The sequence below is a fragment of the Propithecus coquereli genome, unplaced genomic scaffold (genome assembly GCF_000956105.1).
Source record: "Propithecus coquereli isolate 6110/MARCELLA unplaced genomic scaffold, Pcoq_1.0 Scaffold85, whole genome shotgun sequence".
Taxonomy (NCBI): domain Eukaryota; kingdom Metazoa; phylum Chordata; class Mammalia; order Primates; family Indriidae; genus Propithecus; species Propithecus coquereli.
Window position 1 is genome coordinate 7,701,665 of NW_012154729.1, and position 72,089 is coordinate 7,773,753.

At 39.3% G+C, this 72,089-nt stretch overlaps 1 pseudogene; it reads left to right on the forward strand.

Annotated features, from left to right (window-relative positions):
- Nucleotides 1-36,951: 36,951 nt before the first annotated feature.
- LOC105826086 lies at nucleotides 36,952-37,356 on the forward strand (annotated as a pseudogene).
- The last annotated feature ends 34,733 nt before the right edge of the window (nucleotides 37,357-72,089 follow it).

The window sequence follows — 72,089 nt, forward strand, 5'->3', positions numbered from 1 at the left end:
ACTTGAATTTCTCAAGCCTGAAAGTCTTGTTTATTCTTTTCTTTCCTCATGGGGATATCTCTTCATCCACTCTATCGAGTTAGTGGTCCTTTCCTGGGCTTTTCATTTCTGCTTTTTCTCTTTGGAGAATCAAAGTGAGGGGCAATACAGCATAATGGCGGGTGATCCCAAGATCCTAGGAGCTCGCAAGTTCAGCCATAAAGTAGAGGTGCTGTCACTGAATTGCTCTGTGACCTGGTGCTTAATTTTACTGAGTTTATTTCCTCATCAGTAAAATTGGAAGAATGACAGCATACTCTTCATTGGGTTGTTATACAGATTAAGTAAGTTAACATGTGCAGCTATTAGAAGAGAACTTGGTCCATACAAACATAAGCGTGATAATCTGGAAAAACGTAACTAGATAACTGAGTTTTTCTCTTCTTTACCGGAATGTTTGGCACACTATGATCTATTATTCATTTGATAGGAATATAATCCTAGAATTTTTCTGAATTGAAGGTGCAGTTGATCCCATCTTCCAAGATTAAATACAGTAACCTCACAATCTAGCTTTAAAATGGTAGCTGTTCTAATATGTTGACTTCACGCGCACCATATAAAGGACCACACTGTGGATCTTACTGAAAGTCATATGCATTATTTATCATCAATTCAATGCCTACTCTCATCCAGGCACTGCGTTAGACAGTGAAATCTCAAGAATAACAAACCAAAGTCTTTACCCTTAGAACCTTATAGTCCTGTTCATAATTATGTACTAGCTATCTATTGCTGTGTTAACAAATTACCCCAAAACTTAGCTGCTCAAAACAACAAACATTTATCTCACACAGTTTTCGGGTGTCAAGAATCCAGGAGCAGCTTAGCTGTGTGATTCTAGCTAAACGCCTTTCACAGATTTGTACTCAGACTATCTGCTGATGCCACAGGATCAACTGAGGCTAGAGAATTCTTTTCCAAGCTTACTGACCTGATTGTGACAGGCCTCAATTCCTTCCTGGCTGCTGGAGGGAGGTCCCCATTCCTTAGCTTGTGGGCATTTCCATAGCCTGCCGGAGTGACATCAAGATGTGGCAGCTGGCTCCCCCCAGAGAGAGAAATCCAAGAGAAAGAATGAGTAAGAGAGCACCCAAGACAGGCTTCAGACTTTAATAACCAAATCTTAGAAATGATAACCGTCATTTCTTCCATATGCCATTGGTCACACAGACAGACCCTGGTACCATATAGCAGATGGATACACAGGGTATGAATGCCAGCAGATACGGGCCGTTGGAAGCTGACTGCCACACAATGACTAAGTGTCATAGTTTATTGTGAGGAGACAGATGGGGCAGAGATTTCATTCCATGCTATTTTATTCTAAGACCCAACCTCCCTTCATCCAGGGGCTCCTCTGAAGCCCTTGGTATTCTCCACCTGATCCTCAGCCTCTTGCCAGGAGGTTAGGAGGAAGGGAAATGCGCAAGTGCAGGGGACTGCCCAGTAATTTCAAAGGCCCAGAGTTGGAAATTGTGTGCATTATTTTGGCCCACCTTCCACTAACCAGAAATCACTGAATTGTAGGGGAAGCTAGGAAATGTGGTCTGTCCATGGCCCCCGATTAAAAGGGAATGGGATTTGACGAATGCATCGCAGTCCCTCTGCCACACCCTCTATTTGAAAAGAGACTGTATATTTAAACAGCTTAATTTTCTTTGTAAAGCAGCCTGTTCAGTTTTAATACAACAACAACAAAAAATGATTGCTTGCCGTTATGTGACAAAACAACTGATTGATTGCATATTTTCACCTTTTCAGTGCTTTGTAAATGCAGCCCCTGTTAGGGGCCAGTAAGCAGGTGGTGGAGAGTGGTTCCTGAACCATTAAGTTTGCTGCTTTTTCAGGAATACTATTAAGATACTGGCAGAAACAAGTCTTGCCTTGTTTCCCAAGTGGGGAAAGAAGAAAGTCTTTGTTCCCAAGCAAATGAAAATACAAATCACAAGACTAAAATTATGAATGCAAAACAATATATTAAAATGTGGCTTGTGTGTAGCATTTGCATGCATTTTAATACGCATCTGTCATTCCCTTTGCTAAATTCAGAAGGTTCTGAAAATATTAAGCAGCGGAATACAATTAATGATTAGAGGAATTGTTTGGGAATACATTTTAACTTATTTATGCTCCTATTAGCAAATTTCTTGCTTTTTTAATGGTCTTGAAATATCAAACCAGATCATTTTATTGGTCAGATCTCAGATCACTGTGGCCTAAAGACAATTCACAAAAATATTTTTTATAAACCAATGTGATAACACTCAAAGGATTGTAACAAGACTGAAACTTTTCCTAGGAGAGAAAAATCAAATCCAAATTTGGAAGCTGGAAAAGGCTTTGGATTAGATATTCTCATCTCTCCTACTCATTCTGAAGTCTGGCCATATTTATTTCGAAAGAATCCATAAGAAATTTAAGACCATTTTTTTTTTTTTTTTCCCCAAAAGCCCAATTTGCTGAGCCTTCTGCTCCAGTTATCTTTGCAGCTGAAGTTTTCAGAATTGGTTTTGTCCTTTTCTGGGTTTGTTTGTGTTGCTTTCTATTTGAGCAAACCCTAAAAAGGGAAATTACTTTTAGGACTGTAGCAAAAATGAACCAAATCTCAATCACACTTAGGAAGGGTCCTTGCTATCCATCCATTGTGGCTTCTGGACCAGGGGAGAAGAATATATTTCATGAGAAGCCAGCTCTGAATCATAAACTTGAACTACATCAAGCTCTTTGTTGTTAATTGGCACTTACCTCACCTGAAGGCCTTTGCCAAGAAGAGCAGAGGGGTTTAATGGGGTAAGGAGAAAGGAAAGAGCCCGGAGACCTGGAAACCACTCCAAGCCACTTGTGCTTTTAGCTGGGGGGCTTCGCACTCCCCGCTATGCTAATAACAAAGTGGCCTATGTGCTCTCTCAGCCCTCGGCTGTTTGTTTGGGGGGCAAAGCTCAGACTGGGGCCTGAGTGATAACTGCTTTGTGTAATTATGAAGACAGCTTGAAAACTATGCTCCTCTTTGTTTCGGCCTCCAGATGACGGCTGTCTGACCGCTGTTTGTGCCAGTTTTATTTCAAAGCGCTTTTCTTTCCATATTTCAAAGGTCAGTGTGTTTACTGGTGGCCAAAAAGCGCCTGTGTGTAGGAGAAAGAAATCCATGTGGCTGAGCGGCAGGAGACCCAGAAGAGGAGTGAGGGGAACTGGATCCGAGTCTGAGCTGGGCTTCCAAAGGAGCCTGACGACGCAAGCGATGTGACCTCTTCCTCTCCATTACCACCGAAAGGGGAGGAAGTAAGTGATATCAATGGTCTTTTTTTAGATTTTTTTAAAAAAAATTCTAGAAGTCTGGTTCAGGAAGAAGAAATGTAGGTACTTCCAGTAAAGAAACATTATCACTCAGCCAAGAAAATGTTCACTTCCTGTCCTTGAAATGGAAATTGTTTCTACCTCAAAGAAAGCAGGCTTGATATTTTGTCCACCCTTGGAAGTCTTGAAATTGTTTTTGATCAAGGAATGTTAGCACTGGGAAATAATAGCAAACCCCAGACCCCTTTTAGGACTCTCCGTCGGCTTTGTGACACTATTACTTAGGAAAGGTTGATCAGACTGAGTTACCTGCCCATATGTACAATATTCATGTTTCTAGTATGATTATTTGAAAACAACATCAGATTTCAATAACACTAAGCTCAATATTTATTTCAAATGCTCTTTATGATTCATTTTCTTCTAATCTCTGTTTTTGATATCTACTTTTCCCCAATTTCCAGGGGAAGGAGTGTTGAATAAGCTGCTAAAGTGGTCGAGAGCAGGCATTCTGAAACTAGATATATTTGCCCAGCTTCAAATCTGAGTACTATCACTTATTAGCTGTGTGACCTTGGATAATTTACTTAACCTCTCTGTGCCTAACAGTTTCCTTGACTGCTAATACAAGTACTCACTTCATGATGTTCCGAGGATTAAATGGATTAATACGTGTGAGATATGCAGAACGGTGCCTGGTACTTCATAAACATTCAAATGTTAAGCTATTATAATTATGAAAAACGCTCCTCCTTTCTGAAATGAATTCTACATTGGGAAAAAAAGATCTCCTCTTTTGTGCTACCATTTCTTTTCTTAAATCAATCCACCTACACCTGTAGAAATAAAAAAGTAAATTTGCAAATGCCAAGGGAATAGTGTCGTAAAGGGCGGAAGACAGTAAAACAGATAAAGAGAACAAATGAAATGTCTAAAATTTAATCTTCCAGTTACTGTGAATTTCCTGCCTCCTAAGAAATAAAGGTACTTTCTGCCCTGAGTTTGCACAAGACAAACAGAATCCTCACTACTTAACCAGGGAAAGGCATGGTAATTCTTGGTCGTGATTCAAGAAAGAAGGGAGGGAGAGAGAGGAGAACACAGAGAAAGGGAAACTAAAGTGTACTGAAGCCCTCTTTAAATCCTGCATTTTCATCACATTTAATCCATTGGTTGAATATCATCACCTCCATTTTGTAAAAAAATAAAAAGCTTCAGGTACATTAAGTGACTTTTCAAAGTCTATTCAGCTGGTCAGTGGCATGGCTAGACTTAAGCCCACTTGTATTTGATGCCAAGGCCTCCTTCCTACATCCCCTTCATAGGAGGAACCTGGCTAGGATGGAATTCCCAGGGGCTCTGGGGGTATAGGCTGAACCTAGATTCCAGCTGATCTGTTACTGCACAGGCAGTATTAGCAAGAGGCTGTTGTATTTTTCCTAAGCCATTTCTGTCCCTGTTACAATGAAGCAGACTCAGGAGCACCTTTGTTTTGAATCATGTAATTTCTGGCATCAAGGAGAGAGGAACCTTCAGAAAGGCAATTTCCATTCACTGCTAAAGTCAGAGCAGGTAATTCATTGCCACTTTAAAGATGCCTTCTGGCTCTGGCTTAATTCTATATGTTACCCAAAGCAACTTATAAATAAGATTGTGTATTAGTTTCTTATTGCTGCTATAAAAATTAGTTCAAACTTAATGGCTTGAAACAACTCAAATTTATTATCTTATGGTTCTGGAGGTCAGAAAGCCAAAATCGGCCTCACTGGACTAAAATCAAGGTGTCAGCAGGGCTGAATTCTTCTTGGAGCTTCTCAGGGAGGATCTGTTTTCCTGACTTCTGTAGCTTTTAGGGGCTGCCTGCACTGCTTGGCTCATAGCCTCTTTCTATCTTCAGAGCCAGCAGTGGCCGGCCAAGTCTTTCTCACATCAAACCTTTCTGACATTGACTCTCCTGCTCCCCTAAGAAACCTTCATGATTACATCAGCCCCACCCAGAACCTCCAGGATAATCTTATTTTAAGGTAGGCGATCAGCATCCTTAATTCTACATACAACCTCCATTCTCCCTTGCCATGTAACATAACATATCCATGGATTTGGGATGTGGACGTCTTTGAGGGGCCATTCTCCTACCTATCACCGGTACCTGCATGATGTTGTCAAAAGGATGCGTCCTTAGTATTCTAGAACTGCCACATTCTAGCTGCATAACTTCGACAAGTTAATTAACTTCTCTGTGCTTCAGTTTCCTCATTGTGGGTATAATAGCAGCACTTAGCTTACGGGGGTGCTATGAAGATTAAATGAATGGATACTTTTAGAATATCACCTGGTGCTTAACTCTTAGCTCTTATTATTATTACCTTTGTGATTATTTTGAAGATGATACTGACAACCAGGACATAATTTACATAATTTATGCAACCAGATTGTGCATTCATCTTAAAATACCATTTTGTATGTGCCAAAGACCATGGTTGTCTGTGACTTCTCCGTGTCTCCTCTTTCCCTCGGTGGGCTGTCAGTCTGCAGGCCACTCCCTCTGGTAATTCTGCCATCCATTCAGCCACTGGGGTGGCCCAGATTGGACAGCAGTCTAGAAGAATGTAAATGTGCATGAGAGATGTTACGTTAACAGAAGCAACAGGAGCAATGATGTAGGCATTGTCTTTTGATCGGTTTGGAAGTTTTGGGCTGAAGAACTGTTGAGGTCGGTGTCAGACTGACTGACCGTCAGTCCTCTGGTTCAAAGCTTCATCACAGAAACACTAACATTGGCTCCTCTCTGCGACAGGCAAGGTAAGCTTTGGATTGCTGCCAAATTGACTGGGGTTCAAATGCAAGCTCCAGCTGTTGAAAGATTTGTGTCCTCGTGTAGATCATTAAGATAGGCAGGGCCTTAAGGGCAAGAGAACATAAAATTCCCCTAGACAGTATGTTTATACGAAGAAGTCCTCTTCTGTCATTGTGAGGCTAGTTATCTCAGGTGAATTATGAATCAATGCCACCTCAAGTCTTACAAACCATGCTTTTCTTTGGGTTTTTAATTCAGCAGATAGTTTCAAAATGCTCCTTATGAAGTTTTGGGTTCACCTCAGTTGTGACCCGGGTGGGCTGTAGGTTTGACAGAATACCAAGATTTGGAGAAACTCTTAATAAGCCAGGACTGAGACCCCAGGACACGGCTGCTCCTTCTGTGTCCTCCTCTCATGATCTGATGGGGGAAGATGTATCTCACAGATTCAGTCTGAGTCCACTTTTTCTGATCTCTAGCTGCATAACTTCTTCATGGCGATAAAGAGAGCTCAGACACATGAATTCCTTCTTGGTCATGACCTTGGACCTCCAGCCCCCACCCTTCCCTGCCTTGGAGCAAACATGGCCCATATTGACGAGACTCTCATAAAGAAGCTCCAGTTATTTTCCACGTACCTAATTATTTCATTGAATTCGACCAAGTTTTCTAAACCTGGTTGTGTCTATTTAGACATACAGTGTGAGTAATTTGTGAGCATTTACCAAGAAGTCTTATCCAAATTCCTTTTAAGAAGGTTCCAGGACCTCATTCTCAATTCTGTTACTGAAACTGTGATTTTCCCATTTTAGAGTTGAGATGCTAAAGCTAAACAGGAATATGGATTTCACTTTTAATAAAATCACTGGCTGGTAAAACCCAAATTAAAACAGAGCATTGGAAATCAAGCTGCCTTTTTCTATTAGAACTAACAAGAGCTGTTTCATTTTCTAAATCAAAAGTTCTAGACACTGAAATCCTATTTGTAGAAAATGCTGGGCATTATTGAAAATGCAGATAGCTGTCATGAGCTGGCATGTTTTCTTGTGGTTGCCAGGATGTTTTAAGGGCAGGTACACATAATGCATCAACATTTTAATCGAAGAATAAAGAACAAGGCGAAGTCATGACATACTCCAAGGCATTTAGGAAAGATAATGCTTCCTCTTTAGACTTAGCAATGACCTCATTGTTAGAAAAAAGCTGTCCATATAATGCGTGCCTTTTCTAACCATTCTTCCCTACTTGTATTTCCCTTCTGTCCATACTTCTCCACCTTAAAATAACAGCAACAACAAAATTATAATAATAACAAAAAAACTTTCTTTGACATGGTAACCCCCTTAATTCCTCTCTAAAGAAGGGATTCTTAACTGGGCTCCATACAAAACCTTATCTCTAGGTTTCTAATGGTATTTTTCTGTGAGTTAGGGCCATAGCTTTCATAAATATACCGAGAGCTTATAAACCCCCAAAAGAAGTTAAAAAAGCAAAAGGAAAGAAAGAAAGAAAGAAAGAAAGAAAGAAAGAAAGAAAGAAAGAAAGAAAGAAAGAAAGAAAGAAAGAGAAAGAAAGACATGGCATCCTCTAAGTCCATCTTTCTTTGCTGCCATTTTGTTTCAGCTGGGCATTTGATCAAAGCTAATGAGTAGTTAATCCAAGGTTGAATTTTCTGATCAGAGTAGCAATGGTGCTGTGCATTACTTTGAATTGCAAACTGATGGAATCATTCAGATATTCTGCTATCCACTTCAATTCAAATTCATTGCCTTCCCTCTGAAACCGTTTCCCCTCCACCATTTCCAAGATCTCTGTCATGACTTCACCATTCTCTTAGGCAATCCCCTTCCCTTGAGATCTAGTTTGTCTTTAAGTCTTTCCTGACCTTTCTCTCTTCTATCTAATCAGCAGGCAATCTCAGGTGACCTTCAGAAGCTGTTAGATACAATTCTTCCTTTTAGTTGTTAAAAACAAAAACAGCATAGTCTTCCACTTGTGGTTTTCACCACTGGCTGAACATTAGGATCACATGAGGAGCTTTTTAAAATATTCCAAAGCTTGGACCTTAAACCTAGAAAGTTCCATGTAACTGCTCTGGGATAAAGCTTAGACATCTGTATTTTTAAAAAATCTCCCTAGGCTGCAGCCAGTGCTGAGGGTCACTTGCCTACCCTATCTATAAAAGCCTCTAGCTGGTGATCTTATATGAAATATTTTGACTTTCTATTTTATTCCATGTTACTTTCCCCTCCTCCAGATTAATGTCAGCATCCTAATTTCCTCATGACTTCCTTTGATTAAGACGCTCCATTGCTTCCACTGTAGTGGCATTTGGATTTCTCTGTGGGGCTTTAAGTTTTCCCCAGAATCCTACTGGAACCTCTGGCTGGGGGAGAATAAAGAGAGAGTGCTCTCAAGCCTCTCTCCCCTAGTTTGGCAAATAGAACCCTCAAAATTAAAATGAAATGACTTGCTTAAAGGTACACAGTCAGGGAGTAGCAGAGATGGACCTAGAACTCAACTCCACTTACCCTGACCCCTTTTTCTAATTCAGAACGCTGCCTATCCCATAGCTATAATAATTGACCATGAAGGTTAATGCTGAGCCTCTGCCATTTTCCCCCATTTGCTCGTCTGCCATTCTGCAGGCTTGGTCTTCCTCTGTTTGGAACAGCTTCAGCAGGTATAGCAGTGTCTTCAGCAAAATCAGATGTGACTGAAAGATTTGGCTGGTCCAATTTGTCATGACTTGTTGACAGCGGCCCTGGGAACTGTGGGACCAGTAACACTAGGACCTCGATGCCATGCCTGTCAACCTAATAATGTCGTGTTTAAACACAGTGTGTTCCACTCTAGCCCTGTCTATAATCCTTTATATTAAGGTTCTGTCTATAATCCTTTATATTAAACAGTTAACTTCAGGACAAGCTCTGTGAGTTGTCCAAATAGCAGCTTATCTGTGATTCAAAAATGTTCTACCCACCCCAAAGTATCCCTACGTACGTCACATATAACCTAAAGTTGTCAGCTTTCGTCATTCTTCCTGGTAATAAGGCAATCTTCATTTTGTAAAATGCACATGTAATATCTCAAAAGCTTTACATTAACTTACCAGTATTCATTAATACCTTAAAACAAATCTGATTGTCTTTTTTTAGCCATCTGATTCAGAGAAAAATCCTAAGGGAATAGAACTGCTGTGAGTAAAAGTTGCTTGATAAGGGTGGGTTTGAAGAGGGGCAGAGAGAAAATCCTGGAGCGTGGGTGCAGTGTTACAGGAGGAACTTGGAACTCACAAGAGGGAGCAAAATGGAAGAAAGAGTGCCAAAGAGTATGTACTGCCTGATTCCCAGTCTTCCCAAATTCAGCATTTTCCCCAGAGCTCTTCTTGGTTAGCTCCTTTTATTTATTGCTTTTGTCTAGCTTTGTCTGAAGTTCAAAAACTTTGGAAAGAATAATAGCAGCACTATAACCAACATTTATTGAACACTTACTATGTGCTAAGCAGTGTTCAAAGCATTTGACATGCAGTGACTTATTTTATCCTCCTTCTCAACATGTGGAGATAGATGCCATTATTATCCCCATTCCACAGATGATGCAACTGTGGCCCAGATATTTGAATAACTTCCCTAAAATCATCCAGCAAGTAATGATGGAATCAGGATTTCAGCCCAAGCAGTCTAGCTCCAAATCTTATATTCTTAACTTCTATGATCTATTATCTCTCAAAATCACAGCATTTGTAAATAAGCAGTAGGGTGAATCTTCAAATCCAGACAGTCTGATTCCAGATTGTTCCACCATAATGTCTCCTGAGCTGGAATGGATTTTTCAAATACATCAGAGTTTTAAAGTCATGAAGACTCTAGTGGCCTAGAAACAATTACTTGTTTCAGGATCTTTCCAAAGTTGTAGCAGTCTGGTGTCTCAATAACAGTGCTCTATTGATTTAATATAAAATGAGTCTGACAAAGGCAGTTGAGTGTAAACCTCACAAAGTGTTGGGCAAAATCCCTGCACAGCTATTATTGTCCCATACTCAAATGGAGAATTCAAACAAAATTACCTCTTGTCTCTGTAAAAGGTCTGCTGAAATAAAAATGGTTTAATATTTCTCCTTTCTCTATATGACCAAACACTGCCAGTGTCCAGGGAACGTCAACGATAAACCAGAAATCTTAGATTTAGGAAATCACTGCACCACTGTTGGATGTATTTTGTGAGGCCCTCTGAAGGGCTTTTTGGATATCTCACAAATCATCCCAGCTTCCAGGAAATAAGCAAACGGCAGGTATAATATTAATGCAAAAAGGTGGGTATAATTTGGAGAAAGGCTTGCTCAACTATTCCCTTCTCCCTCTCCACCAATGATGGAACCAATTCTAGTAAGAGGACCCATTTGGGGGCTAGAGAGAAAAATAAAATGTCTTTTAAGCTGTTGCTACCGGAGCTCAGTTTCCTGACGATTCTCTAGGAGCTGAGAGGATGAATATGGAATTGCTGAAGGAAGGGGGATAGGAAGGGAGGCGGGAACAAGGGCTAGTTTACGCCATATGTAGACTACAAGGAGCCTCAGCTTTGAAATCCTTTCTCCTTTTCTTCTAACAATTAGTTATTCTCATACCCAAATTTAATTATTTCTCCCCAACATTCAGTAAATAAGGATGAATCAAACAAAATCAAACAAACAAAAAGATACTCTTGTTTTGTCGGAAAAGGTTCTTTTCCATTATTCTCCAGTTTTCATGAAGGAAATGCCTCACCCACTCTCTTAACAGATCTGACCTACCTTTGCTTGGGAACATCGTTCATTTCCATGGAAGCCTTAAAGAAAAAGAAATACACTGCTGCAGAGATTCCCAACCTTTTTGTCAAGAGAAGCTGCTTTTCATTTTCCCTAAAGCTTTCAGGTCAAGGGGTGGGGGTGGGGAGTTTCCAGCAGATAGTTCCAGTCCTCCTCCCGGAAGCTAGCAATCCCCAGGCCACTGATTCGAGCACTATCAGATCAGGCTTCAAGATCTACCCACATCACTGGTTAAGAACTCACGCACAAGGTTCTTCCATTCAGTGAGAAATGGAAAAACTCTTTTTCAAAAAAAGCAATTACTTGCTGTTTCACTTTCCAAGAAGATGTTCTGAGCACCAGCTAACCTCATTTGCCATCAGAGCTGGCCAAAACAGTGAAGGTGACATAGTTTAGCCCTGGAAATTCTTTCTTCTTAACTTTACACCATTCATGTAGATACCCCAGACCAAGTTTCACTTAAATGCCCTTGTGGCCCTAGCCAGAGTTTCCAGACTTGCCATCCTGATTGAATGGGACATTCAGCCAGGTTTTCACCCTGTGGAGTGCCACCTTCCTGCTAAGATAAGAATGTCTCTAGAAATAAAGCTCTGCCTATTGGACCTGGCGCAATGGCTTGCATCTGTAATCCCAGCACTTTGGAAAGCTGGAGTGGTAGGATCACTTGATGGTGGCTTGAAGCCAGGAGTTCAAGGCCAGCCTAGGTAACAGGGTGAGACACTGTCTCTACAAAAAATAGAAAAATCAGCCAGGTTTAACAGTGTGTGTCTGTAGTCCCATCTACCTGGGAGGCTGAGGCAGGAGGATCACTTGAGCCCAGGAGTTCAAGGCTACAGTGAGCTATGACCATGCCACTGCGCCGCAGTCTGGATGACAGAGAGAGACCCTGTCTTTTTTTTTTTTTAAAAAAAGCTCTGCCTACAAGTGCTCACAATCCCACGATCTATTAATTCTTAAACTCATTCACAGTTCTTGAGTTTTCAGGGTACAAATTATGCTTCTGCTCTGGTTTGAAGGACATGTAATGTGGAGATGGGAAAATGGTTCGATCTGTCCACATAGCCATGCTAGGGTGGCTCCCTAGGAGTGTCCTATGGAAGATCCTGTGGGCATCACAACTCAACCCATAGAATGGTATATTTTAGAGGTGGAAGGAATTTCAATGGCTCATTTGATCCAGTCCAAACATCTTGGGTAGAATGACTTCATTTTACTGATGACGCAATGGCCCAGAGAACTTAAAGTCATATCCACGGTTATCTGGTCACCTTATGAAGCTAGAAGACAGGAGCTCAAGGGTCCTTACCTACTGACTCCTACTTCACACTACTTTGAAAATCCTTAAAGGAATGTAGGATGCCAAAACATAGTGACTTTCAGGTCCATGAGGTGTTTTCAGGGGAGAAAGAAAGAATGGAACACTTCATAATGCAACATAGAAGATCTTGTGATGTCAGTCCCTACTGATGTCTAAACTAATTTGGCTCTTTTAAGTATGTGACTCAAACTTAAGCAAAGAAATGCCCTGAAATACATTCAGTATTTATGGATTAATGTTTTAGAGGCTTGTCTTCATGGCATAGCATGTAGTTTCTTACCCATTTTTGTCACCTTTATCACATATGTGATCCTCTGCCAAAGTCCCCTCCTGTTCTCCCATTTACCCCCTCAACTCAGTTTTTTGCTATTGCCTTGGTCTTTCCTCCATGGCTGAATGATTCCTCAAAAAGCCAGATAGCTGGAGCCTGGAGTGGTGACATGTGCCTGTAATCCCACTTACTCAGGAGGCTAAGGTAGGAGGACTGCTTGAGCCCAAGAGTTCGAGACCAGCCTGGGCAACATAGAGAGACACTGTCTCCAAAAAAAGATAAAGAAAAAAAAACAAAGTCAGATAGTCAGACAGGTAAGACCACCATTCCTGGCTTAACCAGATCCCCAGAACTTACCTCTTATATGCCCATACCCAGTCAATAGCAGACACTGGTGGGTAGTGAAGAATTTTTCTGGTTATAGTTATTAATATTACTATCACAAGCTCCACAGCTATATATTATACAATATATAAAAACTGATTTTATCCTAACTGTAATAAAGATAGACAGAATTTAGGAAGAATGAGAGAGAGAGAGAAAAAAGAAAAGAAAGAGGTAGTAGGGGGTTAGTTTGTGGAGTTCCCACTTAGTGTGCGTCTTTGAAATAACCAAGTACTATCTGCAGCTCTAAATATACAGTCAAAATAAGATTCTGCACTTGACGTATGAATTTTGAGTTACTGCAGGCAGCAATCCCAAGAATGTTCTATAGTTGTATAAAAATACCCATTCCCACAGAGACAAATGTGGGTAAGGGAGCCATCTGGAACTTGAGCAGGGATGGCCATATTTTAGAGAACTAAATGAGTACAACACAAAGATACAAATAGATCAGGACATACGCAATTTTCTTACCCTCAGTAGCTAATGATCTTTAGAAAGGAATAGAAGTTCATTGTAGAAAAATATTATCATCCAACATTATTGTAAACTTACATTATTCAATATCACTGTGAATTTGTCTATATAGAGTTATTTACACTGTATTTGATATCTACTGCCATGGAACAAGATTACCCCAAAATTTAGTAGCTTAAAATGACAAACATTTATTATCTTACAGTTCATGAGGATCAGAAATCCAAGGGTTGCTTAGCTGGGTGTTTCTGGCTCAGGGTCTCTCCTGAGGTTATAGTCACGATGTCATCTGGAGGTCTGGATGGTACTCAGAGTTCTGCTTCCAGAAGGCTCACAAGGCAGTTGCTCGCTGGTGTTGTCTGGAAGTCTTGGGTCCTGGCCATGTGGGCATCTCCACAGAGCTGCCTGAGTGACCTCAACACATGGTAGCTGGTTTCCCCCAGAGTGAGTGCTCCGAGAGAGAGAGAGCGAGAGCAAGAGTGAGAGAGCGAGAGAGAGAGAGAGTGAGAGAGAGAGAGAGAGAAAGAGAGAGAGAGAGCATTTAACGTGAAAGCTTCGATCTTTTTAGGGGGTGGGGTGGAAACAATTTTTCTTTTGGAGGCAGGATCTTGCTCTGTTGCCCAATCTAGAGTGCTGTGGCATCATCATAGCTCACTGCAACCTCAAACTCCTGGACTCAAATGATTCTTCTGCTTTAGCCTCCCAAGTAGCTGGGATGATAGGTGTGCACCACCATGCCCGGCTAATTTTTCCATTTTTTGTAGAGACAGGGTCTTGCTATGTTACGAAGGCCAGTCTCAAACTCCTGGCCTAAAGCCATCCTCTGGCCTCAGCATCCCAAAGTGCTGGGTTTTCAGGTGTGAGCCACCGCACCAGGCCTGGACAATTTTTGTGCGTGTGTGTGGTGAATATACATAATGAAATGTACCATTTTAATTATTTTTAAGTGTACAATTCAGTGACATTAAGAACACTCACACTACTGTGTAACCATCACCACTATCTTTTTTCAGTCCCTTTGCATCATCTCAGACAGAATCTCTGTACCCATTAAACAATAGCTCTCCATCCACCCAACCCCCAGCCCCCGGTGACTTCTATTCTACTTTCTATCTTTATGAATTTGTTTATTCTAGGTACTTCTTAGAAGTGGAAACATACAACATTTGTCCCTTTGTATCTGGCTTATTTTACTTAGCATGTTTTCAAGATTCATTCACGTAGTAGCGTGTGTCAGAATTTCATTCCTTTTTAAAGCTGAATAATATTTCATTGCATGTATATACCCCATCTTGTCTGTCCGTCTGTCTGTGGATAGACATTTGAGTTGGATAGTCTGTGGATAGTCATTTTACAGCCTAATGTGGAAGCAGCATCCCATCACTTCTACTGTCATCTCTTCCCTGGAATAGATTACTGAGCGAGACTTAGTGACTTGCTAAGAATAGATGACAGCAAGTCACTAAACCTGCACCCCCCACACTCATGAGACAGGGAAGGACCGAAGTACCAAAGAATCTGTGGACATATTTCTAAAACAATAGCAGATGCCTAAGTTTAGTAATTGCACACAATTCTTTCCATACAGTGGGCTTGGTTATTGTCCTTAATTTTCTTGGTGGTTTTATAGAAACCTGAGTTTAAGAATCTTTCTAGGGATACTTACCTGGCAGGGGAGATACGATGATCACGAAGGTGGGTTTCCCAGGGTGAGGCTCATCCATTGCACTCTGGGTGTGCTGACCCCTGCGATTTCCCCAAGGACGGGAAACTTGACTGCATAATTTGTGGTAGTGGGGGATTGCGTTTGCGCTTTCTCCTGGAACAAAAAAAAGAATCTTTCTAGGGACTGCAACTAAAGTAGCCCCAACCAGAGTATAGTGCTGAAAATGGGCAAAACGTAAAAGTGACAGGCCTTAGGAATATTACCCTAACACAGTTTATTTTGGTACATCTGGTATTGTAGACACAAACTCCTTTCTACACTGCTCTTAGGCCTGGGTTTCCCAGCAGGAGGAGTGAGAACAGACTTGCCTTGTGTGCTATTCTCCTGAATGTAGTGGGTGTCGGTTCAGTGGCGGCAGTGGCTGTGGCATATGTATTTAGAGCATATTCGGCGTCATTCCTGTTGAATTTGTCTTTGTACGGAGTTGACAGAAGGCTCCGTCTGTAACGACAAAAATGACAACAAAAAAGAACAATCCTCCAAACTCTTATTCTTTTTATTAATCCAGCCACCATTCTTATTTCTTTCTCTTAAGGTGAGCACCACAAAGCCAAGTTCTTTTCTCTTTTTAATTTATTATGCTAGTTCAGTTTTCTATTTTGTGATGAAGTAGTTTGCGAAGACGAAGGCAAGGAGGATTAGAAAAAAGCAGTCACCTCCCGCCAGTCAGGCAGGGAAGCAGTGGAGGTGCCATTCCCATGGCCTCCAGGCCCATTTTTCTTCATTTCTGTAATGGCGGCCGTTCTCCTCATTGCATTTCTCTTCATTACCAGTCGTGGCGATGGGGGTGATGGTGAGCGCTATTTACGACCAGCATTCTGCGAAAGGTCTGGCAGATGAATAATAATTATTCAAAAAGATATGCAAAAGCCAAAAAAGGCAAGTGGCTAAAGTGAGGCTATTGTGTCCCAGAAAGGCAGGGAGGTGATTTCCTTTGAGGGGAGAGGACCCGTGTTTCTCAGAGTCTGCCTGACAGTGCCGGGTCTGGACAGCCGGGTGCTCAAGTGTGTTCTCAGAAGAACTGGCCAGAAAACAGTGACTTGTTTAAATCATCAAATGTGGACATATTGTATAAATACGCACATCCTGTTGGTTCTGTTTCTCTGAAGAACCCTGTCTAATACAAACAGGTAAATATACACATACATATGCAGATACATAGATGGATAGATGCTACTTTATATATACATAAATATATATATGATATAGTTTGGATCTTTGTCCCCTCCAAATCTCATGTTGAAATTTGATCCCCAATGTTGGTGGTGGAGCCTGGTGGGAGGTGTTTGGGTTGTGGAGGTGGATCTCACAGGAGTGCTCAGTGATGGGGAGTTCTCACTCAGTCAGCTCACTTGAGCTCTGGCTGTTAAAAAAAAACCTGGCACTCCCTCCCGCCCCTTCTTGCTCCCTCTCTCGCAATGTGACGTGTCTGTTCCCCCTTTGCCATCTGCCATGAGTAAAAGCTTCCTGAAGTCCTCACTTGAAACAACTGCAGGTGCCATGCTTTTTCTACCTACAGAACCATGAGCCAAATAAACCTCTTCTCTTTATAAATCACCCAGCCTCAGGTATTCCTTTATAGCAATGTAAAATGAACTAAGGCAACATATATGTATGTGAATAAATCTCTAGAGAGAGATTTATTTGAAGGAATTGGCCCACACGATTATGGGAGGCTTATCTATTCCAAAATCTGATGGGGGAGCCCAGCAGGCTGCAGATTCAGGGAAGAGTTGGGCTTCAAATCCAAAGGCCACCAACTGGCAGAATTCCTTCTTGCTTGTGGGAGGTCAGTCTTTGTGCTATTCAGGCCTTCATCTGATTGGATAAGGCCCACCCACATTATAGAGTTTAATCTGCTTTAATGTTAATCTCATCCAAAAAGCACTATCCCAAAAACATCCGGAATAATGTTTGACCAAATATCTGGGCACTGTGGTCCAGCCAAATTGACACATAAAATTAACCATCATGCTGTCTATCTGTAAATCTAGACTAACAGGTACAAAGAACTTGTGACCCACAAATAAAGGTGCTAAATTGGGTTTCTACCTGGTGAAAAGTCTTTGAATTGGGCTGTTAGGATTTTTGGGGGGTGCGGCCAGTAGGGGTAGCCTCCAGCAGCACCAACTGGGAATGGAGTCCTGCCTTCCATCTGGCACCCTTCCAGATGCTTGAATTGAGGGGAATAACAGCTCCAAGGGCAGGAGGGGATCTGTCTGTGGGTTTGGAGGAGAGACAGAGTGTAGATATGATTGGAAAGGGAGGTGAGTTATTTACTAAAGGGCACTTTTCAATTTCACTCTCTAATTGCTACTCTTGCTTTGACTTTCTTACTAGCAACGGCTCTCACATTGTCCCACAGCTCCCCTGCCCAACTCAAAAAAGGTGTTGAAACAGGCTGCAGAATTTCTGAGCCCAGCAAGTAGAAGCAAGTCAGCTTCCCAGAGAGAGACTCCTGGGCGGGACTCCTGTTAACCCCCGCGGGACTGGAGCATTTGGGAAATAGGCCCTGTGAAAAGATTTCCACTAGAGGAGCATTGTCATTTGCCAAACTCTGACAGTGTGCACAGCCTGTTAAGAATGATAGAGGCGGTGTTCCAGCACAGCAGGCTTTCAATATGAGACAGAGGGATGAAAGGAGTACAATATGAAAACAGCAGGTGAGAATGGATGTATCACACAGGGAAAAGATGTTAGAGGAATATTGAGGTATATTAATTCTCCCCAGGCCCCCTCAAAGGCAGTAGCTTTAGTGAAAGCAAAGATATGCTCTTGAATTAGGCCTAGGCCCCTAACAAGTGCCATAGCACCATCTGCTTAGTAGCAAAACGCATAGGAGGTGGGAAAGACAGACCTGCATGCCGTCCGATGAGATTTCCTCCCATAATCTCTATTTCCTCAGGAGCCTTCACAAGCTGTCATGGGAATTTGATGTCTCCCAGGTGACACTTCTTCAGGCTTGGGCTACTCCTAAGGGCAAGACAGCATTTGCCCAGTGGTGTTTGAGATAATTTTCACATTTCTAAGGGCTCGAAATAAGCAACAGAAGAAGCAGCAACTACTTGGCATCTGGAAAATTTTGCCTAATGATCAGATCTGGAGAGAGGCTTCTGAACTAACTGCTTATGGGCAAGTTGTCAGACTTTGTCCAAGACAAATCATTCGCCATTGAGAAAGAGCATGGTCTCGTACAGTCACATCTATCTCATTGTAACTTCAATGAAACAAGAACAAATGAGAAGCAAACATCCTATAGTGATGTGAATCACCTGTATCCCTGAGAGATAGAGCTCAGGGATTTTCTTAAATAACTAGCTCCAGCCTTTTGGCTTCAGTCTTTTGATTTATTTTCCTTACTGCTTGAACAACTTGCAATTTCCCTAAACCAATTTCCTGAACTCCCGAGCAGGCAGCATGTTGTGGCAATCTCCCCTGTCTAATGCAAGGCCACCTGGACTGTGCCCTAACTTGGCACCCAGACATCCATTTGGAAAATCTGGGCAAGCTAATTTCCCCATGCTCTTCCTGTTGCTTCTGGGTAACCTTCTCCAGTCTCATGCATTTAACCACCAGCCATAGTCTGGTGATCTCCAAATCTATATCTCTGGCCCCAAACTCTCTTCTGAGCCTCAGCCTAGAGTTCTCAACCTGACTGTACAGTGGACACCTCAAAGAACAGGCCCAAAACTTAACTCAACATCTTAGCCCACAACTTGCTCTTCTCTTTGATTTTCTTCCTCTGTTAGTGGCACCACCTTCACCTGTCACCAGAACTGGTTACCTTTCACTTCTCCATCTCCACTCATCTACACACACATCCAATCTCTCACCAAGTTGTGCTGATTTTACATTCTAAATAGTTTTTTAAAAATGTATCTCTGTCCTTCCATTCCTGCTACTATCACCATAGTCCAAGCTCTGAGAGTTATCCTGGTTTGTTCACCCATCACAAAATTCACCATCATTATGAGAAATAAATACGAAATTCATTATCTAGCCCTTCTTTGACTTCTGTCTCTAGAGTTACCTCCCAATAACTTCCCTTTTCCCTTTATATGCTTGTAATACTCTTATAATTCCCACATGTCCTTCAATCTGGAACACTCTTCCTACCCTCTTCACAGGCTAATTATGTCTGACTCATCTTTTAATACTCAGCTAAAGCATTATCTCTTCCAGGAAACCTCTTGTGAACTTCCAGAATGGAACAAGTACCATTTCTCTTTATTATTCCTCATTACACTTGTAGACATCTCTGCTGTTACCTCCTATGTTCATTTCTCTCACTGGATTTTGAGACCTTGTAAAAAAAATCTTTGCCCTTAAAATTCTTAGACTAGAACCATGATGAACATTCAATTTTATTTTGCACTGAATTCCTATATCTTTGTATTTTTAGACACCTATCCATGGGATATTAATTCTACAAGAAAATTTCCTTGATTCATTAAGACAACAAAATATATCTAACAGTTTCCAAGGGTTTTGTATATCTCCATTCTTGAAAGCCATACATCTTCTCTATAACCCACAACACCTACTTCTCCAAAACCACTGACCTCCTGGAAAAGTAACCTGTGGATCAGGTGACTCCTTTAGGTGTATCTTTCCCACAGGAGTGACATTGTGGACTTACTTTCTTCACTGTACTTATGGGGCTTCACAGACAATCAGGACATTAAACAAACCAGAGCAAGCTAGCAAAATAACGTCTTAATGTAGGTTAGAGACCCAACACAGGCATTACTGAAACACAAGGAAGTCTCTAGAGAATATATAAGATTCAGGAATGCATAAGAATATATAAGATTCTGCCACCTTGCCCAATTGGAAATGAGTGCCTGGCATTTCATTATCTCAATTAAATCTTTTTGTCCATCTGCTAGATGCATCACAATATTGAAGATGTAATTGGGGTTAAGATATCAATCTCTATCTTTATGAGGCTTAGAATATAGTAAGTAGTCAAGGTGAGTAATTTCAAGATGCAAATAGTCTTGGAGGCATGTTCTAAATGCATGTAGATCATACTGTGTTTCTGCTTTAAATTCTTCCTATCTCTCCTGATTCTATTCAGGATCAAAATCCTTATGACACAATATTCCTGGGGGGCATTAAGGCATAAAGATAAGAGTATGTGTCCTAGCACCAGACTAGGTGGATATTCCAGCTCAGACACTTGCTAAACATATCAACTCTCCATCTTTTAGTTTCCTCATCTGTAAAATGGGAATAATAAAATAATAATGTACTTACCTTATAGGGTGTTGTGAAGATGAAAGTAAAGACATGACAAGAAGCTAGAAGAGTGCTTGGCACGTGATAAATAGTCAATAAAATTTAACTACTGCTATTTAATATAAGACATGTTCATTTCTCCGTCTGTATTTGTCAATGTACTCCAGCCACGGTAAACTGGAAGTTCCCCTGCTGTATCATTCTCTCATTGCTTCACAGCTGCTGCTAGAAATGTTTTTGCCTTCTTCTGGCTAATTCCTACCCCTCCCATCAGTCTCTGTCAAGGGTCCCTCTCAGGTATTGCCACAGATCGCCCTGCTTCCTGCCTGCCCAGTCCATCCCACGTTCCTTTACGTATCTGCCTCCCACACTGCTGACTAAAGCCCTCGGTGGGAGGGATTTTTTTTCCTTTCTCTCTCAATGTATACACAACAACTGGCATTTAAGAAGTGCCCCAAAATATCTACGAAATGAGCTACAGAGTGAGTGTACCCAAACACATACGACAAATGAAAATAAAAATGTATCTAATAACTAAATGGAAAATAAATCAATCCACATAAATATTGTTAGCTTCAGTGCGTATATCACATATTCTTGAACAGTCACAATAATTACATATGTGCCCTTAGAGAATGGATTTAACTTTTTGGCAACCCTCAAAAGGAAACCAAAATCCAGTTTTTGGTAAAGATGGGCCAGCCATCAAACTGTTTAATGCCACTTTAGATCAAAAATACATGCGGTTGGATAAACAAACTAGAATTAATACATCCATACGATGGAATCCTATTCAGTGGTCAAAAGAAATGAGCTCTCAAGCCATAAAAAGACATGGAGGGAGCTTAAGTGATATTGCTAAGTGAAAGAAGCCAGCCCGAAAAGACTACATGCGGTATGATTCCAATTACATGACATCTGGAAGAGACAAACCTACGAAGGTAGTAAAAAGATCGGTGGCTGCCAGGAACAAAGAGGGGAGGGATAAGTAGGTGACATAGGAGATTTTTGGGGTGGTAAAACTGTTCTGTATGACACTGCAATGGTGAATGCATGACATTCTGCATTTGTCAAAATCCATAGACTGCTCATTGTATTATGAATCCTAAATCTACCATATAAGACCTTAGCTAAGCTTTATGTACAAATCTAATCATTAAATCCTATATCCCTGCAGAATTCTCATCTAAATTTTTGATAAAAATGATTAGAACAGAATCAAGCCCAGAGTCCTGCTTTTTCTCCCATTATAATCCATTTTTCCACATGGCAGTCTATGATCCTTTAAACTCATAAATCAGGTCACATCATGCTCCAAAATAAAATCTTCCGTGAATTCCCTTGCACATGCTATGGCTTTCGAGACTGCACTGACCTGGCCTCTCAGCCTTCATCTGAGTCCTTACTGTCCCGCCAGCACTCCAAGCTCAGCCCAGCCCCAGGTCTTCAGATACTTGCTAGTTCCTTGGTCCAGATGCTCTTGCATCAGATCCCCGCATGGCTGCTCTGTCCTAATAGTCAGGTCTCAGGTCAATGTCAACACCTCAGAAAGGCTTCCCTTTGCACTCTAGATAATGTGTATGCTTATTTTTATTTAACATCTGTAATTACCTTTATTTGTTTAGTTGCTAAGTTTCATGAGAACAGGATATTGTCTTGTTCATCACTGCAGCCCCAGGGCCTAGAAGTGTACTTGGATTTCAGGGAGTGCTCAATTAACATTTTTGAATGAATAAAAGAATAAAACCTTTTTGCTTATTTGCAGTGATACGTTAGTCAGCCTCCTTTGGACATAGTTATTCAAATAGCTACCACTTCTCCCTCTGTGTCCATGTTATTCACAGGCATATCATGAAAGGCTTTACCAAATTTCATTCTTGATACTGACATTCATGTATAGCATAACTGGGTATTTTCCTAATACATATATCAGTCTAAAAAGGAAATCAGGTTAATTTTATACGACATTTTCTTATCGAACCCACACTGGTTTTTTGTGATTGTTTCTGAGCTTTCTAATCTAGAATGTGCCATGAGTTTATATCAGTGAGACTCATTTTTAGCCTTTTGATTCCTCCTCCCTCAAATATGAGGGAAACTTTTTGAAAGTCATGTTTTTTTCTATCACCATTTTCCTTCTACCCCTCGCGTACTTAGCGATTCCTAAAAGCTTCTGCCTAGGGACCTTCATTCACACTCATTCGTTCTGTAGTGTGAGGGAGAGTCAACATATGGGCTCCAAAGCAGTGCTTCTCAAATGCAGTACAGTAAGTAAGAAACCCCTGGAGGTCTTATTAAAATGCAAAATTCTGTTTCCATAGGCCTGTGATTACGTTTCTATTATCCTTCTGAGCAATAACAATCTGCTGGTCTGTGGCCCTACATTGTCTGGGCTCAAATCCCAGCTCTGCCATGGGCAAGTTTTTAATTTCCCTGGGCCTCAGTATTCCCATCTGAAGAATAGTGATAATAACAGCATCTACTTTCTAGGTTTTGCAAGCATTGACTTAGAGAAAATATATATATATATATATATATATATATATATATATATATCAGGTACTTTGAACAGTACCTTGCATCTGATCATCAATGCTTGCCATGGTTATTACTCCCTTAGAATGCAATTCATCCAAACTTGAGCTCATATAATTGTCACATGCTTTCTTATCTTCTGGTCACTTACCTGCTTTATTTCCCTCTTTTACGCTGAACTTCTGTTTTCCATATTTTCTTGTTTAATGCTTTTTGATGGTAAAGATGAAAGCACACAGAAATGGAGAACTTTCACTTGTTTTCGTCACACAGTAACAATGTACCATCTACTCTGAGTAGTCAGCTTATCTTTTCATGTTTTTCTTCTTGTTCCAAAGATACTTTGAAATATCCTATTTAATGTTCTTGACATTTTGGTAAACTTGAACTTGTAGTGACACTATTTCAATGTCAGGAGTCTGTTTAACAACAACAGAATCATTTTACATTCTTTATTGTGACTAACTAAGTGATTCATTCAAATCAGGCTGTGTGGCCTAAATGAACAAGAGCTTCTCACACTCAGTCTCTTGCTTCTCAACTGAGGAGGCCATGATGATAACAGGTGAGCTTTCAATTACCACTGATATGGGGCGGGTAGAACAGGTTGTGTGGTTTATCATCAGTTCTCCAAGAACTCACCACACCCTTGTTTAAAGACAATTTAGAAAATTGGGATGGTGATGAATGGGATAATTGCTGGGGTGCAAATTACATCAATTTTTGCAAAGTTGTTGCCAAATCCCAGTTCATGTGGATAAAAAACAACATAGAGTTGTAATGTCACCAACATGCCTGATAAATCATGTGCTATGCTAAATATTGTAAAAATTAAAGTGATAAGTCTGCATTTCTCACAAGAAAGCAATCATTAGATCAAATGATAAATTAGAAATGACCCACTCCTAGGCCAGTGGCTGAGCACAGGCAGAGCCCAAGGCAAATCATGCTGTGTGAACTTTAAATAACGACAATTTACATTTGCATTCAATGTAAGCAATTATAAAAAAGTTTCCCACATATTTTATTTGTTCTTTCTAGTGGAATGTCAAGTAATCCTACAGAAATGCTTATTTCTTTTTACCACATATGTATATGGAGCGGTAGCCAATAGCTTGGGCTCTTAAGTCAAATTACCTGATTGCGTAAGTTGGGTCTTTCAGGAAACAGATGCCAAGATGAGATCAAACATGCAAGGATTTTCTTAGGGAAAATGCCTGTGTTGGAGAAAATGGGGGAGGAAGCTTGGAAAAGCTGGGAGAGCCATGCTGCATGCCTGACCCCAAGCAAAGGCGAGAGGGAGGGAAGGTTGGATGAAGTATCCTAGACTGCAGTGAAGTCCGAGGGAGATTTGGCAAGGATCTTGAGTTCTTAAGACAAAGTTAGCAGTCAGAGAACTTCATATTATCCAGGAATGGACTTATCCTAGCATCCCAGCAATGGGTTTCAGCGAGCAACAGCTGAGGCCCTGGGTGAATAAATGATTCATTTTCTAATTGGAGACCTACGAGGCACAATGTCATAGGTGCCACATTGTTCCAATCCTAGCTTGCCACTATTTGGCTGTTATTTTAGCAAGTTACTCTGCCTCTCTTAAAGCTTCATTTTCTTAATTTGTAAGATGGTAATAATAGTAGTACCTCCTCTGTTGTGTGGGTTAAATGAGACAATGAGTGTATTATTATTTTTCTCTGGGGCACTTGGGCCCTCACTGTACCAGCTACTTCCAAACCCATCCTACTTATTGGTCTATGATAGGGCTGATGTCCTGGGCTGAAATTCACAGACATCCTGGGCTAAAGGTGAATGCTTACTAATCTCATTCATCAGAAAGCATTTGGAATATTTTACATTTTGACTTTTTAATATACTTTTCTTTTAAAAAATGAAAGAAATTAACTTATAAAGAACAAAGATATAAAAGACTGGGAACCAAAAAAAAAAAACAAAAAAAAAACAGAGCCTCAGATACATGTGGAACTATACCAGAAGATCTAACATTTACATCATTAGGATTCTAGCAGGAGAGGAGAAAGAGTTTGGGACTGAAAAAGTACTAGTCATAATGGTTGAAAACTTCCAAAATTGGGAAAAAGATATAACCTAGAGAATCAAGAGGCTGAGTTAACCCCAAATAGAATAAACCCAAAGAAATCTACATTAAGGCAAAAAAAAGAAGAAAGGAAGAAAAAAAGAAAAAAAAAAGACCCTACTAGAACTAATGAGTGAATTTAGCAAGGTTGCAAGTTACATAAGAGCACACAGATATTATCTGTGCATTATCTCCTTGCACCCTGACAACCCCTTGAGGTAGTAATGTAGAAGATACATAATCAATATTTTCTGGTTAAATGACTAAATGAGTACATCATTGAATAGTTGAATGAGCAGATGGATGGATGGATATTTGGAATCAGTAAAGTGTAGAGCAATGTAAAACATTTTAAAACACAGGACATTTAGAAGAATGAGGCTAAGGAAACTTATTTTAAGTGAATTCTGATCATAATACAAAATTAAAGTCATAGGGCCAGGGAAGAAGGATGTAAGAAATTCAAAGAAAATTAGAAAAATTAGTCACGCCTTATAAATTGTGAGCAAGAACTCCTTAAGTAGTATACATCTTTGGGAATAGCACATGATAGCACATGATTTATTAAAATAAGCACATGATAAAGATGTTTTATTTAGAACTTTTCCCGTTAAATGCTACATGATTTGATCATTCACAGGACATCTATGATCTCTCAGACATCTGGTTGACCACAGCTAGGGAATCAGCTATGTGTTTTCAGGGTAGCAGGGAATATATGACAAGCTTCCCGACAAGGAAGGCCTCTAAGGGAGCTGTGTGTCTAGTGGCATGACTGTTTGCCTGCCTTTGACCCTTGACAGGGGTTTGACCTCCAGCTTCTGAGCTTTCTATTCCCTAGCTTTTGACCAGAGGTCACCACACTTGACCTCTGACGCCCAGCTCCCAACTTGGCTTTGATTGTTCTGCACAATCTGTAATCCCCAGGGTTCAGAAAATCTCTTCCACCAGCTCCCACCAGCTGTTGCCACCTTTGTTCTCTTTCTTTCTCCTGATCTTGACCAACTGAAATCACACGCCCTAACAATGGCAGGGCCCCTCCGTGTTGCCTTGTGTGCTGTCTCTGATCGATTGCTAATAATTATTATTATGAGTCCCCATTTTTCAAAGTGCTAACCATGTTACTACATTGATCATCTCATTTAGCATTCAACAATCCCACGAGAAGGATGTTATTTATCCCCATTTTTGGAGATCAGGACACCAAGGCTCAGCAAAATTAAAAATAACTTTTCCAAGTTCACACTGCCAGAAAATGTCAAATTTAGGACTTGACCTTTTTACTCCAAATCCATTTCCCATGCTTTCTATTTATTACAAATTCTCCATAGGACATCCCAGTGTTGGTTTGGGTACTGAAAGGACTGACTGTGAAAAAGCTTTGTTTTAATTTCAAAAGCTGCTATATTTTTCAATATTCTGGAAAATTCTTGTGCAGACTTTAAATCCTTTCAACCCTACCTCTTATCTAATCACAGCTGCAACAAATGGTTTTCTGAAGCTTTGAGCAACCAGCGTTAGCAGGTGCAAGGTGGCAGTATCTCACCTCAACTCTCTGACACTCAGCTTTGGACCTTCATGGAAACCCGTGTCACTCACACTTGCACAATCCAAAAGTACTGGGGGTCTAATACCAATGAGTTCATGACCAGTGTGGGATGGAAGCCAAGGAGTACCGCTTCCCCTCGCATCACCCAGTGGACACATCTGCTAAACCTCCCCAAAAGATCCAGCAGCAGCAAGCACCAGTTAACCACAGCAATGGTCAACTGGAACAGCTTCCTTCCCCCAGGTTCCCTCACCCCTTGTTTCACTTCCCTTATGCCTCATTCCTGCTCTCTGAGATCACATTTCCAAAGTAACTCTACCTACCCATGAGATTGACTCAGTCTTTGCTTCTGGATAAAAAACTAGGCTAAGACTCTGTGGATCTGTGAGTCTGAATTAGCAAGTTCTTTTCTTTACCTGCGAATCACAGTTTTCCATCTTACATATCTGTGTGATTGGTTTCAAGGATTAATCAAATGTATTGAGTTCTTTAATCAGTTGATTTTGCTTCAACAGCGATTTTATAACAACATGAGCAGATACTCCTGTGAGATGTGTTACCAGCATATTTTTTGTGAAGCTTATTTGTTTTGCAGTCATAAGGGAACTTTAGTTAACTGCTAAATAAGGTGGTTCAAGTTGATTCACAAGTTTCCTGACTGGCTGTTAATGGTTCTTAACGTAAATGGTTACTAAAACTTTTGTTTGATGATAAAAACCTATACTAACAAATTGCTAGATAATCTTTCACATTTCTAAATTTCCTTTCTGCTCTCTATAAACACTATTTTTGATAAGATGTGTAATGTCTACATGAGAATGGTTCAAGCCCTGTGTTCTCTTTAGAACGTACTCACTGGCCATTTTAGCTCATTTAACTGCTGATTTTGTGGGATGGGAAGGGGGTAAACAGTGATGTACACTCAGGAAAAACTCCCTGGTGTTTCTGGTACTCAATCACCCCTTACTTTTCTGTTCACCCTCTGCCCATTCACACCACCCATGATCTCAAACCTGTGGTACAGGGCAGACGCAGACGTAAACAATACAATGGAACAATAAACTCATTTTTGTAGAGCACTGCCTTTAGAATGTCTATGGATAAAAAAGTAAAACCAGACAAGAGAAATCAGTGGAGGAAACAAAACTGAAAATCTAATGTCTTTCTTTCATTTTATATAACCTTAAGAGGCCCAAAGTTAAATTGCTTTTTATGAAATCTCCTTAGCAAGTAAATTTGTTTAAGAGCAGATAAGCTTAGAAATTCTCACATCTTTCAGAGAATCAAATATTCCAGGTGATTATGATCTGAGGGTCTAGAAAATTGCTGGTTGTAGTTTATTCTGAATGTCAGCCTATAAAAATATAGAAATACAGATCATATGTAGGTTATATACTGTGGCTGATTTTTTTTTCAGTTTTCCTTTACTTTGAAAGACAGTCATCCAAGCTGTATAAATTAAATATTATAGTCAGCACAGAGCTGCATTATTTGACTGAACAGCTTCAAGATTAGTCACATCAAAATTAGTTACATCTTTGAAAGACAGAATTCCAGTAGCTGCCTGCTGTGTCACGTGGCTGGTACAAAACCTAGTATCAGTGTTCACGTAGGAGTCAAGTAGTAAACACCAACCTTCAAGAAAGACTTTCTAAATTATCCAATGTGAAAAATAAATCATAAAAAATAGAAAAATGCACACATACAAACACATACACATGTATGTACACATACATGCAGGGATTGCAAGATGGTTCTACAATAGGTGAATCCTCTTTTAAAAATCTTTACCAAAAGCATTTATTAAATGTCTGCCTCTATGTGACACTTTTCAGGGATGATACAGATTTTTTCCTCCCATACTTCGCTCCAATCTCTGTTATAGCATTTATGACATTTTATTATAGTTTGCTGCATATCATCTACCTTTATAAATAAGCCAGCCCTAACATGCATGCAGCACATGGTAGGCAACAAATAATGTTATATTGCAGGAATTAGTGAATGATTAAAAATTACTTGGTAGTTAAATTATACTGGTGGTAGCCAAGCTTTCTTTTTGGTATAAGGATACACTCTTGGATCATCCTTAGGAAGGCTGAGGTTCTATATATATCATAGTTCTCCTTATAATGTTATATATAAACTATTAGCTTAATATAGAAACAGAAGTACAGAAAATTTTATAAAATATTCAGCATAAAAGACAAGTGCACTGGGCCGTATATTGTATGTGTACTATTTGCCAGATATTTTTATGTGCACTATCTCATTTTATCCCAATAAACCAGGAATTGCCTCCATTTCTAGATCAGGAAATGGAGATTCAGAAACCTCAAATAATCTTCCCAGAGAGACAAAGCCAGACATAGACATAGATTTTTGGAATCTAAGTTCAGGACTTGTTTTACTGGGGCTCAGCTGCTTCCTTCCTTTAAGAGTATTTATTTAGACAAATATTCCGAGGGGAAAAATTATCCAAACAAACCGGTTGGCATTACATCAATTCAACTCAAAACAACCTGTTGATGAGCAGAATTATTCACTCTTCACTTGATTATTTTGTCATCTTGTACACACAGGCATACTCTGGTTAAAAATGAAAAATGTCCTTCATAAGACAGTTGTTCAGTTCTGCCCCTGGCATGTTCTGTTCAGTACAGTGGTGTTGTTATTTTTCTTTTAAATCTCCAGGCTTCCTGTTCCATATGCAAAAATGACCCAAGCTCCTTTGTGTTTTCATTCTGTAATTTATTCTTGAATTTATTCCTCATGCTTTATTTAAAAATTTTAGTTTTTGCTTTCAAAACGTACTTGTGATACATACAGGAGTTTTAATATGTGGGGATCAATATTTTCTCCTGAAAAACATGCCTTTAATTTTATAGAAGTCAATAGACTATTATGATTTGCTACAAAGAAATTCGCTTTGTAGGCAACTTCTTTAAAAACATAACTTTATTTTATTTCTTTTTTTTTTGCAAAATGCCACACCTAGTCAGACAGAGAGAAGAAAAAGAGCAAAGATAAAAATTCATTTTCATGCACTGTGAACTCTCTGATGGGTGGTCCCTTGTCTCCTGGCCATTTTCTCCTATCACTACATTTCTAAGACTCCAAATGGGGAATTATAATTCTGGAAGGTGATGGACTGAGCTGAACTGCAGTGATGCTGAGGCAGCCAGTTTACTACTGTATTTCAAAGGCAACCATCCCAAACTGATGCCAGCAGAGATTCATTTTTATCTGAATAACACAGAACTGGAGATGAATAAAATGATAGCCGTGCAAGTGCTATTCTGAACTACCATGTAAATAAGTAGTTTACACCCAGACATAGGGATAAACACAGGAACATGTCAAATCCCATTATAGTATTAATGTAGTCTCCCTGAGTATGGGGTGAAATAATTTATATAAATGTTTATGGAGGAAGAGAAAAATCACTGAACACAAACTTTCAGCAATTTATCATCTGACAATACAGTGCTCCACAATAAATGCTTACAATACCTGATTCTTCTTGCAACGTCTCACCCGATTCCTTTATTTGAGCAACTAGACAATCTAACGACCTGCTCGTTTCATCAGATTGTGGTGGAACTGACCTCATTCAGCACAACCAATTGTTCATAATTGGGTTTTGTGAACTGTGCTCAGTGTTAGGTGCTTTCTATTGAAAATGTCTTCGTGAGTCCTTGCAAGCCCTATCCATTTCAGCTTTTCATTTCTTCCAGTAAAGTGGTCACGTTCAAGAGCCTCAGAATCTTTACAATGGATGGAGTACTGCCGTTGTCATGTATGAGAACACGTCTCCCCTCTGGATGAGCTCCTGTCTGCTCTGAGATGCAGAGGTTAAAACGGTTTCCCCAGCTAGGGATTAGTGTGCCTGCGTTTAATTCACATCTGAAAATTCAGTTACTATTTAAAGCAGTTGATCTTATTCCACTCCGTGGTCAAATTCTCACCCTTCTACTGTGAAATAAGGAAAAATAAGATTGACATAGTGAGGTTTTAATAAATCTGAGTTATTTTGTTTTAATTCTGAGATTCTACTTTTTGGTATCATTTGTATGAAATGATGAGGCTAATAGATGGTTTTGTTTCGAAATTGATTTCAAAGTTGCTACTTGGATAAATTAAGGATTGACAACTATATGTCACCTCCATAATTATTTAAACTTGGCTGGTCTAGAAAATCCAAAGGACTGAGAACAATTATCAAAAGTTGTATTCAAAAATGTGTTGATAATATTAGTTATTCTTTGGATGAAAAAACAAAAGTCTTCTAATAGAAGTCCCCCAGCAGAGTTAAAGGACTACATTTCACAGATAAACCTCAGATTGAGTAAATGTCTAATTGTAAAAGGCAGAAGGATAAAAATTATTGGAAAAAATAAATAAGAAAATATTATCATCAGGCTGGAAAAAAACTAAGCAAAGTAGGAACACCAGAAGCCATAATGGGGAAAAAAATTGTGAAAGAATAGACTTGACTCTGAGGGTCCCAGTTCCCAGAGTATTCATTATCCAATTCCTTTCAGTTTCAGCAGAAATCTAAGTTGTCATAACATAAAAATACCCACTAGTAAATATTAACCCCTCTACTTCTATGACTAACACTAATATCCATTCCCACATATTATGTCATTAAGTTAATGATCGTCTGATGTTGCAAACAATGAATAAACATTGCGATTTAAATTCAGTATAAATTGATTGCTAAGTGAAATTAAAAATCTTATAAATGTTTCAGGATGTCATGAAGTTGATTATAGTGATGTTGGAAAATTGTTTGAGTCATAAACAAAGTCACTGATAAATGAAGATCCAGAAAAGTTGGATCAGTTGACAACTGCTATACAGGTCCTTAGACAAAAGCCTTCAAATATTTTTGCAAAATAGGTCATAATGATCATACTGGGAAAGCAATTATGTGGTGTGGGCTTCTTTTTTTTTTTTTTTTTTTTTTGAGACAGAGTCTGCCTTTGTTGCCCTGGCTAGAGTGCCGTGGCATCAGCTTAGCTCACAGCAATCTCAAACTCCTGGGCTCAAGCAATCCTCCTGCCTCAGCCTCCCAAGTAGCTGGGACTACAGGCACGCGCCACCATGCCTGGCTAATTTTTTCTCTATATATATTTTTAGTTGTCCAGATAATTTCTTTCTATTTTTAGTAGAGACGGAGTCTCCCTCTTGCTCAGGCTGGTCTCGAACTCCTGACCTTGAGCCATCCACCGGCCTTGGCCTCCCAGAGTGCTAGGATTACAGGCATGAGCCACCACGCCCGGCCTAGTGTGGGCTTCTTAAAGAGCTATAATACAAATTTGACCTACACCCTACCTAATTTGATAAATTATTTTGTCAAAATAAAATAATTGCCCTTGATGTTTTAAGAATTAGCCAATTTTTAGAAATAAAATAAAATAAAATCAACTTAATTTCTTGTTTTCATTGTATTTTAAAGGTGGAGACTAAATCCATTTATAAATATGTTTATTATGGTATTTTGATCCATTTTTAAAGCAGACTCACTTAAAACAGACTTCTATCAATTCTCCTTGGATAATTGAGACGACCTGTTTATAAACACACACACACACTCTCTCACACACCCAGGGGAGAGAGGGAAAGTAAACAAAAACTGGGGAAAAGTATTTGCAACACCCCCTATTGATAAAAGTTTATTATCTTCAATATACAAAGAACATCTACAAATTAACATGTAAAAGATAAATACCCAGTACAAATACTAATGAAGATTATGAATTCAGAGACAATTCTCAGCAGAAGAAATATAAATGACCAAAAAAGCAATGAAGAGATGACCAACTTCACTAGTAATCAAAGGAAAGTAAATTAAAGTAGTAAGCTAACAGTTTTACCCATCAAATTGGCATATATGTATATTATAAAATATATATTACATATTTCATTTTACATATATATACTTTTTTTAAAAAAGAAACAGGGTCTTACTCTGTCACCGAGGCTAGAGTGCAGTGACATAATCATAGCTCACTGTAACCTTGAACTTTTGGGTTCGAACAGTCCTCCCACCTCAGCCTCCCAAAGCACTGGGATCACAGGTATCAGCCACTGTGCCTGGCTAATATATATTTTTAAATATATATATTTGCCAGTTTGATGGGTGGATAATCTGATATATATCCAGTTTTGGTAAGAGTGTAAAGAAGTAGATGTTCTTATTGGAGTGTAAATTAAGTACCTTTTTGCTAAGTAATTTGTAATCTACATTAAAATCTAAAATAAGCATTTCCCTTGACCTAACATTTCCATGTCTGGGAATCTATTTTGTAGAATACTAGAAAGGATACATAAAAATATACCATTGCAGAGGCAAATAAGAGCACTTAGTGAAAAATTTCAATAAATCGTGGTGCATTCATACAATGGAATAACAAGCAATCATTAAGAAAATGTAATCTGAAAAAAAAATCTAAAATATAATATTAAGTGAAAAAAGCAGGAGCAAATGAATGTATTCAATATCATTCCACTCTTATAAATATACATTTGGCACAAACACATACACACATACACATCCATGCATGTCTGTTTTTTAAAATCATGTGTTATATCCATTAATTCTTATCAGTGATTATCTTTGGGAGGTAGTATTAATGGGAAAGCGGTGGAGCAATGAGTGAGTTTTTGTGTGTGTTTTCAGTGTTTTTAAATACAAATAAATAAATAATGCCAGTAGCAAGAAAAAAAAAAGTCCTAGGTGCTTATTCGAGGTGGCAGACGATGTCCAACTTGAGTACCGTGACTGAGAATGCACTTATGGCCAAGATGCTCAAGCAAGCACACCTGAACACATGCTCTCACACTAATTCAAGCCCCTTCACCTGGGACCCAGGGGACCCACAAAGGTCTGTGCATAGAATCCAGGGGGGTCTGTAAACTTGGATAGATGGAGAAAAAATTACATCTGCATTTTTATTAACCTTTAATTGAAATTTGGCAGTTTCTTAAACTGACAATGCAGGCAATAAGCTCCAAAAGTGTATACAGTACCTGTGACTTTGCCACCAATAGAAATCACAGATGTTTTCATATCTTATTACAATTGTTACAGACATCTCAAAGTATTGTTTATAAACTCCTCTACTCTCAGAATAACAGTCATTTGAGAGCTTCCACTTGAGCTTGCTCTTCAACACAGTAATAAAGAAGCATGTCTATTACTATATCACGACTTTGAAGTTTTTAAGTATTTCAGTAACCGTATATCAGTATAATTGTCTTTCTCTGTAATCCTCTTTTTTAAAAAAGTTTTATGCATTTAAACATTATTTAGAAAAGGAGTCCATAGGATTCACTGGACCACCCAGAGGGGTAATGGCACAAATATAACAAGGTTAAAAACCACTTTAAGTCTTACTGGGCTTTTGGAGAAAGACATTGGAATGTAGTAAACATGATGCTAGATTGTAATTTAGAGGTTTGCAGCTTACTCTTCTCATCCTGACTGAAAACGGACTTGAAGCTTTCTGAAACCTGCTCTGCACCCAGCACCTTCCAGGTACTGAGAGCATGATGTTCAATAGGAAGACAAGATTCTTGCCCCCATGGCACTTAAATCTCGAGGGATGTGTAGCAGGAAGGGAGATAGATAAATAATGACAGCTAGAAGTAAGTTCTATGAAGAAAATGAAAGGCAGATGGTTTCTAAGAGCATCAGGAAGGCATTGGGTGTCTTGAGCAGGGTGGAAAATTGATTATAGGAGATGAGATAATGGCGGTTTAGAATATAGGAATGGAGAAATGGAAATAAAGTAGAAGAAATGAGCTATGTTTGACTGCTGATCTAGTTTTCTCATTCCATTTAAGGAATAGAACATTCATTCTAGAGATTCTAAAACCTATCCCCCCTCAAATCACTAGTATGTTCTATAGATTTGAATACATGTTACCTAAACAATTCCATTAAAACATGAATCAAACTAGCTTTTGGCATGATATAGAGAGCCAACAGTATGGTCGGATAGAAGCTTAGGCTGATAGTTGGAAGTCCTGTAGAAGATTAGAACCAATTTTTTTTATGCAGATACAAGGAAAATAAAATCAGATTCTGTGAAAAGAACATGTTGATAGTGCATGTCATTCCAAACTGCCAGAAAAAATTAGGAATCATATCATATTCAGAAGATTAAGGACAAAATCTCGCAGGACAGAGCAGTGTTTTCAGCAAGAGACATGCATGATCACACTTGCGAGATGGAAGCCTGCTAGTTGGTTCCTAGCAACACTGAGTTGCTTTCATAACCAGAAGCCTCTCAGCTCAATGACACGCAGCTCTCATCAGCCACAGCTGTGTGATTATTGTTAGAGCCTGGAGGCCTCGATAGCTTTGGCATAGAGCCTTATGTAACAATAGTGCTGGAAGTATCTACCAGGGACGTGATACGTCACACTTATGCTGCTGCTTCTGTTGTTGCTATTGTCATTATTATAGCCACCATTTATTGAGCACGTACTCTGTGCCCTGCAGTTTATTAGGAACTTTATGTATATTAAGTTATTTAATCTTCAATAAGCCCATTGCATGATGAGTTCAAAGAGTTTAAGCATCTAGCCCAGCACTGTCCATCAGAACGATCTACAATGATGGAATGTTCTATATCTGCAGTGCCCAATATGGTAACCACTTAGCCATATAAGTTATTGAGCTCCCAACTTGTGGTGAGAGCAAATGAAATTTTATTTACTCTTAGTTTATATAAATATAAGTTTAAATAGCCACATGTGGCTAGTAGCTACCATGTTGGTAAAACAGCATAGCACAGGCCTAAGGATTCAATCCCAGGATTATTTGGCTCCAAAATCAAGCTTTAAAGATTAGTACTAGTTGGGGCACCCTAAATATGTTACCATGTTTGCATAATGAGAGCTTTCCAGCTAGCGCTTACAACTACTTGCTTATCTATGAGCCTAGGAGAGCACTGAATGCTGGTGCCTTGAGTAATCTGCCACTGCAAGTCCTATCTGCACAGGCAATGCTAGCTACTATGAACATTTGGTAATAGAACTCCCTGCTTATACCCATTAACCTAACCAAATGTGGAGGGAAGAAACAAAACTAATAGAAAAACTACTGGTGTTAGATATTTTCTATTTGTCTCTCCAGATCTACTCTCCATTGTTCTCTACTCTGTTCTGGTTTTAAGGAGTTGACAATCTATGGACTACTTCTTTGCCCCCTGGCTTCTGGTTGAGTGCAGCCAATGGAAGGCTCTGGTTGGAACTTGGAGGGTGAGAAGAGAAAGAGCTTCAGGTCTTCATTCCTCCAGCTCTTTGCCTGCTGGGCAGCGGCTTAGCAATGACTACCTAATTCTGTCTGAGAGCACAGCTCCCAGTGAATGGCTCTCTCCCCCAGCTGCAGGTCTCCAGGTACAGTTCCCCTCCGTCTTTAGCCAGAACTAGTAACAGCTTCCCACTGTTACCATCCCTGAGGTGCTTCACTGACTATCGGTTTCCCTTAACCCTGCTCACACTTTTGTATGTGATTCCTTAACTATTAATAACTAAACTCTCTTCTCCCACACTCTTCAGATGTGCCATTTGTTTCTTGCTGGGAACTCTGATGGATACACTATTTGATGATTTAAAGAGTAAGAATTATTAGCTCACTTATGAGCTAGTAATAAAGAAAAGATAGGGTATTTCATAATGTGGCTATCACATATTCTCAGCTACAAAAAAAATGCAGCACATTGCAAATTATACGCTGCAGTTTCTCAAATAATGTTCTTTGGTTCAATGTCATTTTGTTATAATATTGATGAGGGGAAAAAAAAATAAATTCCTGGCCAGGGCCACTGTCTGTGTAGAGTTTGCATGTTTTCCCAATATCTGTGTGAGTTTTCTCCGGGTAATCTGGTTTCCCCCAACATCCCAAAGATGTGCATGTTTAGTGAATTGCATGTCTAAGCGGTCCCAGCCTGAGTGAGTGGGTGTGTGAGTGCGCTCTGAGATGGAATGGTAGCCTGTCCAGGGTTGGCTCCAGCCACCTGCAACCCTGAACTAGAATAAGTTGGTTGGAAAATGAATGCATGAATTAATACCAATTATTTTGTTTATTTCAATTTTTAATACTAAAAGTTTTGTTTGTCTTTATTTAGAAGTTTGGTAATGTTTCTGTGACCAGAAATACACCGTAGAACCTTAACCTTAACTCTAGTTTGTATCAATCAACCTATGGTAAAATTGGTTTCATTATACATGTTTTGCTTGAAGTTGCAGTTTCCAAGAATCTATTGATAATGACATTAAATGAGGACTTACTGTATATAAGAGCTTTGCCAAGAAACAATATCTGATGGCCTGGACTTTATTTTGATATTAAAAGGGTCCAAAGAGGCCCGCCTGCAGGTGTCTGTCGCCAGACCCCGACCATGCCCGCCGACCTCAGTGGCACCTGGAACCTGCTCTGCAGCGACAACTTCGAGGGCTACATGCTGGCCCTAGATATTGACTTTGCCACTCGTAAGATAGCCAAGATGCTGAAGCCACAGAAAGTAATTTAGCAGAATGGCAATTCTTTTACCATCCACACGTACAGCAGCCTAAGGAACTACCTTGTTAAATTTAAAGTTGGAGAAGAATTTGATGAAGATAACAAAGGCCTGGATAACAGAAAATGTAAGAGCTTGGTCATTTGGGATAATGACAGACTCACCTGTGTCCAGAAGGGGGAAAAGCAGAACAGAGGCTGGACCCACTGGATCGAAGGGGACAAGCTCCATCTGGAGATGTTCTGTGAAGGCCAAGTGTGCAAACAGACGTTCCAGGGAGCCTGATCCGTACCCAACAGCGGAGCCCACTTCTGGCTGCAGCTTAATGCTGACTCACATCGCAGAATGAACAGGTGTTAATCCACCCCAGTTTGGTGATGGGGGCCTTGTGGCTGGAGGGATGTCACACGATGTGTCCCAGAAGTCATCTGCATTGTGGGGAAGCTGCTCAGCTCCAATAAACCTGTCCAAATGACAAAAAAATAAAAAATAAAAAATAAAAGGGTCCAAAGAAAATATATGAGCAGGGATATTCATTGTAGCATTATTTTATATATTAAAAAATTAGAGCAATATCATATGTCTATCAAAAGACCAATGGTTAGTTTACAGTACTTGTTCCCTAAGGAAAAAGTGTGTAGTTATTAAAAAGAATGAAGAATATCTTTGAGTACCAAAATGGAAAGATATCTATGACACACTTTTGAGTGGACAAAAAATAGCTCTCAAACTATATGTGTAATGTATTCCAATAAGTCTAAAAATAAATGTGAATTCATTTTTTCAACAAATTTATATTGAGTATCTGAGTATCTACCATGTGTCAGGCATTTTTCTAAGCTCAGGGGATTCAGCAGGAGTAAAACAGTTCAAAAATCCCTGCCTGAGCCAGGTGCAGTGGCATGCACCTGTAATCCCAACTACTAGGAGGCTGAGGCAAGAGGATCACTTGAGCCCAGGAGTTCAAGGCTGCAGTCAGCTATGATCACAGCACTGCATTCCAGCCTAGGTGACAGAGCAAGATGCTATCTCAATAAAATAAAATAAATAAAAAATTCCTGCCTAATGGAGCTTGTAATCCATTGAGGGGAAATAGATAATAAATGGATTTAGTCAAACTCATAGTATGTTAAGAGGTGAAATATGCAGAGAAAGGGACAAGGACTGTTGGACAGAGGGGTACAGTGTTGAACAGGATAGCCAGGGAAAGCCTCACTGAGAAGGTGACACTTGAGTGATTCCTGAAGGAAGTATGTGGGGGAACCACACATATATCTGGAGAAAGAACGTTCCAGGCAGAGGGATTAGAAAGTGCAAAGGCCCTGAGGCTGAAGTATGCCTGACATATTGGAGGAACCAAAAAGAGGGGAAACTCTTAACAGTAATTACTCCTGGAGAATGAGGAACATTCCTTCTTTTTTAAAATATATTCAGTTTTAATTTTATATACTGATACATTGGTTGAATGTTAAAATGGATGTGTATACCTTTTAAAATTTTAAACCAATTTATTTTTCCAGGAAGAATCAAAAAATGAAAGACCAGATAAGAGTATGGTACATGACAAGAAAATTAAACATGACTCTCCAAAAGGACCAACATTTTTCCAGCAAGGGGCTCCAATTTTTGGTCAAAATTACATATTGATATTTGCAGGATTATTTGAGGGTTAAAAGTAATGATGGTGTCCTCAACGCAATGCCAGTTCCGTCTCAAATGTCAGCTATAATTATGACAGCCACATGCTGATTACGTACATCACATGTCTTGCCATACACCATAGCCTCTGACAGCAGATTTGCACTCACTGCTATTGGATTAAGGGAATTTGTGTCTGAGAACATTATAAGATGTCATCATCATGATTCATTGTCCTTAAGCAAACTATCAGCCTTAATAGAAGTGAAAAATTCCTGGAAGCAAGTTGTTAGAAGAAATTGGCCAATACAATTTGTTAGATTCTTCATTCAACGTATAATTGCATATTCGACAAAAGCCCTTCTGGGCTCCCACTGAGACAGCATCTCGAAACTTACTTCAACTGACCTTGGTGAGATTAAATTGGAATTTCCTTCTGTCTGTACTCACTCTTTGCTCATCTTACTAGAATAACAGTCTTTTCTAGAACTGTGGGGTCTCTTCCTTCCCCCTCGCTTTCTCCTTTTTTTCCTTTTCTTCCGAGCTCATGTCCATATTTATCTTCATTTTATCCTACATTTCTCTTCCCTCTTTAAGTTCCAGTTGGCATCGCCCTCACCTTTGGTCTCATTTTTGTCTCCCTAGGTTTCCCTTTTTCCCCCTGTCTTCTTTTTGTTTATAATTTATATTCAATGTTCATAGCATGGAACTGAAATTTATTTTAATAGACTTTATAATTTCATCTTTGTTTAAAAAATAAAAGAAATAGAAAAATGAGGAAAAAAGTGTAAACATACAAATAAATTGTTTTTCACTTATTTTATAAAAAAAAAGGAAAGAAAGCAAAGCCTTGCCCAAGTGGATTTTTATACTATAATTGAGGTGTACACTGCACATGGACTCAAGTGAAGGTTAATCAGTGGGGTATTATTCTGGTGACCAACAGCAAGGCATTAATTAAAAGAGAACTTGAGAAGAGGCACAATGAATACTCTGTGGTGCCAGTCTCCATTCCGTGCCCAGGACGTACTTTGCCAAACACTCACGGCTCTCTGCCCCACCTATTTCAGGTGCAGCTCAGGGTCCAACATTCCAAGGAGCCACCACCATTCATTGCCATGATCATATTTACCATCCTGCTTTGGAAGGATCGCCTCTAGGGTCATCTGTCATCGAGACTGGGCCCTACTACTGCTCCGGGACCACGAGGTATAGACAGAAACAGTAAATCTCCTTAACCTGGAGGAAGTCCCTCAGAGCTACAACTTGGATGAGCAAGTTAGAGTTTTGCCCCAAGTCACCAAAGTTTAAAGGGGAGAAGCTGAATAATTTTTAAAGTTTCTATAATTTTTTTCCCTGCCATCCCTGCCTCTTCAGCTGCAGGGGAGGGATTCCTCTGGCCAGACGTAGACCCGTCAGGAGCTGGTGAGTATGGAAGAAGCCAGGACCAGAAGTCAAGTGCAGGGTGCCCGTGGCCTGGGTTCTCTCTTCTCTTCTGTCTCCTCTCTCCTGCCCTAAGGCCTGCTTTGGCATGCTCAATTCTATTAATTAGAGACTACATTTTGTGTGTATTTTGCCCCAGATCTCAATTATTGCTAAATGTACCTCCAGAGTGATTTGGTCTTTTTATATTGGATAATGAAACCAGTCTCACTGCATAGTACCTCCTTGTCTGTGTGCATTGGAGGAGTCCTAGAGCTAAGCTAAGACAGAAACCTTAAAAATGCCAGCCTTTTCATCCTAGTGATTCCATGTCTATAAATTAGAGAAATAAATAATTTAACCATACATAAAAAAGCATTCATCAGAGCATTGTTTGTAACAGAGAAAATAAGAAACAACCTAAATCTCTAACAATTAGTCAGTTATTTAAGAACAAAAACTCCACCCATGGCCAGGCGTGGTGGCTCACGTCTGTAATCCTAGCACTCTTGGAGGCCGAGAGGGAAGGATCACTCTAGGTCAGGAGTTCAAGACCAGCCTGAGCAAGAACGAGACATCCCATCTCTACTAAAAAAAATAGAAAGAAATTAGCTGGACAACTAAAAACACGTACAGAAAAAAATTAGCCGGGCATGGTAGCGCATGCCTGTAGTTCCAGCTGCTCGGGAGGCCGAGGCAGAAGGATTGCTTGAGCCCAGGAGTTTGAGGTTGCTGTGAGCTAGGCTGACGCCATGGCACTCTAGCCTGGGCAAAAGAGTGAGACTCTGTCTCAAAAGAAAAAAGAAAAAAATTCCACCCATGTAAAGCATCACGCAAAAAACTTGATGATTCATTATGTTTATAACATATTGTTAATCTTTAAAGTAAAATTATAAACATTATAAACTTTATCATGTTTTTAAAAATACTGTATATAAACAACTGACAATATCGGTAAATAACAACAAAATATCACCAATGGTTATTTCTGGGGTGGACTTAAGGATTATTTTCGTTTTCTTCTTCTTGCTTGTCAGTGAGTAGGTTCCACATTTTTCAGAATGAATCTATCAAATATTTTAAATATCGAAATACAACAAAAGTTTTAGTTTGTTTCATTGATTACCTCTTTTTCATTAGTGATTATATTAAGTAGGGGAAAGTATCGATAATGCTTAAGGTGTTGTGGCGCAATACGAATGTATTCATTTTTATTGTTCGAGTTTTTGTAGTTCTTACTATAGTGACTTTGGAAAAAGGAGGAACATTGGAGTTTTAACAAAAACAAGAGTTGTCCCAAGGTAATAAAGAGCTGTTTGTTTCAACTCTGCTTATCCTGTGATTGATTTGTGGGGTGGGGATGGTTTTTGTTTATTCTTTTTACTGCCAATTAGAACTATATTGCTGCTCAGTACAACACAACCCCTAATTAACAGCTGGTAGATCCTAAGTGGGAAAGTGCTTTTTGGACAGTACAGTCTATAAAAACACACAGTGTTATTAAGGTATTATCTTATAAACCAGATTCTTCACAGGCTGAATCTTTAAACTGGTCCTTTTGCGATGATGGATGCTCAAGACATGCAAGTTGTAATTTGCAGCTTACATCTGGGTGAGAAAGAGAGTAACATCGAATACACATTTCTGACCATTTGCTGTTCCCCACATCTCCTCATGAACTTCAATTAACTTGTTGTTTAATTAACTTCCTCTGCATTGCAAAGAGGGCCTAAAAACTTTATTTCTTCTGAGTAAAAGCAGCACAGAGTCGAAACAGTTTGGAATAAAAAGCAGAACATTAACAAATCTCGAAAGACTAGTAAGTTTAGAGTGGTGGTTTTCAACATACGGTTCCAGCAGCATCACCCAGGGCTACATCACGACTTCCATGGAGCAGGGGCTCTTTTGTCTTCCTATGTCCCTTCCTTCATCAAAAAAAAAAAAAAAAATTAGAATTAATATTTTTAGAGCAGATTGATATAAAGACGAATGTAGTCTAGGTTGGATTCCTCATATACATTCATTATTATTGCACTAATTATTTTTTTCTGATTTTAAAAGAGATTAAAATCAAACTATTTCCATGGTCTGCTAAAGGTAGAGTGGGCCACAGACACTGTGCTTACTGTGCCTAACGGGTAAGTTGGCCCTGGCATCACCGGGGAACTTACTGAAAATGCAAACTTTGTGGCCCTACCCCAGACTTAATGAATCAGAAACTTAGCAATGTGTATTTTGACAAGCTCTCAATCCAGGTGATTCTGAAGCCCTTTCAAGTTTGAAAACAACTGCTTTAGACAATTCAAAGTTGTATACGTAGAGCCTTACTCTGCAGAAGCCGAAAATTCTCCTTATTAGCCCCAGAGTTTGCTGATAGGACAGGCGAATGCTCTTCATTGTCATGAGCCTGTCTTTAGAGGTCAGATTGGGTAATCACTTTTTTGACTATTTTTTAAACTTGATTTTATCACATAGAAGACGTTTAAAGCCTTGAAAAACAACATCATACAATGGATCCAACCACTTAGACTTTAAATAATTTTATACGAGTGAATTTTATCTTGAGAGAGAAGTCATATAGTTAGTTCTATTTACAGTCTACGTATATCTATGTAATGCAATATATGCATTTCAGAAAATCACTGCACAATGCAAAATTGCACAATAAATACCACAGGCCTTGTGGTGTTGGGGCATGCTGTTGTCAGTGATCCATAAAAAAAGAGACAGGAACCTAATAAAAGCAGCAACACAGTTTTTCTCATCTTAAATGGTTAATAAGTGCACAAATATTATAATAAATATGGCATTTTTATCTTGAAGAGAACCTGAAGTTAGCTTGTGAATGTGAGCATCAGGATTGTAGCTTTTAGTTATTATGAAGTGGTAGAAAGAGAATTATCTAATACTTGACAGACAGCTGTCAAACTGGGTGTGGATGAATGCAGCTTATAATAGTCACGATGAAATAATGTAGCTGGTAAATGTTTGAGGTGTGTATGTTTTGTGTATTCCTGTGTATCTTGGTTCATCTGGGTGCAGTTTTCTGCATTCACCTAGTGTTTCTCTGATGTGCAATCATGCATAAGCAAATGCAAAATTGCAGTGTGCTCGTATTGTTCCCTAATGGGACAAATGCATATTTTCAAACGAGCATTATAGCGGAACTGACTGTGTGTGTGTATAATGTTATAGTTCCATATATAAATTCCATATGTGAGTGTTATTCCTACGTCGGAAGGCTGATTTTGTGCACTCTGTGGGTTCAATGTCATTGCTTTATATACAACATTAAGTATGAATGAATGTGTAAGAGATCGTGTGTGTTTATGCTAATGTAGGATAAATATTACTAGGAGTAATAGTGCTTTACTGAAATATGATTCTAGGAAATTATTTTGCATGTCAATGCAAAAAATTTCAATTGTGAGTTTGATCAATATCTACATGTATTGATTCTAAGGAGTGATTAACCTTTTTTAATATCTGCTACACTGGAAAAAATTGGGAATGAAATCGCATTTTTAATTTATGATTCAAAATTGAGACAGGAGCTTTGTTGATACACAGTAGTTAATGTTTCCAGGTTCTCTTATCGTGCCACTGATCATGGAAGTTTTAATCTTTTCCTCAACAGTTGTTTTAAGGGATCAAACATAAGCAGTTCTTGATTTTCATGATTTCAATATGCACAAATTTTAGTTACTGCGGTTTAGTTCAATAACACCAATCCCCCAAGAACATGGTTCAAGTTTTAGTTACCATGGTATATTAGCTGTGAGTAATTGCATAAAGCCTACACTTGACTGCTAGCTCTTCGGTCCACGAATCACTATATAAACAACAGATGCCTGCCATGATCAGTGACTAATCATGTCATATCTCTCAACGTTTGTCAGGGCGTGGTCACCGAGCATCTGTTATTCAGTTCATGCAGAGACAGCAAAGCATGTAGTTGTGTTGCATCCTTGTCTCCCAGCGATAAACCCATGTGACACCTTCCAAATATGCACAATTGAAGAGAGACTTAGCCAACAAAACTGAAAGTGCAACAAAGAAACACAAAGTGTTGATGCTGAAAGTGAATTTTGACTTTAATGTAAATGGAGTTATAGAAGAAATAGCTGATCTTGGGAAGGTTGACACTGTTGCCTTTGGTAGAGGAACTTAACTAAAGAGACCGATCCACATAAACGAGGAAATGGTTGTGATGAAAGATGGATGAAGATGTCCGAGAGGAAGAGACACAAGGAAAAATCTTCACATGAAGGAGAGATTTCTTGACATTGCAAGTGCAAAGGATGAAATGTTGGAAGCCGATCCAAACTTAGAAAGGTGTGTGACAATTAGCTGAGGCTTAGAAACAATACTTGCTCCATATCATCGGTTATATGATGAGAGTAAGGCAAGTAATGTTCAAACTACTCTTGACACATTTCTTACAAAGAAATAACACTTTAGTTCTCAATTTTTCTAATGTTTTAAATTATAGTATACTGAATAAGTACGGGTTTTACTGTTTTTTTCTTATGTATTTCTAACCAACAGAAAGATTAATGTTACAGTAACAGTAATGTTAGTGTTTTGACAAAAAACCTTAAAAGTTATAGAACAATCGTAATTTTCCCATTGATTATTTAGATAGCCTTGCACATTTCAGCTTGCATGGTTTTTACCACCCCATACTACTGTGTGAAGTAAGGACTACTTGTATAACCCTTCGGAAAATGTGAATTTCCAGTTACCTCTGAACTATCAACGGTAATGATAAAAATGATAAGATAGTAATTTTTTAGAAAACTAGGATAATTTTGTGTTGCCTAGTGCAAAGAAGTCATCCAAAAATCACTGGCCTCATCTTTATATAATTACTTATTAAAACAATATCTGAGATACTCATTACACATGAATTCTGATCTCATTCAAATTCCTCTAAGGCAATCAAATGTTTGGGGGGACAGAACAGGGGGAATGAAGGAATATGGAGAAAGCTGTTCAGTTATTGAAAAGAATTTCATTCCATCAGCTTCTTGAGGTCTTAGAGCCAAGCTCATCAACATTAACTGAATTTTCAGTTAAAAACTATTTAGTCCAACTATATATTTTGGTAACATGTATAATTTGTGGATAGCTCTTACCACTTCTGAAGAATAATGTCTGATGTAAACATAATAGATACTTCTAACATCTCCTTAGCAGTTGCATACTATATCAAAATTAAAAACGGGGAACAAGAATTACACAAAGCTAATAGCTTTTGAATAATAATCCTTTATGGATGTTTCGTGAATCACTGCTAAATCCACCTTGGGCTGAGCTTGTTTCAAGAAAAGCACTACCAACTGACGGTTTCAGCATTATCTTTTTAACAATTAACTTCTCTGCCTATATGTATAATTTAGAGATATAGGAATTCCCTTCTATCCAATGATCAACCTCATCTTCTTTAATCAGCTGGTGTAAGATTTTCAGATGGGTTATTAATCAGATTTACACACAACTGCCGTCCATTGTATTTCACATTCAATACTTGGTTCTGGCTTTTATGTAGAAGTCAAGTTCAATTGGAAAATCGTAAACCTTTCGAGTATAAGCTCTATTCCTCCCAGCAAATGTGTACTGCTAGTATGTGATTCAACACATTTTACTACATTGAGATTGTGAAGATTTCTCTTTTTTTAATGTTGTTTACTACAAGCAAATGTTTGTGTTCCCTACAATTGTGCCTATATTCAGACAACAAACAAATAATCTGGAGAAAAACAAAAGACTTCATTAATAAATCAATTGTTTCCCCTGTACAAAGCTCAAAATTCAGTTCGATTTTTCTTTTTTCCCCCCTCTTATAAACTGACAGCAATTTTACTGAAATGATTAAATTACCACATGTTTTGACATTATATAGACATGCCTTCAGCCAACATTAGGCCAAACATCATCATAAAAAACCTAAAACTCAGGCAGATTTTTCAAAGATTTCTAAACTACCACATTTTTATAGTGTGAATGATTGATTGAAATTTGTTGGGATTCCAGAAAAACTAAAATCCTCTCAATGAAAGCAATGCATATTTATAAGATAATTGGCAATTCCACAATATGTTTGCTTTAGCAGAGGCAATTAAATATAAAATAACAAAAATAGGGAATTGTACACAAGAGTGTGGAGAGAATAGACTGAGGAAAAAATAGAAGTGGAGTATATTAAATTACACTGCTGTTTGTTTATGCTTGTGTAGGATCTTCAGAGATGATTAACATAGAATTTTCGGAGTGTTCCATGTATAAAATGCATTTGAACGTTACTCTTATATTTTCCATGTTCAGAAATCTAACTCTGATTTTGAAGGAAATTATACTATAACTATGTAAAGCAGCATACTTAGGCTGGGTCCTCTTAGGGAACATTAGGTGCTAATGCCCGTAATCGCCCTGCTTTTCCCATGTGGGGCCCTTTTGATACCAATAGGAATGTTTAGTGGCAAACTGTAATTCGAACATTACAGTTGAACAAGCCAAGTGGCTGCTTCCTCTCAGATGCCAGATGTAGAACACTGTCTCATTAGGGGTGGAAAGGGAATGACATTCTCTTAAGTATCTACGAATACAACAAATACCATGCCATGTACATTCTATACTCATATATTTTGTTTTGTTTTGTTTTGAGACAGAATCTCTCTCTATCACCCTGGCTAGAGTGCAATGGCGTGATCATAGCTCACAGTAACCTAAAACTCCTGGGTTCAAGCGATCCTCCTGCCTCAGCCTCCCTAGTAGCTGGGACTACCGGCTAATTTTTCTATTTTTAGTAGAGATGAGGTCTCACTCTTACTCAGACTGCTCTGGAACTCCTGAGCTCAAGCTATCCCCCTGTCTCAGCCTCCCAGAGTGCTAGGATTACAGACGTGAGCCACTGCGCTCAGTCTCTTCATATCTTAAGGGCTTCATAGCAATCTTATGCAATATGTCTACTGTACTCATCTTACAGACAAAGAAACTAAAACTCCAAGACGACATATGATAAATCCCACAATCAGAATGTTGAATGAAAAATGCAAGTGACAAAGAATGCAAGTGACAATTCAAATACTTTTTTCAAAACACGACACACAACAGTACACTCAGACACAAAATACATTTGTAGTAAATGTTTAAGGGCATGGGCGAAAATGACAAACACTAAATTGAGGATGAATTTTTTTCTAGTGAAGGGAAATGTGGTCAGAGCGACATACACACAGGGGCTTCTTCTCTGTTTGTGTGTTTTATTTTTAGGCTGGGACTTCAGCATATGAATAATCATTATATCATTCTCTACACATTTTTCTGTGGCTGGAATATTTTGTAAGAATTTTCAAAATTAAAAATAGTTTCAGCAACTTGCTAAAAGTCACATAGCTATTAGAGAGGAGGCAAAGGTGGAGTTGCCCCCATGCCTGCTAGTACTAGAAACTATATGCTCTCAGCAACTCCTTACACTTTGCGCCAGCTTGACTTTGCTGGAATCTTCTTGTAGAAATAGTTGGTCTGGGAATGAAGGGTTGATTGGTTATCTCTCTATGACTGTGCACCACTGAATGGTGGTGAGGTGGAGAAGACCCAAGAAGAAGCATGTGGATGTGGGTTTTATAGTGAAGGAATCCGTGCTACTTAGAATGATAATAGAAACTCACCAAAGTCCCTTTCCTCCTAAATATCATGGTCCATCCTGCTGCTGTGGCTGCAGCTACTACTACATTCCAAGCTTTCCCAGACGATGGAATGGGACACTATCAAAAAATTAACTAGTTTATTAGACACTTCAGTATAAAATGAAGCTAAGAAAATAGTCTGTAAGATTCCACCACATTCGTAATTCTTTTTAGGAACAATATTGAGGAATAACTGGTGCTGGCCACAAAGTTAATTTGTGATACACTGTTTTGTCTTTTTTTTTGAGACAGGGTCTCACTCTGTCACCCAGGCAGTAGTGTCATCATAGCTCACTGCAACCTTAAACTCCTGTGCTCAAGCGATCTTCCCTCTTCAGCCTCCCTAAGGAGCTGGAACTACAGGACATGTGTGTGCCACCAGGCTCGACTAATTTATTTTTTTTTTGGTAGAGATGGTGTGTCACTATGTTGCTCAGGCTGGTCTAGAACTTATGGCCTCAGGGGATCCTCCCACCTTGACTTCCCAAAGTGCTGGGATTATAGGCATGACCCACCATCCCAGCCTTGTCATTTACTTTTAAAGTGCTATTAAAGCTCCTAAAATTGACTTCACAGGATGTTCCTCTTCTCCCCATTCCATCCCCAATGGATTTATTATCTCTGACTCAACTGATCAGCATATTCCTTGCACCTAGCATAGTTCCTAGCATATGGTAGGCAGTCAATAAATATTTGTTGAATTGAATGAGTAAATGTGTGAATCAATATGAGAAATAGTACCTGCTGTTCACATTTATTTATTTTGTAAGGGAGGCAGCAGTGTATAGTAGCAGAGTGTAGTGATTGGAGAGTCTTAGCAAGGGATCAGTGGTTGGAAACAGGGCCACTGGAATTAGACCACCTCTCTGGAATCCTTGAGCTATTACTTATGGTGTTTGGGGCAAATATAACACATCAATGAGTCTCAATTTCAGCTTCAGAAAAATGTAAATAATATTAAAGCCTCTTATTTAAGGTTGCTGTGAGGATTAAACAAAAAAATACCTCAAGTATGCTTACCATAGTTCTAGGCACATAGTAAGTGCTCAAGAAATGTTACCTATTATTTAGGTCATCTAGCTATATAATCCTTGTTTTCATGAGAGAGGGAGGCTGTTTACATCTCGTTGTTCTCTGAATAAGTTCGTTTAGGAAAAAAAAACACTCTGTGGAGCTACCCATCTTTTTTTCTTATCAAAATTTCTATTTTCTAATAGCAAAGTCACTGTTCACCTACTATTGCAGAAGAAAAATGACTTTAATCTCAAAGGCAACATTAAAAATAGGGAAAAAGAAAACAAATCAATAAAGGCAAAGGTCATAGAAACAGATGATTTGAACATAAAACAATGCTCCTGAGCTTCGAGGTTATATACAAAAGGCTGAAAAATATACGCAGATAAGCAGGACATCTGGAAGAGAAATTACATGATTTGGATACCAATATCCAAGCAATTTTACATGTCAAACTTTTTAAAGAATCTGTGTAACTAAAAAGCCTTTCAATAAAGAACTATGTCCAAAGATTTCATTTTCCTGTGACATGTTTTCCTCTCCATGGGAGCCAGATTAAATACTTTCATGCAAACACACACACACACACACACACACACACTCTGCCGTACTCTGAATCAGTTAAATTCTCCACCATGGAGAATTTGGAGTTTGATTCAACAAAATATAATGAGGTGACAAGGCTATTGAGGGTGGTTATTATTATTATTATTATTATTGCTCTTGTTAATCATCGGATGTGGCCAGTATCGGTCATTATAAATACCTGTTTTAATCATCTTCAGGATTTTTTAGTGATTGTTTTATATATAGGAAGAAGTTACCAAAATTTATCACTTAGGGCAGCAGTTTCGAAATCGTTTTTACCACAATCTCCAATAAAGAATGTGTTTCTTGGCAACCCAGATGTTCTATTTTATTTCACTTTATATTTTTATTTATTTATTTATTTATTTAGAGACCGGGTCTTGCTCTGTCACCCAGGCTGCAGTACAGTGGTGCAATCACAGCTCACTGCAGCCTCCAACTCCTGGGCTCAAGGGATCCTCCCGCCTCCGTTTCCTGATTAGCTGGGACCACATTCCTGTGCCCATGCACCCACCCGGCTCCTATTTCAGTGTTTTTTTTTTTTTTTTTTTAATGTTGGTTGTCATCTACTAAATTTATTTTCACAGCCCACTAATGGGTCATGACCTCCTGTTTGGAAAACACTGTCTCAGAATGTTCTGTTCAAACTTTCCCACTGAAGTTCCTCAACCAGCAGGGGAGTGGGAAAGCATGAGATGAAGTGGGGGTGAAGAGAGGGACTCCTGAGGGCCTATTTCATGTGCAAAATGTCTTTGCACTTCCTTTATTTCACCATTAAAATTTGCCCAGATTTGCCAGTAGAAACCAAACACCATCACTCATTTTCTATCAAAGGTTTTAAATCTGCCATTTAAATAAGACGATGCCCCAGGCACACGTGCTGTGTTATTCTGGAGCTACCTCCTCTGCCGCCAGCTACCTGGTCCTGCTGAGCGTCCCAGGCATGCCACAGTCTGCAAAGCAGGCCCTGTTGGATGATGCATTGACCACCCCGCTCCATCCCCATAGTATGAGGATCTCAGGGCCTTTCTGACAACTATTCAGCACAGGTCTCATGGATGATCTCACCAAGAAGATGAGACATTGCTCTTTAGTCAATGTGGCATGTCTGAGTATGGGCCCTGTGCCTTTCTCTAGCACTTCTGGGCCTGATGGCTGGAAAGGTGCGCTCCTAACTGGATGACTCAGACCCTCATTAACCCACACCACACGCACGGAGCCTCCAGGCGGCCCGCTGTAGCAGGAAGGGCGCAGGCAGCGCTAACGAGGTCACCCTGCAATGGGCTGAGAAGAGCTGGTAATGATGAGCCAGATGATGAATGTGGAGCCGCGGAATCAATCATGTTGAAGGGGGAACACGTTAATTCTCTTTCCGTGCAATTGGCCTGACAGCAGCTTGACATCATCCTTCCCGAGGCAGCCATCGCCAAGATCAGAGCGCGCCAGAATGAAAAGAGAGAAAACAAGCACAGAAACCAAAGGAGGGAGAACCTTTCGCATTTTTAAGCACTTCCTTTTCTTACTTGGTATCAAAGGATCCCAGTGGCTGGGTTGGGATTCAGAGATGAGATGAAACGTGGGTACTGTGTTCCCTCAAAGAGAAATTTTCAGAAAGTTCAAATTTCGCCTTTGTGAAATGACACCCAGAAACTTGAGATTAGGTATATGCACTTAGAAAAATAATAAAAATCAACAGAAACCCAAGAAAGAACTTTTTGATAAAACTATAGCTGTAGATGGTTATTGATAAAAGTAATGGAGCTTAGGCAAAGAGCTCTGTGTCATATGCACAGTGGAAGATCCCTGCAATAAACTATCTAAATGTGAGTATAAACTTGGTCCCCCTCCCTCTCTTTCCGCTACAATGTTGTCTGTTGTCTCCATCCATAAGCCAGTCCCTGCAGCTAAGGCAGATTTCAGCAGAATGCCTTGCTGTGGTGATGAAAAGGATCCTGCAATTTGAAAAGCGGAACATCTTCTTTTCAAAAGTAGAAGGGGTTTCATTTATTTCGTGATCAGAAGAATAAAGTACGTGCGTGGAAATCTGGACTTGGAGAAGTTGAGCGTTGCCTTTCCCCAGCTGAAGACGTATTATAATAATGAACTCTAACAAAGAAAGTATTTCAGGTGGCAATAGCCACTGTAATAATATTTAATTACCCCCAAGGGGGAAAAAAATACTTAGGTTGGCTGCAGAATTTGAACACGAAATATAGTGACATGAATCTCATTGCCTTCTGGCACATTTCTGACTGCCAGACGTACTTAAATCCTGGATTCAAAATGTATAATCAACAATATTTTGTCTGAGAGTTGTTTTTAAAATATAAATGTAAATATGTATATATATATATATATACACACACACACACACACATATATATATAACAAAAAGATCAAATCACATAGCAAAACTATCTGGTTAAAAATATTTTTGGGTGACATAAGTATGCTGTTAGATGACTTATGAAATATAGTTAGATGACACAGAGACACTGAAGCTTATAAAATGCAGGTCTGGTTTTTTAGGCATCATGCCTATAGGTACGAAAGAGGGAAATACTATCATTTTTGCCTTTTCATCCCAACTCATTCCTATCCAGGCTCTCCCATCTGGCCACAAATCCTGTCAGCCATCACTGGCCACCTACTAAGGTATTTTTTGTTTGTTTCTTTTTGTTTTTTAGAGTCTAGGTCTTGCTATGTTGCCCAGGCTGGAGTGCAATGGCTAGTTACAGGTGCAATCAGAGCGCACCACGGCCTTTAATTCTTGGGTTGAAGTGATCTTCCCATTTCAACCTCCCGAGTAGCTGGGATTACAGGCATGAGCCACCATGCCCAGCCACCTACTAAAGTGTTTAATATCTAGAAATTAACTGAAGCCTGTATAGATTATTGGTGTATAGTAAAGACTGATTTGAAGCAAATTATCAGGGACATTATAATGTCCCCAAAATCACCATGATAATATCTTTAAATGTACGTACTTTTTACTTTTTTAATTTTTTTCAGAGACAGGGTCTTGCTCTGTCCCCCAGGCTGCAGTACAGTGGTGCCATCATAGCTTATTTTGGCCTCCAACTCTTGGGCTCAAGTGATCCTCCTGTCTCAGCCTCCCTAGTAGCTGAGACTACAAGTGCGCCACCACCACACCAGGTGAATTTCTTTAATTTTTCGCAGAGACAGAGTCCTCCTATATTGCCCAGGCTGATCTCAGACTCCTGGGCTCAAGCTATCCTTCTGCCTCAGCCTCCTAAAGTGCTGAGATTACAAGCATGAGCCACCGTGCCTGGCCTTAGGTTTTACCTTTATATAGCATATTCTGATATATTCACTCATGTTATCTCTGCAACAATTATGTGAAACAAGAAATATTATTTCCATATTTTAAGTGGAGGAATTGAGATACAGCGTTCTGCTATCCCCCAGGCTAGGTGAAATCCCCTTTTATAGGTTCTCATAGCACCTGAATTTCTCCTGTACAACATTCACCACAGCCATAATTAATGAATAACAATTAAGGCACCAACTGTGAACATCCTGAGAGCAGGGACCCCTCCCCGTTGTTTATCACTAAATTTCAAGAACCCAGCCCAATGTCTGACACAGAAGGGGTGCTCAAAAAAGTTGTTAACAATTGAATGAATGTGAAAGTAACATTTTCCCAAGTCCCACAGGTAATAACATACAGACTGGAACATTAATTGAATTTGAATCTAAATCTGAAGCCTTTACTAGCCAGCCTCCAGAAAACTCTCATTTAACCTTGGGCAGCCTCTCTAGAACAGGGGCATACATCATATGTTGTCCACAAATGTCCCCTCATCTGCCAGGCTGGATTAGAATATCTATTTGTATTTCCATTCTGTTTAATCTCTTGTCCAAGGAGACCTATCCACAACACATTCCTCTTCTTCTACCTACCAGGGACCTTGACTCTAAATTCACAGCTTCTTCTAGCTCTGCTGTGCACATTGGTATTTTCAGCTAAGACCTCGACCCTTCCTCATTCTGCCCCAGCCCATCTCTGGCCTTCTAATTGTTTCTTTTGAATTTTTTCTTTCTTATTTTTGTCCCTGTAGGATAACCTTGTTCTATTGTAAACTCCGTTATCTAGGCATCGTGGGAGATGTCCAAGCAAAATGCACCATTGCTGCCTACTATAATGTCTAAGCCTTTTTTATTCTCTTCAAGCTCCAAGCTCACAAGTCCCAGTCTTGGCACATAATTACATCCCTTAGTCTGTTGTATGATATATGATTATTTCTATGTAACTTTTCATAAACACATTTTAGCTGTTTCAAAACAGAAAAAGTTACTTTTTTCTTACCCATAGAACCATACCTAGAAGTGATTTCCCAATGCTTCTAACTCTGAATGTTTCTGATAAAAAGCTGGTGATAAGAAACAGTTGACAATTTATAGTTAAATCTATGAAAACTTAGCAGGCAGTTGAAAGATGAAATGGCAAGCTGTCTTTGGGCATTATTCATGGAACTCCCTGGCTAGGATTTAGAATAAGAATGGACTTTTTCCTCAGATGAAAGCCCATTTATTTTCTTTCTTTAGTGATGGAAATAGTGGCTTCCTTTAGCTAGGTAAATAACCTTAGAGAAAATGAAAAGGGATATTTCAAAGTTTATAGTTTAACATCACAGATGGCATTTGTCATCATGTAAGACAGGATTTAATGTTGAATAATGTATCAGTCTACTTTTTGGAGGCCGTTATATAACTGATGTTCCACAAAAGTGAGATTATAATCTCTGATAGCCTGAGACATTGCCCTCATGGAGTTACTAACAATAAGGTATAAAGCTTAAGTATAAAGTCTGGTACAAAGCTCTTCAGGCATGTTTTATTCTTTTATTTCAACTTTCCTTATGAAGGAATCTACCCACTTCTTTTTTCTCACGTGTGGAGAAATCTTTATTGTCAGGTGATACATACAGAGTGTGTGGTGTTTGGGGATTCTGAGTGGACAAGTCTGATTTATGGCATTCCTCGTACTGCAAGAAATGACATGCAAGGCGATCGTTAGCAATGTAAGTGCTGAAAATTATGTCAAGCCTAGACTTGGCATCTGGTATGCTGGTCTCTCTCCACTCCACAATCATTGTTAATTATGCTGATGGAGCTGTTTTTTTAAAATCAAAGATCATGTCACTGTCTCACTTGGAATCTGTATTAGCACCAGCAGTGTAGAGCACTCATTCATCAGGACACTACCCACCTCCTTCCTAAGAACCTGCCAAGCCACCTTCATCTTTCCAGCTTCCTTTCCTACCATTTGGCCACATTGAATTCGATATCCCAGCCCAACCACACTATTTGTGATTCCCTGAACACACACGTCCTTGGCTCCATGCCTTTCCATGGTGGTCTTGGAATGATCCCCGCTTGATCATGTGCCCACCACCACCCACCTCATTCTGATCGATATTCAACTATCCTTCAATTTAAGAACAGCTTCTGCCTTCCCTCTCAGTCAATCCTTCCTTGATTCCTCAATCCTTGAGTAGACCATGTTCATCCCTTTCTTCTCTCCTTTGTGCTACCCTAATGCTTTACAGCTTTGTACATGCCTCTCCTAAGCACTTTACACACTGTCCTTTAATTATTCATCTGTCGTGCTCCCTGACTTGTCTCTCATGAGTCTGAGTAGAAGGCTATGCTTATTCATCACTGAGAGACCACTCAGCACTGAGTAGTCACTCGAAAACTATTTGGTGAATTAACAGTCTATATTTTTACCATCAAGTTCAAGAAATAAAGAGCATTTTTGCAAAACTGGAGCTGGAGCAACCAGACATGTAAAACAGCATATGGATGAAAATGAATGCTCCAAGAACAACCCACCGATTTGAAGGAAAGCTATCAATTAATTATGCATTTTCACTAGGAATTATAGTCAAGCTTTATGAATGTTTGAAAATAATAACTAATTTTTTTCTGGATTTAAATGAATGTTAATATTTAGTAAGACTTCAAGAACAAAAACATAATTCAATAGGAGCCTACTAGGATATCATGCATGTATTATTATATGAGACTGTACTAAAAATGGTAACAAAAAGGATACATAATTATAGCTAGATAGGAGGAATTAATTCTAGTGTTCTATACCACTATAGCATGACTATAGTTAACAATATGTAGTTTCAAATAGCTAGAAGGAGAGTATTATATGTTCCCAACACAAAGAAATAATAAATGTTTGAAGTAATGGATATGCTAATTACTCTGATCTGATCACTATGCATTATATGTATTAAAACATCACTGTGTACCCCATTAATATGTACAATTATTATTTGTCAATTAAAAAATAAAATTTATTTAAAAAGAAAAAAACTTTAACAAAAGGAACCAATCAGTGTTTCATTTACAAATCTTAGAATTGACCTCCAACAATAGAGTTGTGTTTAGAATATTAAAGAACAAGAAATAATAAAACATCAGAAACAAATTTTTTTTTTTTTTTTTTTGAGACAGAGTCTGGCTCTGTTGTCTGGGCTAGAGTGCCATGGCATTAGCCTAGCTCACAGCAACCTCAAACTCCTGGGCTCAAGCGATCCTACTGTCTCAGCCTCCTGAGTAGCTGGGACTACAGGCATGTACCACCATGCCCGGCTAATTTTTTCTATATATATGTATATATTTAGTTGTCCAGATAATTTCTTTCTATTTTTAGTAGAGACGGGGTCTCACTCTTGCTCAGGCTGGTCTCGAACTGACCTTGAGTGATCCGCCCGCCTCGGCCTCCCAGAGTGCTAGGATTACAGGCGTGAGCCACCATGCCCAGCCAACAAATTTTTTAAAGGTAGGTAAACCAGTTGTTTATTATTTATTACTAACCTTTAATCAAATGTTGAGCCAAGTGCTTTCACATACAGGAGGCATGGCCATATTACATTTAGGAGCTTAAACTCTGGAGTCAGCCTGCCTGACTCAAAGTACAGCTCTGCCATTTGCTATAGGTTTGAAATCTTGGATAAGGTTTAAAATAATTCCACTTCATGTCTCAGCTTTCTCATCTGCAAAATGGAGCTAATAATAGTGTCTACTCCATAGGGTTGACATGAGGATTAAATTGGAAAACTCACCTAAAGAAGGTAGCAAGCGATATTCAATAAATATTAGCTGTCGTTATGATTAGCCTAGTTAAAAGAAACAAGATGAGTGTGCTTAGACAAAGGAAGACGTAGAATGGCCCAGTGTATTATAAAATGTATTATAATGTAATAAAGCCAGCACATCTGAAATATGGATTCTCAGAACCTAGTTAAAATTTTAGACCCTAAAGAAGAACTGGGAGGAATTCTAGAATTCCAGACTGACCTAGCTTATTGCCCCCATATGCTAGAAGAGGACCCCAGATGAGCAGCTGTAGAGGAAATACAGGACGGCTGCCTGGTCCTGCATTAGCTCCGGAGTTAGTTGCTCCTAGGTGGGTGGTTTCCTCCTGCTCTACAGAAAAAGGAAAACAAGCTGAAAGAAGGTTAGATCTTTAACAACATTCATAGTAATAACAACAAAACGTTTGTTTGCTGCAGATATCATATAAGTAAGATTCATCCCAAATATTAGAAAATTCAGGAGTCCTAGGCATATTTCCATTTCCAAGGGGGGAAGGTCTTTTCATTTTTTTTTTTTCAAGTAACAAGTACTTTGGGATTTAGTATACTTTTTTCTCTATTTTTACATGTTTGATGATTTTTATAACTTTTTAAAAAAATTTGGTGTCAAATGTAAATAGAACCATAAGAGAATTTTTCCTTTATTGTAAAAATGTGTCTACTTCTGGGCTTTGCTTGCAGTCATATGGAATAGCTGGAATTTTATTTTCTTTATGTAAAATTTTCTTATGTTTTTCTGCTTGGATGATAGATCTTTTCATTTTTATTTTACTTTGAAAGCTAGTTCTTGCACTTAGGTCAATTTTCCTTTATCTGCTTGTTGCTCTTCTCTCTTGCCAATTTTATTATTGTTGTTGCTACTATTCTTGTGAAAATGGAAACCCCAGGATCTAATGACTATTACCATAGAATTTTGAAGCTCTTTCCCTTAGGAGCTGGTTCTGGAAAGGCCTCACCACTGCTACAGACCAATTCTAGAGGTTTCGAGGATAACTGTGCAGGATAAATTACTTTTTACTCATTTATCCCAGGGACCTAAAAAAACAGTCTAAATTTCTCTCTCCCCAGAGAACAGGAGGCAGTGAAAGTTGAAGTCCTACCATATGGTTAATGGCAGATTCAAAAACTAAATCCCCATAGCCAACAGCAAACTGAGAGTCCATGGAAGGGTTTCATGAACAAAAACAAGAGAATCTAGAAAGAGAAGAATTTGAGCAAAAAGAATCAGGGGCAAATTAGTGGAGAAGGGCATAATAATGTATCGAACATCAAACACACAGTGGTTCATGGTCTTTCCTTTGCACATTTCTTTCATGAGAATGCTTGATTTCTTGATTTCACCAACTCACTATCATAGTTATCTAGAAATTCTCTCTGAGGTTTACATAAAGGGCTCCTTAATTTCCTGACACATTTTAACAAAAATAAAACAAAATAACAGCATAAAACAAAAATCCAGTCAAAAAATTCATTAAAATTTCATTGGGCAATAGCGTAAAACAGAGAATTATCTCTATTTACATGCTTGTCTTTATAGACACAGAGAAAGAGTAACATTTGAATAAAAAACTCAGTAGTGGAATGGACCATCCATTTACCATGCATAGAGAAGTGAGCAAAGGAAAAAAAAAAAAAACTTTGCTTTTCTATAACTCATTCAATCTGCATCATGAACTCTAACCCCAGTGGGAGATGAGGTGGCAGATTTTAAGTGTAACAAATAATGGTGTCTCAATAGGTTTCTATTTGAATAGTCTCTTTTGAATGACTCATGATATTTCAGGTAACTGCTCAGACTTTTAGATTTTTCTTTCCTTCTCCTTACTCATTCTCAAGATGTCACCTGTGTATGGGAGAGTGACAGCCCACAGTTTGGTAACAACTTGGTGGAGGACCTCTGATCTGTAGACTATCAGAAGGTCTGCAGTGGTTTCTGCAATGAAGTTGTTAATCTATTCTGGTTTCTGGACTATCATCAGCTGAGATATGCCTGGTTCCTCCAGGCTTATAACTCAGTGGAACTCACGTTCAAATTCTGGATTTGCAATATCCAGAAGCAAAGTCCTTACATTATGCAGCCTCATTCTTCCAAATTCAGGAGTCAGCGGAACCACCACACTCTCTGCCACTTCTTTACCACCTTATCAGGACACGTAGGAAAATTTAAAGTCCCTGAACACCTACTGAACCCAGTAGGAAGAAGGGGGACTTTCACAGGCTCATCTGTGGAGTTGCCTCCCTTTATCAGCACAACACTATTGCTCCATGCCATGCTGGACACAGCCCCATTCCACAAGCTGGGCTCCCTCTAAATACCTGCAGCCTCCGTGCGTTAGTCCATTAGGGTTGCTATAACAGAATACCATAGACTGGGTAGCATAAAAACAACAGAGATTTCTTTCTTTCTGTTCTAGAGGCCAGAAAGTCCAAGATGAAGGTACCAATAGATTCAGTATCTGGTGAGGGCCTATTTCCTGTTTCATACATGGTGTCTTCTCACTGTATCCTCACATAGTGGAAGGGGCAAGGCAGCTCTCTGGGGCCTCTTTTATAAGGGCATTAATCCCATTCACGAAGGCCTTGCCCTCATGACCTCATTACCTTCCAAAGGCCCCATCTCCAAGTATCATTACATTGGGGATTAGGCTTCAGCGTATGAATTGGGGCAAGGAAGGCCCTGACGTTCAGTCTGTAGCACTCCCCTGGGTTACCCTGGCGAAGCAGTTCACTAACATAGATGTATTAAGAAAGACCTTATTGATCAAAATGAATTTACCATGCACTCCCCTGGTCAAAATTCTAGCCCCAGAGGAAGAAATTAATGCCTGGACATAGTTATAGATGTTGGGTTTCTTCATTCTCTTTCTGGTTTCACTTTCCTCCCATATATCATTGAAGTCGAAGGAGAAGGCTTTCTCCTCACTCAGATCTCTGACATGGACTTCCCCTAAGTCATAGTGTCCTTCCTCCTAAGGGCACTAAGCCTCACAGCTCAGTCTAAATGGTATGTTCTAGAAGAAACTCCATGATCTGGTAGGCTAGCCTTGCCTTTTAATATTAAGGGTCACTAAGAGAGTTTAGAAATAAATCCTTTGCTTAGTGCAAAGTCCTGCTTTCAAAACTTCTGTCTTGCTAAGGATGCTAACATACCCTACTCTGAATGTTAAAGACTGAATATTTACTCCAACTTGTTCTTTGCATTCCTGCAGAACTGATCTTAATCTTCCTCAAGGCAAAAGGATGCCCCTTTCAGAATAAGAGGAAGGTTACACATTACAGGAGTACAAAGGAAAATGCACATTGATTCTGTTTTTCTAAAATATAATCATTTTATAGCATTTTACTCCTCTCTTCCTCCTCTTTTCTTTCCCTATCCCCTCCGCTTCTCTTCTTTAAGTTATCTAAATCAGAGAGTACCATCACATTGTGCAGTTTTTTATTTGCTACATGTATTTAACATATTTGGGTACATTTGCTCTCCTGATACGTTCTGGGAAAGGACAGTGTGCTGGAATGGTTAAGAGCTCAACTCTGCTGCTGAGTCACAGAGACCCAGATGAAAATTCGTATCCTAAAATTTATTCCCTCGAGCAAACCATTTTACCCTGCCAACCCTTTATTTTCTCATCTCAAAAATTAAGATAATAATATTTGGATGATAGGATAGTTATGAAGAAAACATCAGGCATCACAATAGCAACATGTCCAAAATAACACTTGATTTTCTGCCCCACAGAACTATTCCTCCTCTCAATAAATGGCACCTCCTTCCTCCAAATGTAAAAGGCAAAAATGTTCAGGTCATCTGGTGCTCCTGTCTTACTTTCATACCACATCTCGATTCTCAGGAATTCCTGTTTCTCTGCTAAATATATGTAGAATCTGACCATGCCTCATCATTTTCACCTCTATCACCTTTGTCCAAGGAATATCATCCATTTCTATGGATGCTATTTCAGAATATCTCAGTGGTTTAGGTTAGGCAATAATAGATGCTATTTCAGAATATCTCAGTGGTTTAACACCAAAGAAGTTTGTTTTTCATTCTTGACCAATAGGTAGCTATCATCCAAGCAGTGATTCAGGGATCTGGCCTCCTGCATCCTAGCTGTTGTACACCTTAAACCTTGGCATCTAAAGCTGCAGAGGGGAAATAGCATGGAGGGCTGCACCTGGGTGGTTTTGTGGGCCAGGCCTGGATGTGCCATACATTCCTCTTACTCATGTAACATTAGACAGAACTCAGTCAGATGGTCATACCCAACTATAAAGGAGGCTGAGAAATATAGTCTAGCTGCATGCCTAGGAGGAAGAGGAAATGGATTTAACAAGTTGTTAGCCAATCTCTGCCACTCTCAGCCTGAACATGAATTACAAGCATTTTCTAATTGGTTTTCTTACTTTCACCTTTGTGCTCCTACAATTTTTTCTCAAAATGTCAACCTGAGGATCCTTAAAAACCTCAATTCAGATCATGTCCTGCCTTGGCTCAAATCCTTCCATATCTCCTGTTTATTCCCAAGTCCTTATGGTGACCTCCAGGCTTTATATGATCTACCTCCCACCCACATCCTTGTTTCATTTCCTACCATTTGCCCCCTTGCTCACTCCACTACAGTTACACTGGCTGCGACAGGCATCCTCAAATCTGCTGAGCACACTCTGCCACAGGACTTTTGCATTTACTCTTCCTTCTGCCTGGAGCCCTCTTTCGCCTGGATAGTCTCAGGGCTCACTCTCTTACTTCCTTCAAGTCTATGTTCAAACTCCAGCTCATTAAAGTCTTCCTTGAATAGCCTATCTAATTTGAAACCCTCAATCCCCTCTCTCTCTCTTCCTAGTCTCTCTTCTGACATTAGAATGCCTTCTTTTATTAGAGAAAGAAATTTGTTTTATTCTCAGTGCCATGGGACTAAAACCAGTGCATCAAGCAAGGACTCATTAAATTTTTTTTAATGAATAAATGAATGAATTGTTTAGCATGTAGCTGGCCAAAAAGTAATCAATAATTGGTATCATAGCTATGACATCCAAGTTTTTCTCCTATACTGGAAAGAATGTTGATTTTTTTCTATTATATTCATATTTGAATTTTCATAATTTTTCCCAAAAAATGATGTGCAGATACAAGATTTTTTTTCATTGCATGTCACTATAAAGGAATGCCTGAGTCTGAGTAATTTATAAAGAAAATTGGTTTGCTTGGCACATGGTTCTGCAGACTGTACAGAAGCATGATGTCAGCATCTGCATCTGGCGAGGGCCTGAGGCTGCTCCCACTCACGGTGGGAGGTAAATTGGAGCCAGTGTGTGCAGAGATCGCATGATGAGAGAGGAGGCAAGAGAGAGAGGAGGAAGGTGCTAGGATCTTTTTAACAACCAGCTCTCTTAGGAACCAATAGAGTGAGAACTCACCCTCAAGGGAAGACATTAATCTATTCGTGAGAGATCCACCCCCATGACCCAACATCTCCCACCAGGCCCTACCTCCAACACTGGAAGTCCAACTTCAACATTAGGTGTGAAGGGGCAAATATCTACACCATAGCTCAAGCATAATTTCTTCCTCATACTCTCATCATTTTTGACAACTCTATTCTTTCAACGTTTCATTTTTACATCTCTGCTTCCATACACTAATATGGCCCACACCTCTAGAATGAGGTGAGAAGTGGGGCACAGACAGGCAGGAAAGGAGGAGAATAGCTTAAAATTCAACATGCTACTAAAAAATGGAAAACAAAAAGTTCAATAACCACATCTTTTGCCAAAAAGAAATAATAAAATAGTAAAATTATAAGCAAATGTAACTGTTTTTGCTTGATTCAGTGAATTTTCATCAAAATGGTTTGTATGTAGAGTTAGGGTCTCAATTTCTTAAACTAAAGCAATGATAACATGTAGGACTAGAAATAAGATGGGGTAAATACGACTCTTCTTTGTCCTTTATTTTATGTATAAAAGAATTAAAAGCATTCACAAAATATCTCAGACTTTCATTAAGCAAGGTAGTCCACGTGATATAGCTTAGATAGAGGAAAAAAGTCACACCCCGAGAATGGTCTAAATCAGGGGTCATAGATAGTTCTAGATTAGAAATTCTGAACTAAAAAAAAATTAGAAAGTGACTTCTAATTAGCTCTGAAATGAACTCTAATACTCTCTATGTCTTCAGAAATGGCACCTTTTATTCCTCCAGTAATTGAGATGTCAAAGCACAATTTGAGGCTACTTAAAAAGATGCGGCATCTGGTTTTGTTAACTGCTAAGCTAATTACTGGTACAAAATGAAAATTACTAGACATCACTGAATTCTTGGCAGGTAAAAAAAATATTCTTAAGAAATCCCAAAGGGTTTAAACTTGTGCTATTAAGACTTTTCATATTCATTTTATAGCTCTCTTTATTCATAAATTCCAAAATGACTGCAGTGGGTATGTGTGTGTGTGTGTGTGTGTGTGTGTGTGTGTGTGAGCACACGTGTTTGTAGGCACATGGGTTGGGGTGAGAAGGCAATTGAAAAATCTTTTGCAAAATGCATTGTTATGTTAGTAAATATATTGTGAAGTAGGATGTGAATCATGTTGATTTTCAAAAAACTTCAAACCTCCTATTTCTAAGGCAATGTATTATACTTCCAAAGGAAGTGACCATATGTTTGGAAACCATAATAACCTTCTTAGAGCACTTGTGTGCCAGATAATCTGTTGCTCCATCAACTACCCTCAGGCAATAGCAGTAAGAACCACTTCCCCACACTCAGTGGTCCTCTCCACTTCCTCCCACCTGCATGATGGTCAAGCCCCACCTAAGCGATGAGGTTAGGTCACAGCTGGGTGGAACTTGCGGAGTATCATCTTAACATGGAGCGGAGGGAGGACAACAACAGATCTACAACGAGAGAAAACATAATCACCCAAAAGGAGTTCTAAGAATGGAGTAAGTAAAATGTTCATCCGAGGGAATTATTGTTAAGTTAGGAACAAAGTCTAAAGCTGGAGTTCTGGAGACAAGTTGGAAAATGAACTCAGGGCATAGGAGCTGGTTAATTTGGAGCACCTGGGGTCAGGGCAGGTGCAGGGCAGGCAGGTCCAGCTGCACCTGCTGGGGATGATAAAGATAATGAGGAGGGGGAGGACAAGGAGGGAGAACAGGTTGGGGACATGAGCATTTAGTGGACATGAGAACTCGCTAAATACCTGCCTCAAAGTGTGGCCGTGAGGATTTCCGTCATCAGAATCCCCAGCAGGGCATGTTTCAAAAATAGATTCTTAGGCCCCACCCCAGACCTCCCGAGTGGAATCTCTGACCCTGGAGCCTGGGAATTCAGACTTGAAACGTGCTCCCCAGGTAACTCAGGCACACTTACATGTGTGTGCTAAGCTCTTTACTGGTATTGTTTTGCTTAATCCTCCAGCAGCTCTAGGAAGAATGTACTATTATTATCCCTCCCCACAAACAGGAAACTGTGATTCAGAGAAGCTGACTGACAAGACACAAAGCCCAAATGCAAATTTAGACATTCTGATACCAGATTCTGTGATTGTAATCACTCTAGACCAGGGACCCTCGAACTTTTTCTCTAAAAGGGTCAGTTAATAAACGTTTAAGGTGTGTGGGCTATACGGCCTCTATTGCAACTGTTCACCTATGCCATAGACAACACATAAACAAATGGGCATGACAGGGTGTTCCAACAAAACTTTACAAAGGTAGGTGGCAGGCCTGAAGACACCTGCTATAGACTAAGCATTGCTTTTCAAAGTGTAGTGCTCAGAACAGCAGCATCCTGGGAACTCGTTAGAAATGCAGGATCTTGGGTCTTACTCTAGACTTACTGAATCAGACTCTGTACTTCACACAAGGTCCCAAGGTGACTTTTAGGCACATTAAAGTATGAGACCCCCTACTCTGGGGCATTTATAAAGGGCTTCTCTCAAAGCTACCTTTATTACATTTGCTGTCCCTACTTTCATGTGCAAGAACTCAGCTTCTCATAGTGACTGCTGATTGCCTCCCAGAAAAGTTAAAAAATAAATAAATAAAAATTTTTAATCAGGTAAAAACTCTTTCAACTAAACTGTATCAATTGCTCTCATTACTTCCTTTATCTTTATTCTTTGCAGCCTATAAATAATCAGTATTCATCTCCAAAAAGTGGGGAGGGGGGAGTGGAAGTGGAATTATTATCTTTTAACTTTTTATTTAGTATAAACTTAGAGAAAAATTGTAAGAATAATATAAGGATCTTCCCTGTACTAAAATTAACCAATTTTTACATTTTTTATTCCATTATTATCTCCCTGTCTCTCTAGATAGACATGTAGATGGACAAATAGATAATTTTTCTTTCTCTAAACCATTTGAGAGTGGATTACAGAAATCATGCCACAGTACCCCTAAATATTTCAATGTGAATTTTCTAAGAATATGATAATTATCTTATATACCTATGGTCCAATTATCAAAATCAGAAAATTTAATATTTGTATACTGCTATTATCTAATCCATAGTCTATATTCAAATTTAGTCGATTGTCCTGTTCAGGGTCATGCATTGTTTTAAGTTGTCAGGTCTCTTTAATCTGGAAGAGTTTCTCAGTTTTCCTTTGTGTTTCTTGACCTTGAAATCAAGAAGGGTATGTGCCAGTTATTTTGCAGAATGCCCTTCAGTTTGGGTCTGACTGATGTTTTCTCATATTTAGATGCAGGCTACGCATTTTGGCAGCAATGTCACTAAAGTGGCATTGTATTTATTCTTCTTGTTGCATCACATTGAGAGGCATGTGATGTCACTTTGTCCCCATGGTGGTGATATTAGCTTTGGTCATTTAGTTAAGGTGACGTCTGCCAGTTTTACCTACTACAGAGTTACTATTTTTCGCTTTGTAAGCAATAAGTAATTTGTGAGGAGATACTTTGAAACTATGTAAATGTCCTGTTCCTCATTAAATTTTTACCACTAGTTTTATACCCATCAATAATTTCCTAACCCTACAGTTCCTTCTCTATGTAGTAGACAGCATTCTACTGAAAAGAAGAGCTGTCCTTTCTCCCTAGTTTATTTATTCATTCTTCAGTTTATTATTATTATTTTGAGACAGAGTCTTGCTTTGTTGCCCGGGCTAGAGTGAGTACCATGGTATCAGCCTAGCTCACAGCAACCTCAAACTCCTGGGCTCAAGTGATCCTCCTGCCTCAGCCTCCCTGGTAGCTGGGACTACAGGCACCTGCCACCATGCCTGGCTAATTTTTTGTTTCTATTTTTAGTTGCCTGGCTAATTTCTTTCTATTTTTAGTAGAGACAAGGTCTTGCTCTTGCTCAGGCTGGTCTCGAACTCCTGAGCTCAAGCGATCCTCCCGCCTCGGCTTCCCAGAGTGCTAGGATTACAGGCATGAGCCACCAGCTCATTCATTAGTTTATATTAGTAAATATTATGGACTGGTGGATTCTCGCAGATAGTGCTTGCATCAGTCAAGGTGAACCTAATGTTTCACCAAAGTTTAAGAGACACTATTTGAATGAAGAAACTGGTGTCCAAAGAGGTTAATTAGCTTACCCAAGACTATCTAATTAATGGAGGACTAAAACCCTTTCTCCAAATGTAGTATTTTCTTCATGGCAGTAATCTCTAAATCTGGAGAGTGGGTGCTACTGAATATCTAAAAGCGAATCACCTGGGAAACCTGCTGCTTCTAGGTCCATCTCCAGAGATTCTGATTCAGTATCTCTTGTATAAGGCCTTGCAATTTGTACAGGAAGAAAAAAAGGAACTTAAAATCACTTTCTATCCACTTACCTCAGTGCTTTTTAGAAGGAAAATATAAATTATATTATATTTTTGATTCTAAGATAACGTGTATTATAAGAAGCACCAACAATTTAATAAAAAGTCCTTATTTTTATTTATTTATTTTTAAGATGGGGTCTCGCTCTTGCTCAGGCTGGTCTCAATCTCCTGAGCTCAAGCAATCCTCCCCCCCTCGGCCTCCCAGAGTGCTAGGACTACAGGCGTGAGCCACTGCGCACGGCCATAATAACAATTCTTAAGGCAAAGAAAGAATCAATACCACATTGAATGTACACATTAAATGTATACATTATATTCATTTCAGATTTCAGAAAGATTAGCATATGAAAAATATGAATCTTAAGCTTGTAGAAATAAGAATGTAAGCTATTAATATTTGGGGAATACAAGACTTTACACGGGTGAAATAATTAGGCAATTATTCTGCTTCCTGACATAATTGAAATTGGTTATTTATTAAATTATGTAGTAATAACTCCCCTAAGTGATAGCCAAGTCTATAAAGTCTGCCTTAGCATTTAGTTAGCATTTACATTAGTTGTTCACAGCTTAGCCAGGTTGGTATATTATTGCAATAGCCGTGTGTCTAAAGCAGAGTGTCTCAACTGCGGGTGACATAATGGAACAGATCACTCTTTGTTGTGGGGACTGTCCTGTGCATTACAGGATGCTGAGTATCACCCCAAGCCTCCATCTTCCACTTGTCATTACCACCACCCACCCAAAGAGTGGTAATAAAAATGCTTCCAAGCCGGTTAACCCTGGAGGGCAAAAATCACCCCTGATTTAGAACCATTGTAGGAGGTTGAATGGTGGCCCCTCAAAAGATAATTCCACCAGGAACTGACCTATACATGCGAACTTATCTGGAAAAACTATATCTTTGCAGATATAGTTAAAAATTTCAAGGTGCAACAATAATAATAACTGGTGTCCTTATAAGAGAAAGACAGAGGAGATTTGGGAGATACAGAGAGGCAGGAAAAAGGGTGATATAAGACAGAGGCAAAAATTGGTGTGATACTGCCCAAAGCCAAGGAAAGCCTCCAGCCACCAGAAGCAGGAGTAGCAAGTAAGAATTCTTCCTTGGAGCTTTCGGAAAGAGACTGGCTCTGCCAAAGCCTTCCTTTTTTAACTGCTGACCTGCAGAATTTTGAGAGAATAAATTTCTGGTTTTAAGCCACTAAGTTTGTAATAATTTGTATGGTAGCCCTAAGAAACTAATCACTGCTGGTCTAAGGGAAAGGGAGGCTTTAATTTATATGGTTTGCATGTATGTTTACTGGTAATTATTATTTAATTAGAGATGATAGAAACAGTTTGTGCTATTAGAAAAGGGTATTTATGGAAAAGATATTGAGGTATTTGAGATAGTCAAATAAGGGCTGACCAGTCAAACTTTGCGAAGGTCAGGAATTTTTTTAAGGTTCAGAAAAAAATCGGAAATAGGTACTCATACATTGCCTGCTCTCCCTTTCTCTCTCCATCTATTATTTTCTCTCTTCTCTCTGAATAATGGCATGCTATATATGGCGAGGACCAAGGCCATCTTCCATCTCCAAGGTTTACATCTGGAGGACCCCACTGGCAATAATAATCTGACTTCTCTGGCCTCATTCCCGTTTTTAAATTCTGGGAACAGAAAACATTGACCCAGTCTTGGCCAAATGCTCACCCCTTGAACAACCAACTCTGGTAGGAGCAGGGCATATTAATAGTTATATAAAAAACTTTGTATTCCTTGATAACAACTATATGAATGGGATTAGGTGGCCAATAGTTTCCAGGAGAAAGAAACAATTCTGGGCGTCCAAACCTACAAACACCTGCCATTATATATAAATCAAAACAATTAGCTTTAAAGTGTCATTTCCCTATCAGTGCATCTTTTTTGAAAGCATGATAGCAAACAATAAATAATATTTCCTCCCAATATGAACTTAATCACTTGACCAGAGTTTAGGTAGGCACTGCAGTAGTAGCAAAAAGAATTATTGGAAAACATAATAGGGATACCCAATGACTTTGAGTGTTATAGGAGCCCAATAAATAAAAGAATAATTGAGTCTTCAACAAAACCCTGGGTGTGAAGATCCTACAACAGAATTGTTTAAGGGTAAATGCCCCAGCTTTGGAACCCAAACAAAGTTGTAATGAATCATTCAGATGTCCTCGGAGAGAACTATTTCCAACTTGATTAAAATCATCAAGTCTATTGTCATTTCCTTTTGAATGAGAAACAAAATAAGGTAGAGTGAAATTTTAAATTCTCCTCTATTCATTCTCTCTTTTTTATTAATCCATTACATCAAGCCCTTAAAGGCCCTGAATTTCACGCCTCATCAATTTCAGTGTATCGGGTCCCTTCCCAGACTGTGCTGACAATGCAGCTCTTTTGTCCCTCTGCCCTATTGGATTACAGAGATTAGTGCATACGTTTTCTAGGACCAGCCCATCTAGGGATTTAAAATGCACCATCCTAAAATAAAGGCGATGGCCTCAAAACATGGAATTTAGCACTTCCTTTGGACACTAAAGATGAAACTATAATTGGTAACATCACAGCATCACTTTCTGTCACAGGAATATTTTTCTCGTAGTAGACTATGACTGTAGAATATTTTTCCCAAATCAGTGAAGTCAACAGATACTCTGAGATTAAGGGAACAAAGAGTGATATTATAAAACTCTGTTCTTAAGGTGTTTTATATGATTGACTCCCTTAATTGTATAAAGTGCCCTTTGCTCAATATTCAGTTACTAAAATGATGGATTCAAAGACTTACAGCACTCCTGAGTTGGAGAGGGGTGAATACTGTGAGGTACAGGTCCGATACCCACTTAAGGACCCAGGGACTCATTCCCCCAGCTGCTGGGGGTGCTAGCTGCTGACTGCTCACAGTTGAGTCTCTCTCTAGAACTTGCCCTTGGCTGAAGAGAATGGCCTTGACCCAGGTTGCACACTCTTCTGGGAGCAGCCTGCATTCCGTGAGCCTTCCTGCATACAAGGGCACAAAGACTGGGCTACCTTGACTCTATCTGGGACAACTCTAAAGGGTCACTCCAGGTCCCGAGCTCCCTATGTGTGGGATGGGCTGAGACCCAGTTGTGCCTGCCCCCAAGGTCAAATTCTCCCTCTATCCCATCCCATTGCCGGCTCCCTGAGCTAGCTCATAGGTGTGGTTCTCACATTCCCCAGGTAACCACTTGTGTGCACATCTCTGTCTCTGAATCCCGGAGGCCCCCAACCTAAGACTGAGGGTCATATTGAAAATCCTGAACCCAGAAGTGGTAGGATCTGAAACAATTGAGAAATTAGGCAAGAATGTGTGCTCAAAAGGAGTTCTACGCTAGCCCTGAAGCTGACTCCTGGCAATCATATGAGTAAATACTTAAACTCCTGGACCTTCTCTGATACCTTGAAAGGGAAACAAACTTAAAAGAAGGAAGGAAAAAAAGAAAAAAAAAGAAAGGAGATAGAAGGAGGCAGGAGGGAGAGAAATAAAGAAGAAAAAAATGTGCCGAATAAACTCTGATTCTGCTTTGCAGGTTTGCACTTTTGACAGTTCTTTTGAAGCAATTGCAATAGCTATTTTTAAGAGTTCAGTTACCATTCAGTGGGTACCTATGATGCTTGCTCCTTTACCTGTGCTATTTCTAAACCTAAAAACAAAACTGTAAGGGAGATAATATTATCAGAGAGGCTAAGTGATTTACTCAAGGGTACAGACTTAGTAAATGACAAAAATAGGAATTTAAAACAACCTTTGGTGTTAACCCTGTTGTCTTTTCAAGAAGCCAATGTTGCCCCCTCTTCACAGTGAAACTAAGGCCAGCACCAGAAGCAAAATTTTGACTTTCTTTTGAAAGACAGCTGCTGTACAACTTGGGATTCTCTGCCCAGCAAGTGACAGAGACCCAATTAAAACTAGTTTAAACATAGAAGATAATTTTTTATGAATGAGGATGCTGAGATGTTTCCTGGAACCCAAGAAGAGAATATGACTTGATCTCAGAAGTAGAAAATTGCAACCAAGGACAACAACACTGTCAGGATTACCCTCTCCTATCAGTACAGACCAGATTTTGCCACACGTGAAAAGCATTACAGCCAACATCTTTGAAACTTTATGGCTCTGAATAGTAAGATTGGCCTGTTTTCCTTGTCCCAAGGGGGGGAAAAATCCCACTTCATTAACCAACCCTGAACCCAAATAGGATCAGAGTTACACTGTAACATGTTTGCTGCTACTATATCCTGTGGATGAAAGGGAAGAGGAGAGAGAAAAGATTCTAGAAAGGTGAGCAGGAGGAAATCTATATGAATGAATGAATGACCATATAGATTCATTATATGTATTCACAATGTGTGGGCTTGATCAATTTTTACACTGTGAAGCTTTCTGATTTTCTTTAGCTATCTCTCAAACACATAACCCTGCAGCCTGGATATTCACTGAAAGATGACAGGCAGGGTAGAGCTTGGAAAGAAGCTCTAAACTTACACCCTTATCGTTACAGAATTTCTTCTTTGTAAGGTCCAAAGAAAAGGGGGTAAAGCTGAGAGAGCAGGAAGAAAAGTCTGGTCTATTTTGAAAGCTAAAACTTTCCTTACCAAAGCAGGAAATTAATTTCTTCCTGATCATGATGGCTGAAGGAGATTAAATAGAAAGAGTAGGTGATGAAAAGGCTTAAGATACATTTTTCTGATGGCATTGTGCGTGAAATCCTAGGAGAAATTAAGCAGAGAGTTTATGCTTCCCGTGGAAGTGAGTTAATAATCAGATATATACTTTATTAGCATATGCTTCAAAATGTTTCCCCTCCAGACAGGTCAAAGAGGGATTTCCAGGGGGAGGCGTGGCTTCTCTCAAGGCCCTACCTATAGACCTAGTTCCAGACCCACCTTCAAGGTACACAAAGGACAAAAGGGCCTTTCATTCTTCTCTCCTTAGAAAGCCTTGAGGTTGAAAATGACTATTTGTTCCCTCTGCGACATATATGTCTGATGATATGCATGGGCATGTGCAATTGCCTGCCTGCATTATGCACGAATTAGCCCCCACTCTTGTGCAACACCAGCTGGATGGATTTTCCCCTGTAGATGCCCAGCAGTACGCTCCCTCTGCCTCCCGAATCCTGCCCCGGCTGCACACACCCCATGCAGCAGCACTGGGAACAACCGCCCTTATTTACTAGAACCTAAGGACCACTACAGTGGGTACAGGGTGTTTTTGTTTGAGTTACTTTTCTTTTCTTAAAATGTGTTTTTCTTCCATCTTTTACTGCTGCCATTTTCCTAACGGAACAAGGAATCTGGCCAAAGAAGCACCCTAGTAATCACCTCAATTCATTCTCACAACCAAAGGCTTCGAGAAGCACTACTTTTTCAAGCTGTTGGTTGGATGATCTCCCTGGGGAAATGCTCACCACTTGTAGGGATGTTTTGAGCCAAGAGAAACTAGGATAAAGGCACTGGTGGGAAGTTTTGTTTGTTGCTGTTCCTTTGTTTCCCGGTACATTATCACCAAGTTACTGATCTCTTTTACTGAAAAAAAGGCATAGAGAGTTAGAGATATAATACCACTTATGCAGGTCTAAAGTTTAAGCACAGTCTAAAGGGCATCGTTTTTAGGATGAAAGCTGTAAAATCTGGATAATTATGTGGCCATTTGTAAAATATTTTAATAAGAAAAATATGAAAACATTTTGGG